This window comes from Haemaphysalis longicornis, unplaced genomic scaffold (genome assembly GCF_048455015.1).
Source record: "Haemaphysalis longicornis isolate Haplotype H1 unplaced genomic scaffold, Haemaphysalis longicornis Haplotype H1 scaffold_2, whole genome shotgun sequence".
Lineage (NCBI taxonomy): Eukaryota > Metazoa > Arthropoda > Arachnida > Ixodida > Ixodidae > Haemaphysalis > Haemaphysalis longicornis.
In genome coordinates, this window is record NW_027526295.1 from 99,654,695 (window position 1) to 99,717,325 (window position 62,631).

The 62,631-nt window shown below is 49.6% G+C and overlaps 2 protein-coding genes across 2 annotated transcripts; one reads left to right on the forward strand and one right to left on the reverse strand.

Moving 5' to 3' along the window:
• The first annotated feature begins 1,528 nt into the window (after positions 1–1,528).
• On the forward strand, positions 1,529–20,746 carry LOC144168187 (juvenile hormone acid O-methyltransferase-like). Its single transcript, XM_077697221.1, has 5 exons — positions 1,529–1,585; positions 2,389–2,679; positions 4,544–4,822; positions 14,273–14,417; positions 20,438–20,746. Exons 1-5 carry the CDS (start codon positions 1,529–1,531, stop codon positions 20,665–20,667), a joined length of 1,002 nt encoding a protein of 333 aa, XP_077553347.1. The 3' UTR covers positions 20,668–20,746.
• A 16,583-nt stretch (positions 20,747–37,329) lies between these two features.
• On the reverse strand, positions 37,330–49,409 carry LOC144168188 (gamma-secretase subunit Aph-1-like). The gene is made up of 3 exons (XM_077697223.1): positions 49,185–49,409; positions 45,788–45,989; positions 37,330–37,697 (listed from the first exon to the last, which is right to left on the reverse strand). The coding sequence occupies exons 1-3, from the start codon at positions 49,407–49,409 to the stop codon at positions 37,330–37,332; spliced, it is 795 nt and encodes a 264-aa protein (XP_077553349.1).
• Between the last annotated feature and the right edge of the window lie 13,222 nt (positions 49,410–62,631).

Consider the following 62,631-nt stretch of genomic DNA (forward strand, 5'->3'; position numbering starts at 1 on the left):
CTACTGGACTGCTTAGGGACTTGGCCGCTGGGGGATTGCGCATGCGCAGTGGGGTTGTGAAAGAGGCGGATTCCACGTGACAGCGTCACGCGACCTGTCGCGCTGCTGTGCGCTCCGCCCAAGGCGCGTGTAGCGGCCCTGTGCGCGCCTTGCGCATGCAGTGGGAGTTATAAAAATTAAAGGAAGCTCGCACCAACGCATAGCATCTCACTTCTCCGTCACTGCCGCCGATCTCTTCGCCTCCATCGGCGGCGGCAGAGACGGAGAAGTGAGATTGTCTAACACTGTGTTTGAGCTTCCCTTAATTTTATAAAAAAAGAATTTCCACTCATGTGATTTACCAATACAACTCAGGAAACCACCGTTCATGAATCCTGCATTGAGTTAACCTTAGCAAAACATTCCTCTTTGAAGTAATAAAGGGCGTGGTTAAGTGAATTTCACTTGTCTCCGGTTTCACTCTTTGTAGAGCTGTGTGTGAATTCAAGTGACGTAGCATGGGTAATCGTAGTGGGTGCGTTTACAGCTTCGCTTTCCAACCACCTTCACAGGGAGGATTGGCGCGCTTTTTCTTTAGGTTTTATCAAAGCTGATTTTATGAAGGAAGTGGTCTCGTAGTTCTTCACTTACTAATCGGGTCGCACATGTTCTAATTATTTAATCTCTACTGTAGCGACCATTTTCTTGGCCGGATAACTACTCAACAACCACGGCGCTTTTTCGCAGAACGGGGCACTTCCGGCTTTCGCCTTAAAAACGTCGTTGATGCGATGGGATCGCACGTCCTGCGTGCCGCGTGGCACCTGAACGTGATGGCACGGGCGTAACAAAGGTGCAGGGATTTATACACCCCCTTCTAACACCCCCCAACACCCCCTCAGAAGAACTTCGACACCTTCCCAAAAAGATTCCGCAACCACAAACACCCTGCCTAGAGATTTATACAACACCCCCCCAAACATCCCACCGACACCCCCCCCCCCCCCCAAAATCGAAATTCTGCATAAACCCCTGCAAAGGTGCACACCAGCCGCACAGAACCCGCTGATTCTAGAGAATGAGAATTCTTGCTCTGCCTCTCGTCGTAGCTCGTTTGTCGTTTGCGCTGCCAATTTTCAAGAATATGGAACACTAACTCACCCAAGCATCAACGCCAACGTTGACCCTAGAACACCTGTGACGTGCGCCGGTCTGCTTGTTGACGAACGTATCGCCGTAAGACAAAGAAACAAAAGTGAAGATTGAGACACATATACGGTGGAGCAGAAAAGATGCAGGTCGAAGTAACATCGTGCCACAAGACGAAGAAACGAACTCGTAGAAAGATACGTAAATATGATCTAGTAGTTAGCAAGTTTGTAAGTATATATATCGACAAACTTTCGCCTTCAAAGCGCGTAAGTGGACTTGAGTGCCCTGAGGAACTTCTAACACGACAGCGTTATTAAACTCATTGACTGCTTATCCGTGAGCATTAGGCCACGCTTATCCATATGCTTATCGAACGTATTATCACGCTTTCGCGGAAATGACGTCATCACCGCCTACCGGGAACGAAGACGGTGGCAACGAGAAGCGGCTTCCCGTATGTAGCCTGATACTAGCTGGCACAGCGACAACTAGAGTGGGGAAGGGGGGTGGTGGGCCGGTAGGCTTCCCATTTTAAACGTGTAGACATGCAATTACGTTCTTTATTCCTGTGCTCCCCGAAACATTTTTATTCAAAGTTGACTATCACCGTTTGGCCACCTACAGGCTAATTCAGTTGCAATTTAATTTAGGTGCAAGTTACTTGCTCAATTCACTTTCACCCCCAAACTTTTTCTTGTATGCATCGTGTAGAAGGAAAAGAAGAGGACGATTCTGCTGCTGCCCATCGACAAGTCGCCGCCTGTAAATATTCTGCTCTGAGACAGGAAAAGGGCGGATAGGATGAATACGTGTAACCTAACTCCAGGCGCACACCTATGCCAGCGGCTGCATGCCATTGCCTGTAATACGGTTGCCCGTCGAAATTTAGACCTCTGGTTTGCGAGGTTTTTGAACCAACCTAGAGGTTATGATGACGCTTCTCCCCCGCCTACTGCCCATTATGGAGCTCGGTACGTCCCAGGCCTCTTCAGCAGTCGTCTTCCAGGAGGTGACTCACGCTGCTGGGCGCCGCAACATCGCCGCGGGACAAATTCCGACGGTGGCGGAAACGAATACCCTGAGAGGAAAACGCAGAGGCGCCACTATCGAACCTACTCCTTCAGGGCACTACCATCGTGGCAAAAGAGAAGCTCCACTAACATGTGGGCGCAGCAACGAAGCTTGTGCACTTCCCGAGGAAGGATGACGGGTCCATGGTCGGGAAACCTCCACGAAAATCTCCCGCGTCCTTCACAGAGTCCGCCTGGACCTACCCTGACTCAGAAGGCCCACGGCCACGAGCGCCGGAGCAGTAAATGTTGCGAGAAGTATTCCTTGCTTCCGTGGATGACGGCTCGGCGCCCTTTCTACCTCAGCGACTGCGAGAAGGCCCTGAAGTGCCTTGGCAAGCTTCCAGAGACCACCTCGTGGGACCAGTTTTTGGACATCGGCTGCGGTGCCGGAGACCTGACCCGTGGCATCGTCAAGGAGTTCGGGGGCCTTCACCGGGTCGTCGTCGCCACCGAGAGGTCGGCCGAGGTCGTGCAGGTTTGTAGTACCGAAGACCACATCTTGATTTGTCCATGCTTGCATTTGTTACGTGCAAATTCGCAGCAACGGGGGTAGAAGGAAGAGCAGGCACGGGGCTCGTTACATGGCTTCCAATGTCACCAACCATACCACACGCTTAGATGGAAGGATGTAGAACAAGATGATACACCCGCATATATGTTGTTCTGGAAGGGTTTTAGCTAGACTCCAGTAATATTAGCAGTAAGCGGGGATCAAGCATCTGACTCTTGGTTAGCGCCATGAAATGTGAAGGTTAATCAAATATGTTACATGTAACGATCAAATCCCTAGCTGTCCGGAGCTTCCACTGAGCGGTGTCAGAACGACATAGGGTGTTGAAAGCAGGAACAAATGACTGCACACAACCAGATCTCTTCAAACTATAGCTCTATATAGCTTCATATCTGAACCCGGCACAGAAACACGGTTTTACGCCCGTGTACTCGCCATTGTGCCATGTGCATGGGTGTACCCAGCCCGGGCCAGCCCGTCTAGCTTAAAGTCGTCTCCCGGTAGCAATAGTGGTAATAGCACAACCAGCTTAGGGGCTAGCAGCTAGCGAAGGCTTTAATTTACTGACTATGCCTCCAGATTAATATACACAATGTAACCATAAGGGTAATTTCCGCTACTCAAAAATTACGGCACGATATTGGATACGCCCTAAACAAACTCTTAGACGAAGATAAGCGTAAAAAGGGTGAGTAGTAGGAGGAAAATTGCAGCCACACTCAGCCGGAGTGTAGCATACGACACTTGCGGAATTCGCACGCTGGATTCGAGCTGTATGGGGCACCCCTCAAAGATCTTACCTCTTCTAGCTCCGTATATAAGTTCACTAACACAGTAGTACATGCCCAAAATAGCGGGAATGAGTTAAAATGTAGCGTTGTTCCAGCATGTAGCCTACACTAAAGTTGGTGAGAGCCAATGGACGGTTGACACTGCAGTCCATTTCGTGTGATGCGTAGAAACGTGGTTTGGAGGTGAGTAAAGCCTGGTCATGCTTTGACTACTATCTGTGGCCGCCAGCATATCGCTTATATCAGTGTTAGGAATTATATCTATATTGCGAATGTCAAAGACTTGTACATATCGTCTCTTCAAGCTAACGTCTGCGAGCATACAGCCCAAAATACAAGTTGTTCTGCATGAAGGTGTCCTGCGAGTCACCGACATGAAATGTGCTATAGAATGTCATGAAGGAGATAGCTATAAACCCTCTGGTTTTAGGTTTGTAGAGGCCCCGACTTACAGCAGTTATTCCTGAATCTCAAACGCTTGCTATTCTCTTGAAGCAGTTCCCTTACATGAACATGTTGAAAATCTTGAAATTTCACCGTATTTGGTTTTCACAAGCGTGCGCAGCTTATATTATAGAACCTTGGCTGTTGTGGAGCTTAGGCGTCTCAACTAGTGCCACTTAATAAGCTACGCTTAAGAGTACCGCCACTTCGTGCACCCGGAAGCGTCTGGGAGCCATTTTGTTTCTGGCTTGCAGTGTTGCCATCTCTCCCAACGAAACCGCTGCCGATTGTGGTGGGCAGAGTGTGACCGGCCGCTGTAGCGTCCACGGAGAGAGAGAGAGAGAGAGAGAGAGAGAGAGAGAGAGAGAGAGAGAGAGAGAGAGAGAGAGAGAGAGAGAGAGAGAGAGAGAGAGAGAGAAAGAGAGAGAGAGAGGGAGGCGCCCAGAAACAAAATAGCTGTGCCCATATATAAACAAATATCCCGTGGTGCCGACTAACCAATGAAAATCCTGGCGGCACATAACAGTGAGAGAAAAGTGCCGAAACTCTAAAAGCCTGTATTTAGTGATGTTAGTCTCAACAATCGGGTGCAGGTGCTCCGTCGCAACGCTGCGCAGCGCGACATTGCGTACGAGGTGCTGGACGTGGAGTCGGACGTGACGGAGGCCCTGCGCAGCTGGGGCCGTTTCCGGCGCGTCTTCTCCTTCTTCCACCTGGAGAGCGTCAAGGACAAGCCGCGCGCCCTGGCCAACATCCGCCGGCTGCTGTGGGAGGACGGAGGAGAGCTCTTCCTGCTCTTCCGCGTACAGTCCAACCTGCAGCCCTTGTACCAGATGCTCGCAGAGGACGGCAGGTGGAAGAAGGTGGCCGCCGTGAGTACATATATGCCCGGAGCAGAGCCATTTGAGAACGGACTTTTCGCCCGCTTGAAATGTGCGTAGAACGTCGCGTTCCGCATGCGTTTTTTTTTCTCTCTTCCAAATCGGTCACGCAGACTTCATGCATATTCATTCAGATGGCGCCTAGGAGATGCTGCCTTCTAGGAGAGGCGAAGCCTGACCGCTCTCCGGAGAGGGAAAACGGGTGCCAAAACGCGCGTGCGGAAACGCACGCGTGTCGACCTTCGCTAGGATGGCGAGAAGTTCTAGCCACCCTACCTTTACTCTGGCCGCAGACATAGCGGCAGGAAAGGCGATTTCGGTAATTTCGGTTCTGAACCTGAGCGGTGGAAGAGAGGGTTCCTTCAGTCTCACATTGGGCATGAGTAAGGAAGTTTGCAAATTTTCTGGAGCGTGGCATATTTCAGTCAGTCAGGCAGTCAGTCACTCAGTCAGCGAATCAATCAATCAATCAATCAATCAATCAATCAATCAATCAATCAATCAATCAATCAATCAATCAATCAATCAATCAATCAATCAATCAATCAATCAATCAATCAATCAATCAATCCGATCTATCTATCCAATATATCAAAGAATCAATCAATCCCTCAGTCAGTCAGTCAGTCAGTGAGACCTTGCTCAAGGGAGTTCGAATATTCGACGCCTACTTGAAACACGCCACATAAACAGGACATTTTGCCGTCTTTTCCCACTCCCCCTCGATCTAACTTTTAGGGGCGAAGTCCCTTAGGCGCTGGGGATGTTGGCGTCTCCTGTCATTGTCGTAATCGTCATCTCATGTAGTCACGGTGCTAAGACACCGGGACACTCTTTAACGCCTAGCGCTAGAACGCTTCGTAACCCTTACAAAAAAAAAAAAAAAAAAAACACCGGGACATTTGTTTACGGCTCGCGCTAGAGAGCTTCGAGCTTCAAAGACGCGAGACTTTTACAGCAAAGCTGTAGTATACCTACCCACCCCAACGGTTTCATCTCCGTTGGAAAAAACGCCAAGGCACCAAGAATACACTTACACACTGCATGCTTCGCCCCTCCCCAGGGTTCACGTTAGTGGAGATGTTTTGGGATGGTATTCTTTAGAAGTGTCAATAAACCTACGGAAGGGGTGTAAAACTGAGCTTTCAGGACTACCTAAGCATCATTTCTGGCCAGCATCAAGTACACTTTACCTGAGTCGACTGCGGACATTTTATTCTTTTTGTTTAAACGGACAGCATCTCCTAGTGTTCCCGCGTTGTGTTGGGAACTTGTGTTGCCAGTTGCGATTTATTGCTTACCTGCCATGAAATATTTTGTACGGCTGTTTTAGCATACCGTAGCGTGAGTCTGTGCCGTAATTTATTCTGTAAATTTGCGTATCCTGGTGTGAGGGCTAGGACATGCACATAAACCCAGAGAAAACCATACTTATGCGCATTACTGACAAAAACAACCACTAATTTACTCGTACAGTATTAAAGGAACTCCCATTTTACTTACAAAAAGTTATCTTGGTGTCACAATCACCAGCAATTTAACTTGGACGTGCCACATTAACAAGATTTTCTCATCTGCCCGTAGAAAATTAGGGTTACTAAGGCACACCCTCAAAAGCTCTCCCCCTAGAACTAAACTCCTCGCATTTAGCACAATAGTTCGGCATTGTTTAGAGTACGCGTCTGAAGTCTGGGACCCGCACACTAAAAAAGATATCTTGAGGGAGTCCAAAGATTAGCTGTTCGGTTTATTTACAATCGCTTCGGCCAGTCTGACTCCCCGACAGAACTAATAATTAATAACAAAATTTCAACTTTAGAATCCCTAAAAAAACTAGCATGACTTAAATTTCTTTTTCATCTATCAAGAAAAAACAGTATCATAGACCTTTCGCACGTCCTGACTCCGTTATCTTCTCGTCCTACGAGAGGATACCGTTCCTACAAATTCACACATATATCTTTGTACGCACTAACACCTTTAAGTACTCTTTTTTCCCTTGCACAATAACAGACTGGAACGAACTGCCGTACCATATTTTTGAGTATGGAAATGTGCTAAAATCTTTTTAAAATTACTTTGAAGTGTGATTTATGTTACTTGTGAATATTTTGTATACCTGTCTGTTTTTTTCCTCTACACCTGTACGACTATGTAATTGGTCATATCATTATCGTTGTGATCGGCCACCAGGGGGCCATGCAGTTATGACGTGCCCAACATGAGCTCCTGCTTTTCTTAGCCGTTACCACGGACTCCAACCTTACCACGGCCTGATTTTGGCATCAGTCGACGCCCTACAACTTCCACTTTCGACTGAAACCGGGATCTTCGTGCTACGGCTACTTTCGGCAGAGGAAGCGGCCGCGACCTTCTCTACGGGTGAGCTGGCCACGCTAGGCCTAACCCCGCCACTTCGCCTATCGGCACACCGCACTCTCCGCCGCTCACGTGCTCGTGCTCGTGCTCGTCGCCGCCACAGCCAGCGCCGCAGCCGGCGCACAGCGGGGGATCCAGCGTAGGCCATGCACAGCTCCGAGACGACCACTTTACCTGAAGCTCCGGTCCCCCCACCCTCACAAAAAGACGCTCCAATGACCACGGACGCCCTCTCTCTCTCTCTCTCTCTCTCTCTCTCTCTCTCTCTCTCTCTCTCTCTCTCTCTCAAGGTGACCTCATGTACACCCCAGCTGAAGGCGATGTCGACCTTCCTGGGACTTCTACCACTACCGCAGAGGACAACCGGTGGATAGAAGTACGTCGACGCCGAGCCCTTCGAACCCCAACTGCCGCTGATCCCCAACGGTCTTTACCCACCGCCACAGCACGAAGCAACTACCTACGATGGGCACCGCCACCAGCCCCGCTTTCGCCAGGAGACATCAAGATTGTTTTTCGACATCAAGATTGTTTTTCGACCCTGAGGCGGATTGGACCTGAACTCCCACGAACCGCTCACCCTAGCCGCCCTCCTGCAAACGCAAGCCTTCCTTCCCCCTCATCCGCAAGATCAAATCAAGCTACGTCTCCGTGCCAACTTCGTTGATATCAGCACTCCTCTGGAAGACCGCGCCCGTCAATATGCGGTGGTCAACAATCTCCGTGTCAACAACCAGTTATACCTCTTTGCAACACACGTGGCAGCACCAGCAAACTGAACTGCCAGAGTACTATCCGGTCTTCCTTTGGACAGGAACGCTGATGAGATCCTCAGTGACCTGATACACTTTAACACCCATCTTCGCATCCTCGATGCGCGCCTGATCGGCTCCTCCACACTCACACAAATTACCTTCCATAGATGCAGGGTTCCTTATTGGATACGTTACCATATGGTAACACTACGCTGATGCACTCCCATGAAGCGCAAGACTGAAGCCTGCCTGCGCTGCTGGTCCTTTGGACACCGGGCCGATCGTATGCCCCTCACCGGCAGTCGACAATCGCTGCACCATATGCGGCACTTCAACCCTTCCCCTCCACACACGTGCCACCCTCGCTGCATAATTTGCTCCGGCCCTCACCCAACGGGCGACCCAGCTTGCCCCCAATGGTACCGAAGACCCCGGACCACCCGCCGCCGAATCATCGTGGACCGTGACAACCGAGCGTTTTCGGCCCCACAAGGCAATCCCCTCGGCTACGAAGACGGCTAACCTGACCAGCCGACCTCCCCAGTCAGACTCGGGAACCCATTTCCAGCCAGACACCTTCATGCCGGCTACAAAGCCACCCCCACGGACATCACCAGGGCGCCCTGTTAAGACTTTGCAACCCCAACCTGCTCCCAGGTGAGCGCGCGAGGGCAGACACCCCTCCGTCCTCCGCCATTCCCCCCCGCAGCACTTCCCCCCGCCCGTACTCCCTCAACACCAATGCCCCCTGACAGCAAGAGAGAGACACCGGCAATGCCAATGAACAGTTGCTCCGAACTCAAAGGAGCGAACTCGAACAGGACCTAATGAGCCCACCTACAAACGGACCACCTGCAAAGCGCCAGGCCACCGACCGTACCACCCCCTCTACCCCCACCATCCCACAACTTACCTCTCGCATAGAAGCTTTGGAAGCCTAGTTAGAATCCCAAGCCTCTACCATCACCGCCCTTCTTAAAGCTTTAGACCTCTCCTCCCACATGTCCCGCATGCAAGCCAGCATCCAAAGTATAGCCATCTTCCTCCAACCCTCCCAGCCCCAACTTCCCTCCACCCATGATGACTCGATTGACCCCTAAACAGTTAGTTATCCGGCAGTGGAACTGCCGTGGCTTTAAGTCCAAACGCGCACTTCTCACAACATACATTGACCACCACGCCACACAACCCCACGTCATAGCTCTGCAAGATCCGGGACCTAACGTCAAATGCACGGGATATAAGACACTCCAAAAATAATCAGAAATAGCATTACTGGTCCACCGCAATCTTACGGCCGATATTGTGGAGCTTAATGGTACTTTGCCTCCCCACACTCTTATAAAAACTATCGCTAACGATTCGGCCCGAACCATACTATACACCCTCGACATTTACAGTACCAACCGACTACAGCACCGCTTTCATAAGCTCTTCAAAACCGCACTCGCAGAGGCAGCTAATGCCCCTCTCCTCATCGTAGGAGATTTCAATGCACCCCACCCCGCACGGAATTACCCCCGCACCAACCGAAACGGCCGTCTCCTCTGGGAAGACCTTCACACTCACATCGCCCTAGAGAACGAACCACACATACACACGCGCCTTGACAATATAGTGTACAACGCGACAACACACCAGACCTAACGCTCACACACAACATCAAACGAACAACATGGCAACGCCTTGACGACACCCTCAATAGCGACCACTATACCATACAAATTCTTCTGCCGCTCACCTCCCCACGATCATGCAGACCCACCTCATGAACCCTTGTTAATTGGCCGAAATTCTGCACCTTACGCAGTGCGACTGCCCAAGTAACTTCCCTTTCGCAGACATTTGACAATAATTCTTGGATTGAGACCCTCAAAGCCGACATCAATGCATGCACAACACAGGCTCCCATTACAGAAACTGCACCAAACTCAGAAGTGCACATGGTTCATCTCCTGGAAGCTCTTGCGCTACAGCAGCGCTACAACCGCCGCCTACACCCCCGAATCGCACAACAAACAAGATGTAGAGAAATACGCTCAGAGCCTAGATGCACGCTGGCAAACAGTCTGCGACAATGTAACCAGCCTGAAACGCACCTGGAACCTTCTTCGCCACCACCTCGACCCCACAATGACCAAAGCAGAAACTGCCTCTCGCCTAGTTACGCTATACTCGGTTACAACTTAAGAACGGCAATGGAAGTTGCCTCTGTGCCCCATCACCACAGCCGGATGTTACTCCGCGCTCCGCAAGTAGTGCGTTACTGGGAATATTTTGAACATGGCACGAGCCGTTTCCGTAATTTTCTGTACTTAATATGCTTATAAAGTACCGCAGCGACGGCAGACAAACTACGCGAGGAAAGGCAGACGATATCACGCATTCATAGCATCTCCGTTCAAAACGCGCGCGCCCGTTGACATCCGGGTCCGTTGCTTAGGCGGAGTGATACCGTAATGAGCTATTGCCGTTCTTAACTTGTTCCCGAGTTATAGCACACAACCTATCGAACTCACTCCCGAATCCCCTCGACACCCTGCGCGACATCTACATTGGCCAACCACAACCCCTTTCCGCCCCTCACCCGCAATACCACGCACCCCCTAACCCCAAACTAGACGTTCCTTTCACAAAAGCCGAGATTACGGCCGCCCGGCACCACCTAGATCGTAACACCAGTCTAGGCCCAGACGGTATTACATATTCAGCTCTCCGAAACCTCGACACCGCGTATACTTTTCTCGAACACTGCTGGGCTCACTGCTGGGCTCACAGTAACCTCCTAGAAACCTTCAGCACAGGCACAGTCACCGTTACCCTCATCCCGAAACCCCATAAACCACGAAATTGTCAAAACCTCAGACCCATTTCTTTCCCCTCCTGCATCGGCAAACTCCTATAACAAATGGTCCTCTCCAGATTAACTCAACATCTTGATGACGTCAATGCTTACCCCCACAACATGTTTGGCTTTCGACGCCACCTCAGCAACAACGACATTCACCTCCAACTCCACCAGCACCTATTATCGAACCCACCCGAACGAGACACTTCAGCTATACTAGACGTAGACATCACTAAGGCTTTCGACAATGTTAGCCGTTCCGCGATTCTGGACAGCCTCAACTCTTTGCAAGTCGGAGAGCACTGCTGTGGTTACGTGCGAGCTTTCCTCGCGGACCGCACAGCAACTCTCCGACTTGGTCCTTTAACGTCCTATTTTCATTACCCGCCAAAGGCACCCAGCAGGGCTCAATACTCTCCCCCACTCTTGCTCGGGCTCTGCTACAAATACCCACACTACACAGCGCTTTGTATGCCGACGATATTACAGTATGGATGTCACGAGGCAGCGACGCGCATATCGAACACACACTCCAACTAGGGGCCACAACAATCACAGCGACAGCGGCGGCAGCAGGACTGTCCTGCTCCGCTTACAAATCACAGATCCTTCTACTCCCACCCACCCACCGACATAAACAATGGACACCCAACATCCCAGTCGCTTTGTCGGGCTCTGCCATACCGCTGGCAAACCAAATCAAAGTACTAGGGCTCACTACCCAACAAAATCGCCTCAACACGCACACCATCCACCTACTCAAGACCCACGCAGACCAGATATCGGGACTCCTACGGCGCGTCAACGCGCGAGGACATGGCCCTCGGGAGTCAGATCGCTTCAAGATTACCCACGCCCTTTTCACCCCACGCATCACGTATACTCTACCATATGTCGCCATCACCCGCACTGAACTTACAATAACCGAGACCATACAATGTGCACTATATCGCCGTACGCTACAGCTACCACACAGCGCTGCTTCCGACGCTCTCCTTCACACCGGCACCTTTAACACACCATCCGAACTTATAGAAGCATACCGACAGGCCCAACTATCCAGCCTTGCCCTAACCCCCACCGGCAGAACCGTCCCATTCTCCCTCAAAATTAACCCGCCCATCCACCACTCCCCACCCCTCCTCATCCCTCCGGAATTTCGAGAGGTTTTCTATCCCCTTCCTATCCCCCGCAACATTCACCCCACCTATCACACAAACCGCCACCTTGCGCGACCACGATACCTTGCCCAACACATCCCTCCCTCCTCGGACATGGTATACGTTGATGCTGCTGAACAGCAACCCCGCCATATATACACCATAGCAGCAGTGAACCACACCCCAACCCCCTCTACCTCAGCCACCATTCGCGCTGCCCATCCCCACGAGGTGGAGGAAGCAGCAATTGCCCTGCCCACCACCCTCTACCCCACCCCTAGCCTCATATTAACGGATTCACAAACGGCCGTTAGAAATTTCTGCAGGAGCATAGTTTCGCCCCTAGCCCACAAAATTCTCTGCTCCCACACCCCTCCTGACCGCACCATCTCCCTTTTGTGGACCCGTGGCCGCATGGGCTTTGGCGGCGCGGAGAAGGCACACGAGGCGGCCCCGAGCTTTGATACACCGGACCCCTCAGCAGAGCCCCCTCCTCGCTTCACATCTCCCCTCCTCACCCTGAGCCACTGCTCACCTTCCGCGAAATCACCCTCCATCACAGGCTTTCACGCACCACCATTACACCCCCTCACCCCTCATTATCGCCCGTTGAATCATCCCTCCGGAGACTGATCCAAACCCATTCCCTCCCCACTCGATCCATCCTCACCCACATATCGCCATCCCTCTTTCCCGCCCCCGCTAGTCCACACTGCGGGAACTACGAAGACACCCCTAAGCCATCTGGCATTGCTTCGCCCTGCTTCCTCTTCCCCTACCCAAACCCCCCCGACTCCTGTCTGTCTGCCCTCGCGTGCTCGGACGCCCAGACCCAGTGCGCCCTGGTCGACAGGGCTTGGCTGCACTTCCGCGGTTCTACCGTCTGTACTAAGCCTGGACAGGAATAAAACGTGTTTCTCTCTCGCTCTCGTTGTAACATCTCCCACTCCTGCTTGGGCCATTTTCAGTGGCCTGCAGTACTTCATAAATAAATGAATTAATAAATAAAATAACTAAAGTATACTTTTCATTTTGATAATTTTCGTAGTGCTGTTTCAATAATTTCCTAACAATTTTAATTGTCATTAGCCAACGTTCTAGTACCTTCATGGGGGCCTGTAATGTCACATCGACTGCTAATTTATTCATTATTTTATTGTTCATTTTCTCAGCAAGAATTACACGGGCTTCGTAAACTTCTCGGGGCAGGGAGAAACCGCGCACTAAAGTCATTTCCTCCAAATATTCTAACTACCTACAAGTATAACACTTTTTCGAACATCACATCTCCGCGCCACCGCATGCCATCTAAATTTAACGTGGGTGCAAAGATTCGTTTTCCTGGGGTAGCGGAAAACAGGCGTGTAACTATTTCCAACACTGTATTACCGCACGAAGACCTTAGCTGTGCAAAATAAAGCACATGCCGTGACGCACGCGTCCACCAAGTGGATCTGCAAATACTTATGCAATATTAATGTTCCAACCTTTCCCCTGAGTTGCAATCATGCCAACTCAGATTCTCGAATTTTCGCGCAACCGCAAGCCCGCTTCATGATACAAGCCGCCAATGAAACGTTTGGCAACTGGTGCCAGTCGGCATAAGTGCGCCTCGTAACTGCCCCGCAGATAGTAACAGCAATTGCCTCTGCAGAGGAAACTTACGATAAAAGATAATTCGATGTTGTCAATATCTGGCGATTTTGGTCATTGCCCATATCTGCACGGTTAAAAGAACTGTGCACCATGACGACACTGAACGAGACGAAGGAAGCACAAGAAAGGATATGGCAGTGGCCTTACTAAAGGTTTTTAGATGCGACTGCATCTCATTCACTCGCCTTGTCCCTCCATACGGCGTTGTTGTTGTCCGTCCACCACCCCTCCTCCATTCACCTCGCCGCGCGAGCTGCGCTCTCCGCCGCTCACCCCCTCTCCACTCCGATAGCGAACACTCTCTCGCGAGGGGCATTGGATTGGATTCGATTGGCTTGGCTTGGCTTGGCTTGGCTTGGATTTGGATATGATTAAAATTGATTGTGTTGGATTGTGTTGCGTCATAGCCGCGCCACGTTGCGTCGTAGCCGCGGCAGGGGGTTCACGGAACGTTTCACGCGATGGGAGAATCAACCTAACGGAAACAACAACGGAACCCCCTATGCGTCGCATCTACACAGGGGTTCCCGCGAGGGGAGGTGGGAGAAATTTTTCTTTACAGTCTTTTTGTCGTTTTTTTATTGGTAATTGAAATAGCAATCGTAACAGACTGAGGTTTTGGTGGCGTTCGTCTTTTCGGCAGGAATACGACCTGTATACCAAGCTGCCGCCAGGCGACAAGTCTTTCAAAATCATAACCGGAATGCTCGACACTGCCGGATTCGTCATCAAGAAGAGCAAACTGGTTCAGACCGACTGGCGACTTTCGACCACTGAGCCGCTCGATGGTAAGAGAATGTTTTTAGCGTTCCTCTAAAATGACAGCAACAAGGCTTCCAGCACAGGCCTCCAGTGGCGTTTCCTTGTTTGGGGTTGCACGTTGCCACCGCAATTACTAATTCATCGATCGAAACGAGAAAGAATTGCCCTTTGTTGCATCTGAGACCTCCCAAAGGGTTTGGTGCTATGCGCAAGACACAGTTCTAGCTAATGGCACCGCGTAAGGGTCACCTGCAAAGGAAGCATTTTGGTATAAATACAGTCCGCTACTATCTGTTCTCTTGCTGAACCCGAAGACGCGGGCTCGATTCCCGGCCGCGGCGGCCGCTTTTCTGATGGAGGCGAGAAGTGAAAACGCCCATGTGTTCAAGATTTGAGCACACGTTCAAGATCCCCAGTTATTCAGAATTAATCCGGATCCCATCACTACGGCGCGCCTCATCGCCTGTGTAGCATCGACGCGCTAAAACATCACAATCAGAATATTTGTTCTTCGGAAGATACGGGACAGAAATGCAAGATAGTCTTGATCGGGCTGGGTGTACGCCAGTTTGCAGCCATCGTCGATAGCAGGGGAAGACACAGCTCCAAATTACAGTCACCGTCCAGTGTAGTTCAGACATTTGGTATGGCTGGCTAAACTGAATGCTTATAAGTCATGCGTGGCAGAAAAACCAGTATTCGTCTTTGCTGCTTCCGTCGTTACGGCAACTTTTGTTGGGCACTTCTTCAGTGCTGGCGTCTTTTAGTTTGTCCGCATGCCCTGAATACAGCGCTTGCGCAAACACCCTACTTATCTGCGCTTGAAAAAGACGCAGTTGAAGTATGCTTTGCCTCAAAGCGTGAAGGAATCAGAATATGTATGAAATCGCAGCGTAATAGAAATTATGCTGATAAATACAAATACTACAAATTACAATACAATACATTACAATACAATACAATACATTACGATACAATACAATACAATACAATACAAATTATGCTGACCTCAGGCCTGATTTCTTCGAAACACACTGGTTGATGCCGTCTTCACTGCCTTGATATATGGCTTCTGTACCAATCATTAATCAAGACACAATTTATCGCGGGAAAAGCCTCAATTTCTTTCACCCCCAAACCGAAAGATTTCCCTGTCAAGTATAGATTGAAACGCGAACCAGCCACCCAATGATGTAAACAGAGAGAATAGCTTGGCACTCCTGGTATGAGCGCATTGTTCGCACATAAGCGCCACGAACCAGGGTTTAGCTTCTCAGGTGGACGGTCACATGTGCTACCTTTGTTTTTGCATGTAGAGCACATTCCTCGTCACCTCCGACGGCGTCCTTTAAGGGAACCATGAAGAGAAAACACAAGTTTGGTTCATTCAAAAGATTGACTCGTTAGAATCATACTGACACCACTTTTAACGTAAACTTCGCTCAAATAAGCTACATAATTAGGAAAAAAAAATGAATGGCCATGAGACCCATTAGCTCATTTCCAGCAACAGAACCTATGATGTCTTACCAGACAGCTCTGCGATTGGCGGAGGGCGGCAAAAACAAACGCAAATTAGGCAGAGCTTATAAGCTTGCCGAAAGAGCTATTTGCGCTTAAATGTAGGGCACATTCTTTTTAAAGCCCTAAGAATGGTGGGACAAACAGTGGAAGTTACAAAAGCACACGTAAACATAGAAGTAGCGATGCGTATACTGCTGTTGGTACTGCGCGCACTATGCTTGGTTTAGTTGCACAGGAATGCGAGGCTTTGGGGTTGTTTCAGACGACACTGGCCGATCGATGCAGGCGAAGATGTCTTACGTGAACGTATTTGTCGAGCGAACACCATGGTTCACGAAACGATTGCATCCATGAGCAAAACAAGCCAGGTACAAATACGTTCACAAACAAACCAAAGGCAGAGAACGGCTGATGATGATGCTCAGCAGCTTCCCCTTTGTAACGGGGTGGCGTTGCACAGCGGCCGTAGTCGCAACGCCACCGTACAATCACCTCGCTAAAAATAGAAACAAAATAAATAAAACTAATATACAAAAAAAAAATACTTTTACGAAATTTTTGTGCTAGTCTGACTTCTTAGTTCGCATGTCTTCCCAAATTGTTCTCTGCGCTTTTCCCACCAACATTCTACCCTTCTTTTACTAACCTCTACTGCCGTCCAATTCACCTTTCCGCTAACCTTAAAATGATTGATTGTAGGGTTTAACGCGCCAACGCAACGCAGACGATGAGACGCGCCGTAGTGGAGGGCTCCGGATTAATTTTGACCACCTGGGGATGTTTATCGTGCCCCGAAATCTCGTACACACGGGCGTTTTTGCTTTTCGCCTCCATGAGAAAAGCGGCCGCCGCGGCCGGGAATCGAACCCGCGACCTCGTGCTCAGCAGCGCAAAGCCTTAGCCACTTAGCCACCGCGGCGGGTCCGCTAACCTTAAAGCCAACGGCCTTCGGAAGCTGGAGGGCTCCCTCACTGAGGACTGGACGGATACTTTTGCACTCCGTTACAATATTTCGCATGGTTTTTGGCTCCTTTGCGCAGGTTGCGCATAGTTCTTCCTGTACCGGCTTGCGGATAAGCGTTTTTGTCGGCAAGCAACCCGCCCGGGCTTCAAAACGCAATGCACTTCTTTTGGTATTATCGAATAATTTTTCCCTTGTGATCTCCTGCTTCCCGATCCTGTAGATATCTAAGGACTTCTTCGCGTCCATCCTCTTTTTCCAGGTCGTTGTCTCTGATTCTTTCACTTCATTTTTTATTGCCTTGGTCGTTTCCCCTGCACTTCCAGGTTTCATATACTTTGTCCAGAGCCTTCTGGTTCTTTTCCTCCTCTGTGTGTCCACGCTTACCGTAACACTTTAGCCGCCCATCTCTGGTCATCAATATTTCTAAGTCATTCTTCAAAACACATTTTCCTCTGTGCTTCTCTCACTTCGAAGAATGCCCATCCCATGTCTCCCTGCACTGCCTCATTTGTTCTTTTGCTGTGTGCTCCTAATGCCAATCGACCTACCGCCCTCTGATTTACTTCTAGCCCTGATTGAATCTCTGATTTGACACACACTATTGCGTTTTAAAAGGTGAGTGCTGGTACCTTTACTCCCTTCCAGATTCCTCTCACTACTTCATATCTGTTATACCCCCCAGTGTTTTGTGCTTCATGATAGAGGCGCTTCTTTTGCCTTTCATTCTTAAATGCTCCTCATGAGTTTTTAGATGCGACGCAGAGAGGAGCATCTCTTGCCGGCGGCCCTGTCCTGCGTCCGTCGTGGTCGTCGTCCGCGTCCGCACAGTTGCGTCTCTCCTCCGCTCACCCCTCTCCTCTCTCCGATAGCGAACACTCTCGCCCAGCATCTGCGGGCGCGTGGCGCAGCGCACTCTCACTCCGCCGGTGGGCGGCGCTGCGCGCGGCGCAAGCGCGCTGTGCGCATGCGCAGCGCCCTCTCTCTCCGCGGTCTCCTCTCCTTCGGGCGCGCTGCGCACATAAGCGGAGGGCCGCGCTCCAGCCGGTCTCTCAGTCGACGGTCGTCCGCGCTACGTGTTCTCTCTCTCTCTCTCTCTCGCATTTCCCGACGATTGCTCACGCAATTCGAGTAATCGACCCAACGGAAACGCACAATGGAACCCCCTTCAGCGTCGCATCACACCAGGGTTCTCGCGAGGGGAGGTGGGCATAATTTTTATATACGCCTGACCTTCGTTTATCCATATGCCCAGATATTTGTAGTCCGTTACCCACGGTATTGCTGCTTGTTGAACGAATACCGATTGGCCTTGTCTAGAGTGCCGTCCGACGGTATTATAAGCACTCCAATATATCGACGTCCACCGGCATTTTATAACATAATTGCCGCATCTGGCAGTAGATCACTCTAGATAACGCAATGCTACGCAACCTAACCTAAACATAACATAAGGTAACCTAACGCACACAAAGAAATCATCTGAAGCACCAGTAAAAACCGAAGGCATAAAAATTACACTTCAATTAAATAATGAAAAAAAAACCGAGGCAAGAGCCGGTCTCGATCCACCGACTTTGGGATCAAGTAGCTAAGACGGATCCTCTATACTACAACTACAGACTTTTTGGCCGTTGCTACCCTAGTGTTAAATATTCGAATGTCGTCAGACGGCACTGTAGCCATGCCTGCAACGATCAGCTAGGGTGCCGTCGGACGGCACTCTAGACACTGCGTTACCGATTCGTTACGCGGTGTGGTGGCGCCATCTAGGTTCACAAACGGTAAACAAGGCCCTGTGATGTCATTGCAGTCCACGAAAACGCACGATGTAGCGGGAAGATCAAAATTTTAACTTAAATTAACTAATTTTTCAGTGAATAAAGCATCGTTTGCATTGGGACAAGCACTGGGTGCACTATAAAACACGAAATCTTTCGAATAACACACACTTGTGTTTTATCTTCATGGCTCCTTTAAGCGTGCCTGGTCGCGCGTATTGTCCCGCACACATCTCTTAATTCTATATAACCGGCTACCTCGTCGCATCAGTCGCCGGTCACTTCATCAAGCTGGTCGTAACGCTCCTCTGCAAAGCGGGGGTATTAAAAGGCATCGTATTTGTAACTACCTTAGAGGGAACCAAAATAGCACCACAGTCGAGCCTCGTTACAACGAAGTGGTATCGAGACAGCAGGTTAGTTTGTTATAGCCGACACTCGTTGCAACCGAAGAGGTAAAAATCAGCTGTAACAAATCGAAACTCTGGCTCCCGCAAAAATACTTGATACAAAAATGTACTTTTTTTTTAGGCTTCGAATCCACTACAAACAAGGTAACCGTTACTTCTCTCCTTGTTGCATTTCAACCTCAATGAAACGGAACATGAGTACGTGAAATTACAACAGAACAAAGTTCACCTGTCAAAACAAGGCCTGTGTTTTGATTTATTTCATGAAAGATGTGATCTTCTTTTGGTGGCTACTCACAGCACTGAGCAGGGTGAAGTCTTCTACGGTGTCCACGAACAAAAGGGCCTTTATACTTCCGCAGTTTCGGACGACGTTTTGAAAGACGATAGTCTTTCTTGGGCTACTTAAACCCAGAAATTTTGGTCTGTCTGAATGTCTGTCTCTCTGTCTGTCTGTGACCCGATTCAGCCACCCGGCCAAAGTAAAACAATGCCTGCGCAATAGTCTTATATAGTCGCAGCTAAATGTACCCGTCTAAGTCCGGTGTATTGTTCATACTTGTCAACATTGTTGAACAAGAACAAGACATTACGCAAATATAAGACAACAGATTAATACAGAAGTGATATTTGCAACGTTCCTTTATAAAAAGCCACACATGCTTGATTTTTGCGAAATTAAATACTTCATCAAGTGCAAAAAAAAAAAAATCACTCACGCCGTCACCTGCTGTTGCCCGCGCCACTATAGCTTCTTGCGCCATTTTAAGAAATCAACCGGCAACAGTTACGAAAGGTTCCACTAGATAGGTTCCACGTTCTGCTTGCAACGCACGTGGAGTAGGGAAACGCGGTTCTATAAACGTTGAAGTAGGGCGCCTCGATTAACGCGCGTCTTCGCCGTACGGCAGCGTTGGCATCGAGACATCCGGCCTGGAGCAGTGGAACGCGGTAAATTTAAAATGATTTAAGCAAACCTTTGGCGTCTTAACCTTGGGAGGAGCGCGAAGCAAGAGGAATAAAAGGAGAGGTGAGCGGGAAAGCGAAGGCAGGTTTTTACTTGGCAAAAGTCGATGAAGACTATCGTCTTTTGTCGACATTTGCAACGAAAGGAGCAGATACGCGGCCATTTTTTTTTCAAGTAGCTTCTAACACTCGTGGTCAAACATTTCTTCGTTATATCCTATATCGCGCGCGGCTCTCACGGTTTCAGTTCCGTTATAAAAGAATAAGTGTCATTGAAATAAAGCGTGAATAACCACAGTTTGTATTTAGTTCTCTATAGCTAATAATTAGCTATCTCAGTGTTTGTTATAACGCGGTTCAACTGCCTTTAATTGCTTTATTTTTCTCTCCGTTCTTCCCGGCAGAGCTGATCAAGATCACCTCCCCTGTACTGCACCGCGTTCCCCCCGAGGAGCGGGAGGACTTCGTGCACGACTGCGCCCACGCCGCGTCTCTGGTGCTGCCCCGAAGCGGTGACGAGCTGACTTTCACCTACACCACCTTCATGGCCTGGGCCATGGTCGACCCCGCCAAGACGGCCTCGCGCGGCACGCTGGCCTCGTTCTTCTTCGGGCCGCACCTCCCCATGCACTAGCCTCCGCTGGCTTCAGAAAAATTAGCTTTAAATTCGGGTTTCAACGGGAAAATTATCTGGAGCGAGCATTTGAAGTAATAAAGGGATCGAATCTGTCTTATCAAAAACGAGTGACCGTCGCAATCATCGGCATCAACACGAATGGCAGAGAAAGTCACGTGACCTCAGTGGGCGGGAACTCCGCATTGGAAGAGCGTGCGGTGTTCTGGCGCCACGATCGGCTTCCGCATGCGTCGATTGCTGCTCGGCGTGCAGGTATTTAGGGTGGAACGCATGAGCGGTGCAGCACGCGTCCCCGCACTCGTCTCCGCCCCGATCACCGATTTGGCTGCAGGATGACACCCCACCCTTGTCGGGCATCGGCCGCTCCCGCGCGCACCCAATATGCATCCAATCCGACGGAAACCGGATCGAAGACGGACACATGTCCCTCCCGCTTTTGTCTGCGACAGTACAGCACGAGCGTAGAACGGGGAACTGCGCAATCGAGGGGCGCTTTTGGGGGTGGTTCTGGTGGTAAGAACATATTGTCGGGTAGGCAGAAAGCAGCGGTGGAGGGGGGTGGGAACAAACTACGCATCGTAAGCCATCGCCACCTGCTCCAAGACTTCGTCTAGGGTTGTAGGCGTTGAGCTGCAGCCTCCCACTGTTCAAAGGTGGTAATTTGGAGGGATTTCGAAGAGGAGGAGAGGAAGTTGCGTCTAGGGCAGCCCCACATTGCGCTGTTTAAGAAAGTGACAGGAGGGAGAGTCGAGGTCAGGGTGCATGAGGTGGCTGGAAAATGAACGGGTCTGAAGCTCTTGCCGCGAGACCTTTCGGGGTCGATGAGTATAGAGCGATGGACAGGAGGGTAAAAGTAATGTGATGTGGTATCATGACAGGTGATGAGGTCGCGTCAGCTGGCCGGTGGTGCTTTGGCGCCGTTGCTCAGCTTTCGCACTCCTGCAAGCCGAATTTTCGTCTCAGCGTATTTAGAAAGTAACACTAATGTAAAGGTGGTTGTGCGCCTTTAGGGAACGTGCCAGGATGGGCGACAGGTATCCGCGAGCCACTCGTATAATCTAAAAACGATAACCGCATTCTAAAACAGTTCAGAGTCGTAGAGGTCTTGTAACCACGTAGTCCACCGACTTACCCGCTTCCGAATTTTTCGCTCAATCCGACCAAACGCAATAAGCGGGGTTTCATGCATCACGGCATAAATATTTCGTACCTTTAACATTCCCTTGCAGCAAAGTGACGCAAAGGCCCACACGGGGATAATCCCTAAAATCAACACAACTGGTTTCATCTCTGGCAGAATGTTTCATCTCTGGCAGAATATTTAGCGCATTCTTGAAGGATGTCGATATCTTTCCTAGGCGATGTAAATGAAAGCAGATTAGGTTCACGGTCATGAGTTAAGTCTATGCTACATAACCGCAACCTCCATTCGCGAATACGGTGATAAACTAGTGAAGTGGCACGAGTTCGTGTATTTGGAGAGAGAAAATACACAGTATATGGTTCAGTGTTCTCGGTATCGCACATGAGAAGTCAGGATCGAGATCAAGAGGGGAACGATGCACCTAAATCGACGAAAATCTGCTGAACTGTTTGAACAGTCGTGGCATCGGTTGGCAGTGAGGTCCTTTGCTGGTGTTTCTAATAATACGAACGAGGCTCGTGATGCGGAACGCTTCGCTGTCGCGTGGGAGCTGTTCCTCGATTACGCGGACTGAGAAGACTTCCTGTTCCCAACGTGTCCGGGCACCTTCTGACAGGAGGTCGTCCAGCACCTCCTCAACTTCCTGGTTGTGACAGGACTACAGTCGTGTCCACTTATAACGATACCGTTTATAACAACATATCTGATATAATGATGAACAGCTATGGCACCGTCAACTTTTGTATTCTTTCTATGGTAAAATAAACCGCTTATTACAAGGCTCCAGTGCCACGATATCGATATAACGATTGAATCCGCTTATATTGTGCACCAAAAGTGCAACAGTGACGACTCTAATGACGCGGTTGCGCGGCCTACTCAGGTAGTGTCTTCGTAGGAGGCCCAATGCGTGACACAGTCCCTCGGGGACTTTGTTTCCGCCAAGGACATTTACCTCAGCGAGGTGAAGCACCTGTAGATGCTCTTGGAAAAGATTTGCGCTAGCTTCACACGCGGCAAACAGAGGTGACCATCTGTGGCTTCTTTTCCACAAATTAGTAGTAGTGCCACCTTGCTGGCATGCGAATAAAATGTTTTGAGCTCTGTTCCTTCTTTTTATCTTGCAACCCGCTTATAACAATTATCGGTTATAACGATATTTCCTTGGCACTTGGATATTGCTATAAGTGGACTAGACTGTAGTGGATCGTTTGTAACCGTCGAGCCTTGGACGAGACGAACGCTACATAGACTGTCCCGCACTCACCCCCTTCTTTCCTCTATTTCTGTCTTCCTATCCTTTGAACCCCCCCCCCCCCCCCCCCTTCTTTTTCCTTCACTGGACTGGGTTGTACGAGGGTGAGCACCCCGTTGAGTACAACCATATCTCCTGTTGTTTTCTCTCACCTGCTTTCGTAATAAATAACCACCACCACCACTAGCGTCGGACGCCGGCCTTTTCTCTCAAAGCGCCGTTTAACGCTTTCGCTCACTCAGCCTAGGCGACATCTTCAACATAGAAGATTAATCCTGGTATTCTGAATCCTTCCACCACTGGAGTCCGCAGTCGAGAAGATCCTCGAAAGCGATTTTCTTATGTAAAAGAATTGCGGTATCCTCCACTTAGCCGAGTCTAGGGAACACGTGGAGTGAAGGACAGACTGCAGGATACGGCTATTAAGAGAAGCAGCCCGGAAATTATCATTGCCGCAGCCTAGAAAATTCTTTATGCCAGTACAAAATATCATGGACGTTGATATAGTAAAACAAATGCGCGGTCAGTAGTGTGCGATCGATTACTACGCGGGGACACGAAAAAGGCTATTACGAAAGAAACAAGGGATATTTGAATTTTGGAGCGTTTAACACGCCGCAGTAACACGTGGGTAGCACTAACCTGGGATACGAGGCTCGCCATAGTGGAGGGCTCCGGATCAACTTCGACCACCTGTGTATCTTGAACGTGGGCCAAAAACTCGACACAGGGAGCTGTCATTTCTCGCGCTTTCATCACAAAAGAGGCGCCACGGCGGCGATCAATCCCGCGTCTTTGTGCCCAGCAGCACAACGCCTTAGCCAATAAATAACAAGTGCTATTGATTCGGACAAGTACTTCTGGTATGATGGTAGCCAGGAGTGCGACAGGAATATAACGTGATGAACAAAGGGACAGGTGTAGGGAATAATTTGGAGGTGTCGTATACCTACCTATATAACGTCGGTATTCGCTTGGGGCGCAGACAGACAGAACAACTTTATTTGGCCACAGCTGGGGCGATTAGGCCGGCGACGTCTTCTCCGTCGTCCGTCGGGCAGCAGGGCCCTTTTTGGGCAGGGGTCCGGTGCCTTCGGCCAAGCGGGCCAGGTCGTCTTGAATTTAGGGGTTTAATTGGATCACGCAGGGCGACCTCCCAGCGCGCCTCGCTGGTGATGGTAAGGAGAATGTATCGGTGCCTGGATAGTGGCATGCTATCACAGGCCCATATGATATGGGATAACGATGCGTGAGGGACTGAACAATATGGACATGCGTCGACGTAGCTGTGGGAAAGATCGCAGACATGATGGGCAGGGGTACACTCTAAGCTGGGTAACCCTTAAAGGGACACTGAAGTGAATTTGTCAAGCTCCCGTTTTTGCTGGCACTGCGTAGACTGGCTCAAATTAGCACACTTTTCATCGTTTATCCGGTTGACAAATCGATAATTATTTTACAAAGCGCGAAAGAAGAAAAACTACCATGCGCGGTTTGCGGCGGCCGCACCAACTAAGGCTGTGACGTTGAGAGGAGGGGCGCCGTGATTGGACGATGCCCAAGGTTAGCAATCACACAAGTTTCGGTTTCGGTTTCGGTTCTGTAAAACATAACCAATGGCTTTGTTGGATGGGCATTCTCAATATCTCAGTAATCATCGTACCGCGCTTCTGCCATGTTGTCGGCTGTAAAATGCACAAGATAAGCCTCCCAGGACGGCTTGTAGTCGTAGCATTCACTAGCCGAGACCTACGCAGTGCATGAACGCCCTCCGCGTACCCGCAGACGCCCAAATGTCATGCGCTTTTCCCCCATATTTGGAGCTTGCCTCCCTCATGCCTGAAACGTAAAAAGCGTGTTCGCACCAGGCCAAGGGTCTGTTCATTCTGGCCTGTGCCCACTGCCTGCAAGCAGTCGGTGCTTATGGCAACAGCACGCCAACGAGAACTCGCTAGCGCGCCAGTGCCAGCCTGCGCGCGTTTTGTGAACTAGTTCGTGTAGCCATGAACGTTGCGGCCCCAAAAAAGGTGAACTCAATATAGAAAACATCGGCGGAAAACAAAAAAGTTAACTTACAAAAAAAAAAAAAGCACGTACCCGCGGGGATTCGAACTCGTGACTCGCAAAACATTTGCGGAGAATTCTTAGCGCCTCAGACCGCTAGGCCACGGAGCGGGACGCGAATGCCTTTCTAATATAGGGTATATATTGTACAACCGGTTTACACTTTTATTTAGTTTTGGCATTTCAAGCCGCTTAGGTGACTATTTGTTGTACTGCGATCGTGCAGTAAGCGTCGCCCGAGTTTCCACAGTAGCTCACGTCTAGCAATTGCATTTCGTAGACGGAAAAGCGTTCGCAGATGCGTAGTCGTGCTGCTGACCGCTGTGCTTGTTCGCCCAGCGCAAAAAAGTGCTTCCCGCGCCCTAGGTTTACGCTGTACGGTAAAAATATCAGTTGATTTTATTTGCTTAGTACCTATATTGACTTCGCTGACTCTTCTGCCGCCTTCAAGAGGCCTTATATTTTCCTACTGGTGTACCAGTCAGCGAAGCGTCGCATGTGCAGCGCTTGTGTGAAGCGACCTTGACTTGGAGCTAGATACAGTGTACAAACAAACCAAGTAAAGAAAGGCACATTCTTCCATTCACAAACGTGTCCTGGCTTCGTTTCAACTAAGCGAACGAATTGCGACCAAGCAATTTTTTTTAACCTCCTTGATTGCGACGACCCGCCGGCGGCCGGCGGACGAAACGCTGGGCCGACTGGCTCTGTCGGCCGGGGAGCCGTGCAGTAGCGCAGCCGTGGCGCAGCCAATTGCCAGCTCATCCCCTCCTGACGTCACACGAAAACGCCACAGAAAATGGGCGAGCGTAAAGAGAGGAGGACAGCGTTTTCGAATTAGTTTTTCTACTAAATAAAATCGCGTAAACGCGCCTAGAGTAGTCGAAACATGGCCTGGGGACTCCGGACTACAATTTGCGCTAGTAATCCCGCAATGTTTACATATTACTTCTGTGTCCCTTTAATAGAGGTATACATTTTCGAATTTTTGTAACCTATAATTTATAAGGTACAAATGTAACCTATATCTTCGTAACCCTTATATACGTATACACGTAAGGGTTACTCAGTTATCGGTTACTTTGCCGCTTTCAGCATGTATACCTTTATATAAGTTACATCTACCGCCGTCCAAGGCCACACACCTGGAAGGTGTCATGTTGCGCGCCAGGCGCGCTTTCGCCGGCGCCGCTGAGGCGGCGCCCCAAAGGTGCCTTTCCAGCGTGGTAAACAAATATCGCGTTAGTGGAAGACGATATGTGCGACCATGCTGTCCATTGTGCCGTCTAAACTTTTGCGTCGGGTGTCTTTTGTCCGTCCCTTGAACAAACTGCCGGCCGCACGGCTGCGGCTAAAAGAGAAGTTACTTTTATAATTCCTAAAATTGCGGTACTAAAAAGCTTGAAAATGTTGTCTTAATATATATGCATTGCATTACCTGTTCGATAATCGTTACCAAGGTTGTCACCCAAAAGTATTTGTGAGTATTGGAAACGCTTAAGTCTTATAAACAGGCATAACTAAATTTAATGTTCGCATCAGCTTTGTGCCGTTTAAGAAACCAGAATCAAACATGCATGATAGGTCTTTTAATAAATTGCGGGTATGAATTTTAGCTTTAGTTAAACAACATTAGGCTTTAGTGAAACCAAGCTTTAGTGGAAACATGCACTTGATAGCATACTTCAAAAGGACGCCAAAGTTATAACATAGCCTTAAGCCCAAAATTCTTGTCTGACAACTTAGGCCATGATTATCAAAAGAGAATTGCAGTACATGCACACATATTTGCGCATTTAACAGGAGCACATTTTAAAAAGTTTGGCATCAGTAGTTTTGAACATTCACATTTATTATTATGAAACACCTGTGGGCTATTTATTAAAAAGCAAAGCTGCGAACCACCGTAATGTAATTATCGTTCCTTAATGAATATTAGACGAGTGCGGATTCCTGGGCGAACTGCTGTTTCCTATATTGCTTTAGACTTCCAGGTAAAACTCGGTTTATTCATATATCCTTATTTAACCTATTTAATAAATGTTGCGTGAACAGCTTCACAAACATGGCCAAATATACAGATTCTTTACCTCAATATTTGCACAGATGTATGCAAAGTATTTCAAATTGTTTGGTACTGCAATTGAACAATTTCAGACGAATTCGAGTTTGAGCTACATTTATAAGATGGTTCTCAGAGGTGCACTTTCCCAGTACAGCGTTATTGTCATGGTTCCCCACAGAAAAAAACACAGAATGTGGGAAAGTAGAAAGAAAGCAGTGTTTATGGCTATGTTCCCTGCATTCTCTGTTTCACTGAGAGTCTAATATTACACTGGAATTAACTTGTCTTTACGAATCCATCTTTACACTTCCCTCTTAGGTACCTCTTTACAGTTCCACCTGAGTTGTGATTCCCACGCCAAGTTATCGTTTTTTATGCAGCACTAACAAGTTTCTAGGCCATTTGCAATCTGTCTTTTGGACAAACTTTAAATGGGATCTATAATTTCCTGCATGAAAAAAGGCGCTTGGAAACATTCAGAGATAAGCTTCGCAATTTACGTAGTACACAAGCAGTCACAAAATCAGGGCATGCTGAAGATTTCCCCGAGGTCATCTGAATGACTTGTTCCCTGCTGCCGCAGATGGAAGTATATATGTGAGGGGCTGTCACTTCGATTTCCCCACCTTGAAGAGCCATCTACAGAAAATTTCAGAAAAAGAACAAAATCCAGTGTACCATAAGCCCCTCAAACAAATCACAGGCATGTGAAGTACGAAAACTATATTGCACGAAAATGAATACGGAGACCAGAGAATGAAATGAAACGCCACACCAGAGAAGGAGTGATTTACGGCCTTTCAAATAATTTCACATCATTTCAGTAATCGTTACACAGAGTAATTTGGCCGCATAGTTCACAACAACGCGAAGCCACTATAGTCATATCGGCCAACCTTCCCGAATTTTAATCGTGGATCCGTGTTCCTGTTTATCTCGCGAAATGTTTCTGCATGCTCACCCAGAACAGGCAGAAACTTTGGGCTACGAGATAAACTGACATACGTTTGCAAAAGAGAAAGCAAAAAAATTTCCGCGCCTTCATGTGGAATCACTACTACACGCAACAGAGCGAACGTCGCACTAATCCCAGGAAACGTGCTTTCACGATGCTGACGCCGTCTGCGTCACATTTTTGGCTGTACTTAAACATCTGCCTCCGCCCCCCCCCCCCCCTTCCCTTGTACTGGCAGTTTCATTTTGAACGAGGATCCCACGTGGAAGCCGAAACGTTTTTCACTTCAGTAAGGTGTTCTTCTACCGGTGGTTTCTTCCTCGGCTATTCGTAAAAAGGAATCGACAACTTACATTTTTTCTTCGTTCAAATGTGTTGTGGGATAGGATACATCTAGAACTTGCACCGATCTTCAAGTGGCTTTCCCCGGAGGTCTGTACCTGTAATGACTCAAAGGGTTACTTGGGTTAAAATTTAATAGGCTTTAGAGCTGGGCAGTTGGTACACATTCATAATGAAAGAAGACCTCAAACTTGACAATACGAAGAAAAGAACACAGCACAAGCCCTCACTAACAGCTGGAGCTTTCTTAAAGAGCTCTTTTCGAAAAAGAGTTCTTGTTGGCTCTGCAAAAACTGAAAAACTACAAAGCTCCATGCTGGGGAAATCGTTATGTGAATTCATAAAGTTCATGTAGTAACGAACTGATAGAAAGAGTCATTAAACATGAGGCGAAATAAGATACGAAATATAACATCATAACACTTGAAGTAAGGCCTCGCATTTTTACAAGTGAATCATACTTTTGTCTGCGCAGGCCTGGGTGCCATCTTTACAAAGAATATTTGAATGAATGAGTTTTAGTTATTGCATTTTCATACCGTTGTTTCCACGGAAATCAGACTTCATTTCAACTTGTGTCATACGCAGGGGAGTCCTGATTGTCAGCTAAAGGAACACTGCCTGCAAGAAAAAACAATAGTGCTCATAAGTCATAGCATAGGTAGCCAGATGCAACCACACTTTCCCAACAGCCAGGAACCGATGAGGGTGCAGCATCCATTTTTACACCTGCACTTGTCTCTGTGTAATTCATCACAATTTCTGTATCATCAAAAAACAACAACAATCAAGCAGCCTGCATGCTGGCTCATACATACCACCATTCTGTAAATCGCTTTACTGCACTACACTAGTTATAACGCGAGACAACCATTTTCCCTGCAATACCACGCGAATAAATAAACGACTGATTTGTGCGAATGGGAATAATAAATCCACTTAACATGGTGACAATGCCCCACTACCTCAAAATGACTAACACCAAATTTACCCACTCAAGGAAAAGAATTGCAAAAATGAAGAATGTTGTAGATATAAAAACTTTTTATTGTGCGGTAAGGCAAACTTTCACAAAAAAAGAGGCTTGTGCTGGACAGAAGTGAGTTTAGAAATTTCGGGCAGCATTTAGTGGGCTACTTTTCTGCAGCACACACCTTGTGTTTATCCGGATGTATTACTACAAGACCAATAAACTAGACACCATTCCGAATATATGCAGCGAGAAAAATGAATATTTCCCGATGGCTGAAACAAAATGATAATACCCAGAGAATAGCGCGATAATATAAGACTTTATTAAGAAAAAAGTGCGCCCGATGCAGCCAACAGCGTAAACAAAACGCTCAACACATGACGAAGGCGCGCAGAGCAGAAACAGGTCACGAGCGCCGTTATCTGTTATAATGTACGGGCTTTCACGATCGTCCGCTCTAATCTGCGCAACGAACGCAAGCCCGTGATTTCATTCAATTGCCGTCGCGGGCAACAGAAAACGTCCAGCGAAGCAACCAGTCGGGTAACGAAAATCCCTCTCGAATGCTTCAATTTCAAATTGAAAAGCCCCCAGCGAAAAGATACATCCAATGAAAACACGGAAACCGTTACGGGAATATACTCACCGAGTTCGCTTTCACTGGCGCCGGGGCATTGGTCCAACATGCGAACTTGACGCTGGTCGTAGAAGAACGGGCCGTGTAGCGCTGCCAGTCACAAATGGGCTCGCCGCAGCCTCCGCGACTCACGCCGACAAATAAGTCTTGTAACAGCCATCGTCGCTTCATCGTAGGGGTATCACAGCGGTAAAAAGGCTCGAGTGGCGCGAAAACGCGGCCACCGGACCTGCGGGCGCCGCCATTTCTCTATATCCCGTCATGCAACAGAGAAATCAACGGCCGCCTGGAGAGAAGGCGCGACGAGCATCTCTTATAGGTTACAGGGCGTTTTATAGGTTACAACGTAAAGGTTACATGACAGATTTTGTTGATGTAACCTATAAATCATTAATGTAACCTATAAACCGCTTTTAACTTCCCGCTTGTAACCCTTAGAATGGACTGGGATGAAGAAAACATCAAAATGGATCCATTGTAACCTTTATTTTATAGGTTACATCCCTTTAGAAGTTACATTATGGGTTACCAGGATTAGAGTGTAGGGAAGGAGCGGATCCGGAGCTGCCGATAGATGACCGCCAAGGATCGGGATAGAGATGTGTGAGGAGGGGGAAAATGGCACGCTCCAAGCGGTAATGGTCGAGGATGCCCCCGTATGTGGGCAGCCTGTCCGGTAGAGTGAATATCTCACTATCATTGGCGGCGCCATCGCGCCCTGGAAGACCAAAGGTGAAGCAGCTTCGTGGGCCGCTGAGTTTCCAGGTAGCGCGGTATGGGCGGGAGCCCAGACGAGAGTGAAAGAGCGGGATCGAATGTTCTGTGCCTTCAAAAGGACTGATAAAGTTTCTGGGGAAACTGTTGTGTAAAGAAAATTTAGGATGGCTGATTTAGAGTCACTGATAATAGTTGTTTGAAGGTGGGGACTGTGGGTCATAGCCAACGCGATGGCGATCTCTTCTCCCGCCGTGGGGGATGTCGTAGGTAAGGAGCCGGAAACAAGCTGGACTTGTTTCGAGTCAACCACCGTGGCTACATCAGTCGCTCTGGTAGGATAGGTTGCTGCATCTGTGTATAGCGTGGGGGAGCCTGGAGGGTACGCCTTTTCAGGGGCTTTCGCACGAGCCAGTCTGTGATCCTCATTGTGTACGGGATGCATATTTCGCGGAAGAGGTTTGATTCGGAGCGTCTGGCGGATGGAAGGGGGGATGTCTACCAATTGCTGATAGTTGGAGGTGGGTGGTGAAAGGCCTAAGGAAGAAAGCAAGTGCCGACCGGTGTGTCTCTTAGTTGGTCTTTCTAATTGGGCGGTGCGTTGCGCCTAAACTATCTCGTCAAGGGAGTTGTGGATACCCAGTGCAAGAAGGCGGTCGTTGGAGGTTTTTGGAGGGAGTCCGAGGGCTACCCTGAAACATTTACGTATCAAGCCGTCAATTTTGATTCGTTCACTTAGCTTCATGGTTAGGAAGGGGGTCGAGTATGCTATTCGGGACAGGACAAAGGCTTGTATGAGTCGAATGAGGTTGCTCTCCTTGACACCCTTATGCTTCGAAGCTATTCGAGATATTAGTCTCGTAGTTTGGTATACCCCACGTTCAAGTTCTCGGATAGTGTCCAGGTTGTGTCCCTTGCTATGCAGGCGCAAACCAAGGACCCTGACGGTGTCGACAGAAGGTATGATGTTGCCTGAATGGGTGGTAATCGAGATGTTGGGGGGTTCATGTGCGTTTGGCCGAAAGAGGAAAAACTCGGACTTTTGTGGTGAGCAGGAGAGGCCGCGGCTAGATATGTATGTTTCGATCATTTGGGTAGCTGTTTGAAGGGTGTCCTGGATGTGTCCGTCTGAACCCTTGGAAATCAAAAGAGTGATGTCATCGGCGTAAAGGGAATGATGGAGGTCCGGTAGGGTCGATAGTAAAGGAGGAAGGTCTTTCATGGTGATATTGAAAAGAAAGGGTGATTGCACCGAGCCCTAGGGAGTGCCAGTGCTTCCCAAACAGATTGAGGACCTTTTAATGGGACACAGGTGCAGAGTCAGTGCTCTGTCCGACAGAAAAGAACAAATATAGTTGTAAGTCCGCTCTCCCAAATGTGAGTTCATTATACCCGCGAGAGTTGCCGAATGGGAGATGGTGCCGAATGCTCGTGTAAGGTCCAAGCCGAGGATATCCTTGGTTGTTCGCACAGGAGCAAAAGCCGGGTCAATAATATAGTGCTGAAGTTGGAGCATAACATCCTGGGTGGACAAGTTAGGGCGAAAGCCAAACATGGAGGGCGGAAAGAGATGTGTCCGTTCGGCAAAACTAGTTAATTTGGAAAGGATAACATGTTCGAAGAGTTTACCCAAACTCGATGTCAGTGATATGGGGCGAAGGTGATCTACGTGTGGTCGTTTGCCGGGTTCAGGAATTAGGATCGTTTTGGCAGTACGCCACCGTTCCTGGATAGAACCAGACTCCCAGCATTCGTTGAAGAGTCGTGTGACATCCTCCACTGATAAATCGTCGAGATTACGTAACATTTTATTTGTTATAAGGTCTGGTCCAGGTGCTGATCTGGTGTACATCCGCTGTATGGCCGCATTTACCTCGGCCTCAGTTATGGGGGCATCCACTTCGTCATTCGAGTTGCCTCTGTATGAGGGGTGTTGAATGGGTAGACTCTGTTGGGCATATTTCTTAGTTATGTAGTTCAGAAGGTCTTGTTCTGATCCTTCAAAGTTGTGAATTAGGTATTGCATAAATTGGGATTGAGCTGTTTTAGGGGTACTGGGATTAATTAGATGGCGAGGATGTTCCAAGTTTTTTTCGAATTGAAATTGGCGTCAATAGACTCGCATGTGGGCCCCCAGTTTTGAGCCACAAGTTTAAAAGAGTAATTTTCTATTTCTCGATTGAGTCGAGCGATCCTTCTTCGGAGGTTACGGTTGTGTTTCTTTTGGGAGAGGCGTTTTTGCATGCTAGATTTAGCTTGTCACATATGAGCGAGGCGTGAATCTGGCTGGGGGAGATCCGCACCGATTTCTAATTCACGTGTGGCCGATTTAACGCGATTGAGCAGACCGTCCTCCCACTCAGAAAGGGTGTCCTTAGTGAGACGAGGAGATTGTTCGGCATGTCTAAAGGCGTCCCAATCAACGATGGTGGCAGATTTCACCTGCCGGGACATGTGCTTAAGGGGAACTTTGATGTGCAGTATTTTGTGGTCACTGCCTAGATCCTGTTGCGTGTTTACCCATTGGGCTTGGGGGTTGACATTCTGCTGAAGGTTAGGTCGGGGGTAGTGTCTACGCTAACACTCTTTCCCGGCCTGGTTGAGTATGCGGGATCTGTGAGGAGGGTAACTTGTTCCTGTTGTGCTGCTTCCCACAATGATCTGCCTTTGATAGTGCCCTTTCTGTAGCCCCACGCTGAATGGTGCGCAATAAAGTCACCTGTTATGACGATTGGGTTTTTCCGTGAAACAAGAGCAGCCTTTTTGAAGAAAAGTGAAAACGGTGCCTATGAAAGCGAGGGATGCTGTAAACGTCGAGTATAAAGAGACTGAGGGCGGCGTCTTTTCTGGGGGGGGGGGATGATTTCCACAAAGACGTGGTCTATCTCGCTGTCAAGAGTGTGCTGTACAGCAGGGATATCGCGATGAACCAAAATAGTTGTTGCTGTAGGAATGGGATGTGAGTCGGGGAAGGATTTATATACCGATAGTTTGGCCACGACCCCTGTCTCCTGAAGGCACAATGCATGGGGGGGGGGGGGTGACCTAGAATTCGATTATCAATGGTTTGTTGTAGGTTGCCGCGCTTACGTAGGTACCCACGACAATTCCACTGCCAAATGGTATAACTAGCAGTTGTCATGATCAGTTTTTTGGGAGGTGGACGGCCTGTCGTAAGGCTTGGAAGCTTTTTTGGTAGTAGGGCGTGACTCTACTATCAATAACCGCTCTTCTAATGCAGCTACCTGGGAGGTCAGTTTTGTGACAAGGTTGAAGAACGGTTCATATTCTGTAGCGAGCTTGGAGGTGATTGTTTCTGTGATGTTTTCAATACAATGCTCTAAATCTTGCTTGGTGATGTAGGGTGTAGAAGAACCAATTTTTTTTTTGGGGGGGGGGGGGTGAGGAGGGGCTGAGTGAATAGAAGGCGGATTATCATTGTCCATGACTGCCGAGTTATCGGATTCACTGGGTGGTAAGGGAGATGTTTTGAGCTGGCTCTTTGAGCTGATCAGATCAGATGTTTTGAGCTGATCTCGGCTCTTAGTTTCTCATTTTCTTCGAGAACCTGATTAAGTAACTGCTTTAATTCAACTAATTCATTTGATGGGGAAGATGAGTTGGAGGCCGCCGCTGCTGCCCAGTTTACCCACTTGGGAGGTCGGGACGATGTCTTTTTCCCTTGGGTGGTGTCCCCTGGTGTGGCTGCTGCAGAAGCTGCAGAGGCACGTCATTCTTTGGGAGGCAGGTGGGTGCTATTCATGGGAAGCAGGTGGAGACTTGGGGATGACTTCTGGTGGTGATGACACTGCAGCGCTATCTTCTCGTTATTGTTTGCGGAGGCTGGTGGTCTTTCCACGGGGAGGGGTCGCCTTCAAGCGTTGCTTGCACGAACGATCTCCCAGAGGATGTGCGCCGCCACACAGGGCGTATTTTGGTTCACACGTGTGGGAGGAGGTTTCGACGAGATGGTCCCCACATCTCCTGCAGCGCGTGTGGTTGGGACGTGAGAAAACGTCGGCGCGGTGTCCCTTGTCACCACAGGCGAGGCATGCCTCCATCTTCTGACGATGGATGTAGCATCTGTATTCGGCACCACGGTAATAAATGTATGCAGGTACCTTGTAGCCGTCAAAGACGATTATGGCGGTGCTGGTTGTGCCCATGGGGCGCGCCTGGAGGGCTTTGGGGTTGGCTGGTGTGACAATACTGGCTGTGATCACTTCTGGCGTATCGTAGGCGGGTATGCCATATATGCTCCTTTAGAGGTACCTTCGGGGGTGGCGACATAAGGAGACAGCTGGAAGTCCTGCGAGTCGATGTGAATTGCCGTGATAGCATTGTATTGGCCTGCCCTGGTTATACTGGGCATGCTCAGCACGAGAATGTTCTTTTCGGAGTTGAGGCGGAAGATGTCTGCCAACACTTCGGGCACCGAGATATTAGCAGCGGTAAGAATGGCGTCTCGAAGGTTGGCGGAGCCCGTTCGGACAACGTTCATGCCACCGTGGGGCCGAAAAATAATCTTGATGTGCTCTCGGGGAAGACGAGGCAGGCGTGGGAGTGCGCGTGAGAGAGAGCGACTAGCAGGCGTGTTGACCTGGTTGTTAGAGGGCGCAGATTCACGAAAGGATTGCAGGGCCTGATTGCCGCGGCTCCGGTAGCATTCCAACCAGCCCTTTTCGGGAGTAATGTCCGTAGGCGAGATGTCCTTACCTTGCACTGTGACGGCGTCCATAGTCGTCGGGAGGAACTGGGCCTTGGTTGTCCCGACAAGCCGACGGCGTCGCAGGGGGGGAGTCGATGAAATCGAACAGGCGTTAGGCTTAGCCCAGGCGCCGCGTCGATGTAGACATTGCAGCGTTCCCACGTTGCAACCGCTGGGGTGAGGCAGCTGAGGCTTGATAGATCGTCGGCGGGCTGTGCTAGGAGATTTCACACACACCGCAATTCGAGGGTAAGAGCAAACTATGCCACCAAGAAAAGATTCGTTGCGGAGCACATGCGAGGCACGTCTTACTCCGAATGGCCCCCTGGTGGCCGTCCTCTTGGGGCGCAAACAAAAAATTGTTCGCTCATCTGCTCACTTCGTTGCAGATGTTGTTGAAAGACGGTAGTCGTACGCCACCCAGGCAGAATAAATGCCTCCCTTATCGCTTGCGGTCACGTATCATGCTGTTCCTCTCCCGTCGCGCTCCTCCCAAGATAAATACGCCTGGCCAGGTCATTTTAAATTTACCGCGTTCCCCCGTTCCACACTGGGATCGTCTATGCTAGTGCCGCCGTAGGACGGAGACGCGCGTGCATCGAGACTCTAGGGACCGCAATAGAACAAACGTTTATAAATACCCGCCAAGTATACGCCTTTACTCCACGCGCTTTCCACGCCCGAGTTATTGTAACATTTGGTGACTGTTGCCGTTTGGCTTCTTAGAATGCCACCAGGCCACTGCGGATGGCCACTTTTGTAGTTTGCAGGGCGTATTTTTTACGCAGCTGTGTATTTTTGATAAGAAAATACTGCAAATATCACATATGTATTGATATTTTGCCTCAGATGTGCGTAATCTTTTGTTTTGGCTCAACATTGTTGACAAGTATGAACATTGCCACTGGAATTGGATGTTAGAGATTGCCACGGGTTCATAAGCGTATCGTTCAATGCCACCACTAACTTTGGCCGGGGCGGCTGAATCGAGTGACAGACACAGAAAGACAGACAGACCAAAATTTCTGCGTTCAAGTAGCCCACGAAATACTATCGTCTTCAAAATACGCGACTAGTGCTGAAGTTGCCAGCTTGGTCCCCCAGCATTTTATACGAACACGCGGCGTTCTACTCTCGATGCTGCTAAGATAAACATATTGCATTTAGAATAAACGAACATCGTGTACAAAACGTTTCTGATGCGAATGGAATTCTCACACTGGCGTAACAACTTCTGTGCCTGAGTAACAAGCGACAATACTAAAGTGGGCTAAACCCCTATATTTTGTGTGAAGTGCGTAGAAAGCATAGTTCTAAAAGGCGTTATGCCTTTGTAAAAAGTTACAAAACTAATGTTTTCGCTTCTTTAATTACTGTAAACACTATGCGCATTGAATAAGAATAACAACAGGTAAGTCACCTTTATTTCAGAGACATGAAAGTAGGCATCCTGAATCCAAAGATTTCGGAACGATGCAATCAAGTGTTATTCCACATTATTGCAGGTACGCAACGTCAAAGCGAAAATATGAGATTACGTCGCAGGCATCCATAAAATACCCGTAACTGCTCTTAAACGTACTAAAATTACTAAAATCACAACCACTCAGGCAGCTGGGCTGCACAAATGGACGAAAGAGCTCCCGGAAAATAACCCAAATAAGACACCGTAAGAACATACATTTGTAAACCTCTAAAAAGGGCATTCCAACGTCGCTGAGAATTAAAAGGCCGTGCGCGAAAACTGCGTCACCCCTAAACGTTTCGCCACTTCCTCATCTCTCTGCGCTCAGCATCTGCTATTAGGAGAGCGAAGCGCTGCGGTCCTCGGCTGCGGCCTTCTTGGAGGGGAAGCAGCACTCGCCCACGGACTCTGCACTGCCGCCGGCGACCACAAAAGCCACCACCGCGGACACGAGGACGGCGGTGGCGGTCACCGCCATACTGACGGCGCCCTGCTCCAAGTCTTCGTACAGAGGACTGTTGAGAAGTGCGCAGACCGAGACGAGCACGTGGCAGTTGGGCACGAACCAGAAGAGGCAGAGGCGACGGTGCAGCAGCGCGTAGAAGGCCACCACGCTCCAGAAGGTGTGCAGCAGCACAGACGCGCTCGACGTCGCCGCCAGCGTCACGTAGTCCCAGCGCGAGCCGCCCACAAAGCCCAGCGTACCTGCGTGCCCGTTTGGAGCGCACGGTGTTCAGGGTGTTGCGACGATAATTGGAACACTCTAAAAATTTTTCCTGAGCGAAAACTGCCGCTTTGTTCGCGCTCAAACTTCACACGAAGGTGGTCTATTTTGTTTGAAACCGGGAATAACGATGGTACTTACCTTTTTATCCTGAAAATAAATAAAAACGATTTTCGCCTATGGGAAAATGGCGGCTGATTTGGACGTGTTTCTGATCGTCTGCTAGCTCATTCCTAGATGCATTTTCTGATCGTCTGCTGCACCATTTGGCTCCTTCCTACCGTGATTCCCAAACGTGCGTTTCGCTCTGCATACCCCAGGTGGTTCCGTCGCTCCAACATCAACTTGCGCTGGCTCGCACGTCCAAATCAGCCGCCATTTTCCCATAGGTGAAAATCGTTTTTACTTATTTTCAGAATACACAGGTAAGTACCATCGTTGTTCCTGGTATCAAACAAACTAGACCACAAAATCGGACCTTCATGGCAAGTTTGAGCGCGAACATAGCGGTGGTTCGCTCAAGAAAAATTATTAAATTGTTCCAATTATCGTCGCCACACCCTGTACTTGTGCCTGATGCCACGAAAAAAACTTGCAATGTACACAACTGTGTACATTTCTATCCTGCGGTTTTTTACCAAAGCTGAGGTTTTACCAAAAGAAATACCAAAGCTGAGAGTTTTCGCTAGTTTAGCATAATTTTGTATCCTTCGGCTGGCAATGAAGATTTCAGGGCCATCTGGCGGCTAGTAAGATTACTAAGAGCGTAAACAAACAAAATGGCGACGCAGCGACGACTTGAGTGAGTGAGCTTTTTCAACTCTTTCTCCTTGTTTTCTGAAAAAAACTTGCGGCCCTAATAAAATATAGAAACAATCCATAAAACACAAATATATAAGTTTGTGGAAATATTCAGCGCTACTTGACACTCCTGACCTAAGTGACGCTATGTACACAATTCTGTACGCGACTGTAAAAAAAACAAAAAACAAACTAAGATTGTGTTGGGGTCAGTAACCTACCAATTCATATTATTTGGTGAGGTACAGAGCACAGAAACAACAACAAAAAATGTACGGGGGAATAGCGAGCGGCGTCTGAAGGGTTAAGAAAGTTGAAAGAAGCGGAAAAGCTTTCTCACGTCAAAAGTGCGTCAAAAGTGCGTCAGACCCTTCGCTAAAATCGTCCAATCTTCGCTGAATGTGTATCCATTCGATTGTCAAGCCTTCGAAGACCCAAATCACACACACGAACACATTCGACGATTTTCTGCGCACTCCGTAAGCGCATCTACGCACGGTGTAAATGTATTCTGTTACGTGGTTTATTAGATGAAGGTATAGATGGTATTCACATAAAAGTTTAGTGGGTGATTTCGTCTCTCAGCAACACTGAACACCGCCATGACAGTGCCCACCATGTCCGCGCATGCGTCCCCATCTCGCAGAAAATAAAAAAAAGGCCCCGGGGTCAGTCATCTGCGCTGTAACCACCCGATTCTCGGTCGTGGAGTCACCAGACACGAATAATAACAGTGACATTGTGTGGTGATGCTCTGATTTGATTGATAGATTATAGGGTTTAAAGCACCGAAACTACACAGGTTATGATGCGGGCCGTAGTGGCCGGCTCCGGATTAATTTTGACCACCAGGAGGGAGGAGGCGGAGGAGAAAAATAGCAGTGAAATCGACCCGATAAGTGGACGGTGTCCTCAGTCCAGGATTCCGTTGTTGCGGCCTGCCGTCGTTGCCCTTTCAGCGATGTGTAGGCATCTTATTGTTTGCGTAACACATCAACCCAATCCACTGCACCACTGAGGACACTGGACAGTTCGCATTGGGGCGGTGGGCGTACACGGTTAAACTTTCCGCCAGCTCAACGGACATGTTATCAATGAGGGCATGATTAAACCTATATCTGCACGTGCACGCCCTCCCCTCCCCTCGCCCCCCCTTCCCCCTTCTACTCCCCAACCCGCGCCTGCATAAACCGGCAACCGGTTATGTGCGAGAGCTTAGAAGTGATCGGCACCGCTAGATTTGTCGCTCTAAAAGCCCTTCAAGCTGAACAAGAAATATTGGCTCACGTCGAAGTTGCTGTTCGTCCAAGAGAAATTTCCTGCTACTCGATGAGCTGGAACGTGTGGCGGCAACGGCGGCGGCAGCGGCTTTTTGTTGCTTTCGCACTTATTCGCGCTTCTATTCCTGCAGACACTCGTTCGATTCCCGCTGTTCTTCCTCCGTAGGAAGAATGCGTCTGTCCATAGCGAGTTAAAACCTGGAAGGACTCGAGCTTTGTCCTAGCGCACAGACATGTGGCTGTCCGTTTCCCTCCCGCGTGGTAGGCATACCACGGTCTGTGTAACACCAACCCAAACCCACACCGCGCCACCAATAAGGACAGCTGACAGGTCGCATAAAGCCGCGAGACTTCCACGGTTAAATTTACCGCCAGCACAACGCGCATATCATCGGCAGCGGCATGAAGACTAGCGGTGCATGCACGCCCCCCTCCTCACCCCCACCAGTGCACGTGCATAAACCGGCAACCAGTGATGGGCGCGTGGAGGCGTGAAATACACGGGCGAAAATGTCGCGCGAAAGCTTTTCATGTTTAAAAAGAACAGTGGGCTCACGCCGGCGTTCAAAGTGGGCAAGCCTGCTTGCTTGGTAACGCCTGATAAGGGCGCTACCGCCGCCGTTATCAGCCGACTGCGCAACTCGTGAAAGAGGCATCGGTGGTGGCGAGGGAAAATAACTATTGGGATAACCATTGCGAGAGAGGGGTCGGCGATGGCGAGGAGGAGCCCCGGAGCGGCGCCGAGTAAATCGGCTTCACCGGAATGAAAACAGGGGGGTTAGACAAACTGCTTCGCAGTAAAATACGCCCATGCACTTCGTTCAGATTGTTAACGCGCGAAGCTGTAAGGAGCCGCAGTGGTTTGCGTATGCCGCGTGGTTTACCCATTTCCAAGTAACGTGCTGCCGGTATTTGCCATTGCCAGGTTGACGCCGCCCCGCCCGTGCGCGCTGCCCCAGCCCGCCGTTGTCGCTGTAACTGTCTCACGCAGTATCTCGATACGCGTGTGCTGTACTGCGATAAACGCAGTTACCCAGTCAATATGTCTTCCTATATTTACTTCCTCTCCAACCTGGATTTTCAGCACATGCGCATGTGGTTGTGCCAGGGAGTTTTCTGCGGACACGATACCGACGGGTTTTTGTCTCCTAGCCTATAAACTTTAGCTTTACAGGGCTGCTGAAGAGATTTTCGAAAAAAAATTTTTGGGGCGCAAGATTTCCTGGTTTTCTTGACGCTGAATTCGAAAAACATGTTTATTTCATGTGTAAATAGACCCAAACTATCTTTTCGTCAAAACAAGCGACCCCTGCTCGGGGGCATGGTCGGAGCACTGGCTGCCTTTCGCGATTGGTCGGCGGCAGATGACGTCATGTTCGGAAGTGCCGGCGCCTCAGAGACCATTCGGCTTGAAGAGCTCGTTCTGGTCCTGCTCAGATACGGGCCAGAAAGTCCTCTGGTGAATGGAAGACTCACACAATCTTTCTTTAAAATAGGAGAGCCTGAGGAAGTATAAACGCAACAAGTTCGCTCGCGGCGAGCTTTAGAAAGGGGTTCTCCCCCAACGGCTCATGGCCTACTTCTGTTCCTCGGATGCAGGGAAGTAGTGCAGGTATCGGCTCTCCGCTTTTACTACCAGCGCTAGTCACAATCTAGGACAAGTTTTCAACACACCCTCATCCCCTTCCTCGCACGTGGAACTCCTCTTCTATATTCGGACAGGCGGTAACAAGCTCTGTGCAGCGGCCTGCTATGCTCGCAGGCAGCAGCTAGCGATGCGGCCGCCGCCGGTCGCCGCGCCGCGCAGAGGTGCTGGTGCCGGGGCGCTGTGCGGCTGGTCAGCGGAACGTGGCATTGCTGCACAAACGCAGTTTTAGAATAGGGGAACCTAAAGTTGTTGCCCCCCCCCCCCTCCCAAAAGATAAGGAAACATAAGCGCAATACACTCGCGCACGACTCGCGCACGAAGAGTTACAGAAGAGCGTCTTTCCCAAAAGCTCAGATGTTTGCAACTTTAAGCTTAGCACCGAGGCAGAGATTTGGCAGCTGCTATCTCTACAATTGCGAATGACTATTTTTAACACAGTTTTTCACCACACTGTCATCCCCTCTCTCGCACGGGGAACATTATTGTCACGTTGATAGTCCTTTGAGCGATCGGTGCTGTGTTCTTTCTTGCGCGCACGTAGCGCCATCCGTCGGCCTCTCACTGCATGCACGAGATGCGGCGTCGACGAGCCTCGACGAAATAATATGTAATAGTAATAATCTTTACTGCACAGGAGGTGAGTGGGGAGGGGTAAAGAAGTAAGAGAAATAGGGACCGTCCTGGGTGGCGTGCTAGGCGTGGCAGATAGGTAAAAAAACCCGTACGTAGAGCGCCTGCTAGCCATCCAACCAGGAGGGGGGAGAGGAAAAAAGAAAGATCGGTTAGCTATAGGCATCACAGGCATCTTGAAATGGCTCTGCATAGCACCCTAGACGTCTCACGGTCCGTGGTTAGGGGTGATCGAACACTTATAGGAGCAGACAGAAAGACCCGCGCCGTCGACGAGCCTATGCGGCCGGTCGGCGCTTCGCATCGCAATACAAATTCGATCGCCTCTTTCCAAATCACCTCGGATGACAATCCCTAGCACACTTTTTCACCCCACTATCATCAATTATCTTGCACGTTTACTTGCTTTTCTCGACTGCCTTGATTTTGGATAGCAGAAAAGAGAAGTTGCTGCTGCGGCATGCGCGGTTCGAGCCGTTTCGTGGGCCGTACAGGCATGCACGACCGGCGAGTGTGCGGAGCGCATCCGCGCGCAGAAAGCGCTTTATGTTTTCCAGTTTGATTGATTTCTTGTTAACGACGCGCGAAATCTACGTACTTAGCTAAGCTGTCGCCATAGCCAAAAATGCTGATCGAGAAAATGAGCAAGACGTTCGGGAAAGCTAGAGCGTTGCGGTACCAGAAATTTTCTAACCCCCTTATAATAATGGATCAGGAACTCGAGGCACCTCTGTATTTCAGCCCATTGCTCCGGGTATTGTTGCACGCGAAACACGAGTGAAGCACAGAGCACCCGACGACATGGCCGGCCCGACTACTCGCGAAGGCTATGTACTAGCCACGGGCGCTTCAGAAGGAAATAGCTGGCATCTATAGGAGTCGCTTTAGGGATCTCTAAAAACGCAGGAGCATTATGGTTAAAAATAGACGCGAAAGCAACTCTAGACAATAAAGATTAATAAAGTGCAGATTACACGCCTGAATAATTTAAAACGTCGCTCAGAAAACTGGGACACAGTGAAGCGGCGGCGCACGTCACTGGCCGTCTTCCGAATATGACGCTACTTCCGGTCGCTGCCTCTAGGTTCCTCGCTTTTCCGGCGATGGAGCAGTGGGTGGGGCGTAAGGTGAACTTTATCGACAAATACAGACAAACCCGATTATAACGAACCCGGATAGATCGAATTATGCTATATATCGAACAAAAGCAAATCCGTTACGAAAATGCATGCGAAGCATATTCCTTATAACGAAGTTCACATCAGATATATCGAACTCGGCGCGCCTACAATCGCCACCGAAATGCATGGTCTCGGAGCGGCGATTGAGATGCTGATTGTCCACGATTGAGATGTAGAGCCTCGCATGGAGCGACGTGACACCAGACACCTTCCGTAATTGTTTCCGACGCACGGGATTCACAACGGAGCACATCCAGTCAGCGAGTCCGGACCAAGACGGCATCATCGGCGAACTGCGCGAAGAGCTCGCCAACCTTCCAATTGCTGCCGAAAGGAGGGCCCTTTGAGGATTTCCTGAGTGTCACCGTCGACTTTTCCGTCACTGTGAGCCCCTCAGGCAAAGACAGCGCCACTGATGTCATGGCAGCTGGTGCTGCTGAAACCACTGAATAAACTGAAAACGTCCCAAGGGACATCCTTAGTCTCTTCGGTGTCAATGAAGGTTAATGAAGGTTAATGAAGCGCTTTCGCCAGCGGTGCGCTCTGCAAATATTACTTCGATACTGAAGGACACGGACTTGAACTGGCGCAAACGACGACTCCGCCAAAACGAAAGTGAAAACAAAAATCACCGCTCTTTTGTGAAATAGGCAGTTGAGGCGGAAAGTAGCTTTAGTGCATGCAATAAATGGATTGTTTTGAGTAAGGTAATGGCATAATTTATGCGTTTGTTTCTCTACGTGGGAATGGCAGGGGGGGGGGGGGGGGTCCGGCGTATTGCGAACTCATAACAAAAAAAATTCGTTATAGACAGGTTCGGCTGTATCAAACTATTGAATATATCGATCTAATCGCGGTGCATGTTACAGTTCGCTGTAACCGCGTTTGGCTGTACCGCTGTCCCGAAGCTAAAAATGCCAAAAAAAGTTGACAGCTATAAACTGGCCAATCAAATAATTGTAATAATAAAATTTTACCCGCTTTTAGAAGCGCTCCAGTAGCCCTTTAATTAAGGGGGACTCACCTGACCACAATCCTATGGGACTTGCTAATTCGTGATCCGCGGGCTTAAAGAGCATCGTGTACCGATACGAAAAGTTTTACAAATTCATAGAAATGTTCTTAACAGCCTAGTTTGCTTATCCTACGAATATATCATTGCTTTACTGTGGCAAAAAATCGTCAGAAACCCCTTTTGGTTTATCCAGTTCTCACTGGATGGCGCTAGCTGTCAAGCAAGCAAGAATTTTATTTTTTATTTCAGTACAGAAGTGACATATCGCTAAAACAAGAGCAAACTAGGCCATTGTGAACATTGGTATGTATTTGTACAGGTGCGTGGGTCATGAAGTAGAAACTCGAAGGGGAATGTTAACAGGTGAGTCGCCCTTAATAAAGAGTGTTAGCGTGCTTTGTCCTGTTGCATCGCCTTTGGCGTAGCCCTCGTTCCTTTTCCGCTGTGGTCGAATGAGGTTGGTTCCCATTGGGCTACTTCGCTACTCAGGAGTCTTGGCATCACAATAACATCATTCCCGTTATATTGTTACGGACTCAAGCACTAGCGGACGCTGGCACATAGCTCCAGGGGATCCACGCCGACGACGATGAAGCAGTGTGTTGCACGGGCTCAGCTCGGGCTGTAATGGCCGCTTGTACATAGATCATCCTTGTAAATACATCGCTGCACCATCGTCCTATGTTCCTCTCATCTTTGCCTTGCCACCAACGAGGAGGCGAAGAAGGGTGCAGTAGGGCGTGTCGCTGTGGGCCCGATTATGAACGACGAAGAAGCTGTGTGCGGGGCGTGCAGCCTGGGTCAACGCTCTGCAACAGCTTCTTCGCCGTTCATAATCGGGCCCACAGCGACACGCCCTACTGCGCCCTTCTTCGTCTCCTTGTGACAATATCCTCTTTTGTCGCCTGCTCAGCCGTGCACTCGCTTCACACGCTATCTTACACTACGCATAAGCTTGTACAAGCTGTAATGCTGTGCTGATAAACTGTCAAGGGGAATCGGCATGTAAATTTATTAGCTGGCGTACCCCTCTACGCGTGCGCACTGTGCAGCGGAAGTGACTCCTTTTCACTACCTGCGAAGTACCGTTTCCTCTTACCAGTGTGGGTAGAAGAGAGTGTAACTGCGTCCTCTAAAAACACAGATAATTTTGCTCAATTCCCTTGCTTCTGACCCCTATCCAACCTGTTTTTTTTGTGCATGCGCATGGGTTTGCAGAGGAGGAGGTTTCTGAGTACATAAGACCACCGTATTTTCATTTCACCTAGCCACCTAAATTTTTGCTTCAAAAGGCAGCCAAACCACTAGTTGAGCCGCAGTCGTCATACCAGGCGTACTCTGGGCACAAAACTGTGCTCTGTTTGTGCTAAGCGCTTTGGGGCTTCGCCTTTGTAGTGCAGGAGAGAAGCGTTCTTCTCCGTGTGTGGGGTACCACGGCTGCCAGTTGTGCACAAAGCGCCACTGCTGATGTAGGAAGTGGAGCGAAAGCTTATAGCAGAAAGGAATGATATTGTACCATGTACCGCCGCCGCGTCAAAGAACGTGTTGGCCACTGTGACGGCTGCGCTGGCCACGCCGAAGCCCAAACCAGACGCGTACGCGAAGCCAGCTCGGTAGCGCGCCAGCGCCGGGTCGTCCTCGACTCCTACCAGAACCTCCACGTTGAGCATCCTCTCCGCCTTGCACACCAGTTGGAAAGCTAGCACCCGGAACACTTCCTGCGTTGAACAGCACGCCCAATCCACGTGTCAGTAGTATCGCGCTAAGTGAATAACAAAGAGTTTTAGCAAAGCGACTAGCGTAGGCTTAGGTAGTGGCGCCGGGTTACAGGACCCGACTGCGCATGCGCGCATTTGTTCCGGGGATTGCGGAGTCGGGTCCCGGTACGTGCCGTGCCTAGCGTAGGCTAGCCGCTGTGCTAGAACTCCATAAAGAGTTTTGGCATAGCGTCTAGTGGAGGCTCGCGCTACGGCGGAGGGTTACCGGGATCCGACTGCGCAGGCGCGCGCGGGGAGAACGAGGAGGTTACCCCTCAGCGGAGCGAATTCGCGGGCATGGCGAAGGCCGGCCCCTGGGAACTAATCCGCCCTACCGGAACGAATCTGCACCTGCCCATTCGGGCCCCGCTACCTGCCGCCGTAGACGGTACCCGCTATGCCAAAACTCTCTATAAGGCCTGCACGCCGCCCTAGAGAGATGAGCGGTACCACACACAGGTGAGGAGATGATGCACGTGCAAAAAGGTCCGTGTTGTTTCCGTCGCTCCACCTTATGATTATTCTGTAGTATTTCGGTTAAACCAGATCTGAATTCTTTTTACGCGTTAAAAATTACGACTGATCTATTGAAAAACGTACACATTTTGCACACACAACGAATATTCAATGTACTGGACCACATCGATTACGAATGTATTTTTTGAGCGAAACTGTAGTATATGAATAGCGGTCTACGGTTTTTTCGCATGTGCGCCTCAACAAAAATCGGCCCCGTTACACAAGCACTTACAAAACCGATCCCAAAACTGTATGTAACAACTCTCCGAAAATAGACCGCTCGAAGTACATTCGAGCACATATGCCTGTTGCCAATACTGCCAACATTTTTCCTAAAGAAAAAGTTAGCATTAACACAAACGCAAGCGCGTATGCATGAACTTTAAAACCTTGGACATCGTGCAATCACAACGCAAGGAGTATTCGCATCATTTCGCGTTACTGCTGTAGTTGCTGCGGCCTCCGCAGATGACGCTTTATAACGCATAATGCTTAAGCGACAGGCAAAATGATGAAAAGTATCTATCTGTGAGCCCGTCTGGGCAATTCAAACACAACCAGTAGTTTTACAAATTCACTTCAGTGCCCCTTTAAAAGGGATGGCCGCTCTCGCTACCGTCGCTACACGTCGGAAGAAAGCAGCGCGATTTGATATTGACACCGTCCCTGAATAACCAGTGTCACGCGGAATTATCAAGAGTGACCCTGGCTAGTCAGTGAGTGGAAGCAGTTTTGCCGGTTGGGTAAAAGACACACTGTTCATTTGCTAAGTCCAGCCATCATGGGACGCTTTTAAGAGCATGGTTAACTGCGGAGGCTTTAGAAAACAGCCGGTTAAAACGTACGTACAAATGGCCGCGTTTAGAGAGTTGTAGCATATGGGAAAAACGGTTCCAGTACGGTACGCGGTACCCGGTACCGGACAGTACGGGGAAGGCTGGTTTTAAGAGTTATAGCAGACCGTGACTACCGGACATGCTACCGTGACTGGGGGCGTGACTGGGAGCAACTTGGGTTTTAAGTCGTTTGGAAATTCTTCGTGAGTCTGTGGCGTTTCCTGTGCTGAAATATTAGTTTTCAGTTCTCGAAAGCGCTAAAGGCAGTATTAAAATATATCCAACGCCCCTACGGAGATCTGAACTAGCGACTGCGTGAACATGAAGCGGGCATTTTACCTCTCCGCCATCTCAACAGATGGCACCTGCAGGTCAAGCTGGGCTCTCAGTACATGCGGCTGGCTGCTTATAGTTTTTCGTTGTATTTGGAAGTCCCTCGCACTGATAACGCCTGTTCCTCACTCGCCGATTTGTAGACGGGCCCCATGTTGCTGTTACTACTAGATACGTAGCCGGATCGCCTTTATTTAACCTAAAAGAAGCTATCGTACATGCGTCGCTCGACGACACAAGCCACGGCAGTTGGGTCGAGACCGTGTTTCGCTTGCTGCTTGAGCAGTCAGAATCATGCGGATTTCACTTGTTGCAACTTCCTTTTTCTTAAACGATTTCATATTCACAATCCGTTCGAATAGGCGTGAGCCAAGCGTACGTCTACCAAGTTCTTCCAAAGCGGCCATCCGCTTTGGAACGACGGACACGGTACGTCTCGGCACCGTCCGGCCAGGTCGCCCCGGTTTACGGTAGGGTACTGCGCATGCGCGGTGGTGTCCAGACAGTAGACGTTACCGTATCAGAACCGTTTTTCCGATTTGCTACAACTCTCTATTCTTGCATCGCTGAGACTGCCGTCGAAGGACGATAATCTTGATAATCTTCTGCCGCCCGTGAGTCGTAACACCGTCTCCTCTCTCCCTGCACCCATAACGCTGCTCTCTTCACTTTCCGCCCTCCAATAATGAATGCAATGGAAGGTCGCTCAATTCGATTCTGTTTTCCTGCGTCCGCACTGCTCGTGCGTCATCTGCCGGGAATTTTTCCTATACTCCCTGGAAAAGCTCTAAGATGGCATTCTTTTCAGTATTTACTTTGATCTCGTCTGTCTTCGACATCATTCCTTACCGAGTTCTGTTTCGCTCTCGCAATAACAACTCCCAGCATATCTTTAACTGAAAGGATGCTCGCAATGTCAGTTATGTACTTATTTTGTACCTCAAATGTAAGTTACGTTTTTTACATTAGTATATGGCTGATGAATGATACTAGTTTTAGTAGTTCGGAACAGTTTTGTCTATATATACTTTTTCAAGGATCCTTTGACCTATTGGACGGGCGGGTGAATCAAGTTACGGGTGGGCGGGCGGGCGGGCAGGCAGGCAGGCAGGCAGGAAGGCAGACAGACAGACAGACAGACAGACAGACAGACAGACAGACAGACAGACAGACAGACAGACAGACAGACAGACTAGCAGGCAGGCAGACAGACAAGCAGAGACGGACAGACAGACAGACAGACAGACCGACAGGCAGGCAGACAGACAGACAGACAGACAGCCAGGCAGACAGACAGACTAGCAGGCAGGCAGACAGACAAGCAGACAGGCAGACAAGCAGACAGACAAGCAGGCAGGCAGACAGGCAGACAAGCAGGTAGACAGACCTAAGAAAGACAATTGTCTTTAAAATGCAGCGACCGCGGGAGAAGCAGCGGCCGTCGCGGTGAAGGTTGCTTTGCACTCACCTGGAGGCCGACGGACACGACCAGGGCGGTAGAAAAGCCGTCGCCGAGCACCAGATGCAGTAGGTACCAGACGAGGGACGAGAGCAGCAGCGACAGGAGCCAGAAGAATGCGGACACGAGGAACACCACCAGTCGGCTCGGCCGGTTGACCACCGTGAGCCAGAAGGCGGCTAGCGCTGGCCCGAACGTGATCAGGGAGCACCCGATGCCCTCGGCTAGTGTCATGGATACTGTCGAGGTGGTGGTTCTCCGCGCCGAGGAATTTCTGACGGGGACGCAGGTCGTGTGCTTCACTAACTCGAGGCTTTGACAGGATGCAGCCTTCGTCTTCTTCTTCCCCTTTTTTGATGTAACGACGACAGAGAAGGGCCGTTTTTGTCTTCACGTCTGCCGTGATGGGATTAAGGGGGCCATAGACGCAATTGGGGGTGCCCACTTGGGGGATCCGCCAAGGGGCAGATAATTTCATAAAGGCAACAAAACAAAACTTCGTTACGCTGTTGTTGCGAGCTTTATTGGAAAGAAAGGCCTATGGCCAGGGAAGGGGGGGTGAGAAGGAAACTGAGGTTCAGTCTATATGGAGGCCGTCTTGAAGAGGTATCACTCACAAATTATGTAGACCACAGATAAACTGCTCGTACTAGGCCGTGCCATACTTGATAATGTCGTGATTTCGATAGTCGATAATGTTGATAATGTCTTGATTTTGTGCCATAATTGACTATGTCGCAGACGGTATCGTATGTTGTGGTGTCTTGGTAGGGAGGAGTGAATGTACGAAAGCGAGAAAAGTGGGGCAGTACCACACGACGTGGTTGAGATCAGCTGTGATGGGGTGGTGGCATCAGGGTCATCGGGGGGCGTTCTGTGGATAATAGCATTTTCCAGTGGTCTCTGGCGCAGTACAGGTGTTTGTGAAGAACGTATTACCGGAGATTTCTAATTGTTCTCGGGTTGGTGTGGGGGAGGATGTGAGGTGACCTGGATGTGTGAGGGTCATGGGACTTAGCTGTTTTAGCTTGTTGTATTTACGGATTCTAATTGCGGATGCGACAGTAGAATGCCATTTCACTGTCGCACGCGCAATTAAACTTAGTTAGGCCATTGTTGTGAAAAGAGGGCGGCGCTCTGCTAAGAAGCAAATATCAACGAAAAAAAGGAGGTTAATTCTATCGGATTTAAAGATACAATAAAGAAAAAAATTCTGTGGGGAATATAATAACTGGGAAAGCTAACAGTTATTCATTTTGTCTTTCGGGATGATAAAAGAACAAGATACGTCACCTGGAGGGCGCTTGATATGTGTTCATCTTCTCTCTTCTTCCTTAAGAGGTGTGTTTTTCCTACGTGGGGAGCTTTCACCATAAAGTTGGTGTTTCCCATGGGAAGGCAAATGACATCTTTTTGGACCCCATTGTAAGCGTTTACTTAAAGGGGCCATGCAGACAAAATACAAGTTTGTTTTATTCGAAAATTTTGTGTTTTATAGTGCCCCCAGGGATTGTCCGGCAGCAAACAATGTCGCATTCACTGAAAAAAAAAACATTTTATGTTAAAATTTTGATTCGCCCGCCAAATTGTGTTTTGGTGACGTCTGCCATGAAGCCACGAGAGCGGGTATTTAAATTTTAACTTCCAGTGCCCCAGTGGGCTGTGTAGCCTTGCTTGCCGTCAGTCGTCCCAGATGGCGCTACCATGCTCAGCCGTGGATCGTTGTCTGCTATTGCTTTGTTTGTGACCGTATTTGCACCTGGATTGTTTTTTTTTTACGGTAGAAAGTAATCGCTTCGTAAAACATAGGGTATGCTGGACAAACAGAGTGAATGATGGTTCGTTCTTTCGTTGTTGTTGAAGATGATGATGATCTGCGTTGAGCCTGATGGTTTCGGCACTGATGACACGACGACGATGGTTGATGGAGGGTTTTTCAAAACTGTATATTTACACGGAAGGCATACACAGGATATTTACAGACTGAAGATAGACAGAGTAAGAAATAAAACAGGGTTCTAGGTCAGTTAAGACTTTGCGCACGCGGCACCCCCGTCAGCGACGGACCCTGACCTAAAACTACCCAAGTGGTGAGATCCTCCCTAGCCTGACCTGGCTAGCCCGGCAATACGCCGGCCGTGCATAGCACATTAAAACCCCGAGGATTCGACTCCGAGACCTCGTGTCTCGTGGTTTTGATGGGTTATGTAGGGTCTACCCCCGATACACAGGCCAATCAGTATCTCCCGGCGACCTGATTGGATGTATCACCAAATCCGGGCCTAAACCGCGGTGGGCAACGACCCCCGCCACCCTTAAACGCTGATCACTCTCTCCCTCTAGAAAAACAAGGAAAAGATCAAAAGTAAACCAAACAAATACGACAAACACTCAGACACCCAGGGAAACACGTGCAAGCGCCCGGGGCTAGCTTTTACGCACGCGGCTTGCGTTGCCCGTTCCCACGCCTGCACTTTACGCGTATAGAGCCTTGTCCAAAGCTGGACCGCCACCACAAATACGGGGTGCCTGTTTCCGTTCCTCTCAACGAACGCAGCGCGCCATCAAGGCTCCCCGCCATTCACAGGCGATCCTCCATATGGGACGCGCGGACCCCGCGGCGTCGCATTCCCAACGAAACATCTTTGCACCTCAGTGCGCGCGCGGGCCAACAAAGACCCAACCACCACCTCAAATCGGCCGCCGTCAAAGCACGTTTGACAGCCCCTTGCTCCCCGTGATCAGAAGCGCGTCGGACCACTTTGTTTTACAACCGTCCCTCTGGCTAAACGCGCGCGCAGGCGGCCCCCGAAGCGACCGCCGCCATGTCCACGCAAAGCTCATCGAGCATCCGACTCGCCGTTTCCCACACTCGTACTGTGCTTTGCAACTCGCCGTTCAGAATAACTTCGCAGCCCAGCTGAGGCTCAAGACAATTCGTCTCCGCGCAGGCGGCATGATCCAAAGGCCGTTCGCTCTTAGCAAGCTGGCTGCCATAAAGCCCTTCGTGTGCCCTTCAGGGAACCGCCGCTTCCCACGCGTTCGACTTCGCAGCGTCGCTGGCGCCTGGAACCCTTACAAACAGGGTCACGTAAGACAACTTAGCTTACGCCAATCGGTCAGTGTCGTGTAAGACAACTCCATAGCGGCGGCCTGCTGTGCAGCTAAAACAAGCATAGTGCGCCCCGTACCAATAGAAGTGCGGATGGGCACTTCAATGTTTACGTGCATTTTCGCAACTTTCATTGTTTACCCCACCATTCTCACTAAAATGAATTTGGATGACATTTAAGCGCGAATAGCTCGTTCGGCAAGTTTATAAGCTCTTGCCTAATTTGCGTTTGCTTTTGCCGGCCTCAGCTAATCGCACAACTGGGCCTATGACACCATAGGTTCTGTTGCGGAAAAGGAGCTAGTGAGTCGCATGGCCATCCCCTTTTGTCCTATGTACAGTAATACCTCGTTAACTCGGACTCGCATATCTCGAAAAATCGACTAAGTCGAAATTTTCCGCTGCACCTAACCATTTCCTATACGTCCCATGTATACGTTGCCACTTATTTCGAAGTATTTTTTCGCCAAACTGCGGATATCTCGAAATCTTGACTGAGAGTAGAACAAAAATTTCGCCGCCGCGGACCGTTTCACAAGATTCGCGCGATGCTGCCACGCATAAGTCCCTCGATTTTTTTCTCGTTTACCCGCGCCTACCACAACGCCGATGTTTCCCCGAACGGGAAGTCTGAGCCTAGAGGAATATCAACTTCGTCAAGCAACCCTGTGTCACGTTATGTGACGGTAGAGACATGCGCATAGGTACAGCAGGATGTGCCCGTCACAGGATAACTTACGGACGCCGAAATCGTTGAAATGTCCACAAAAGCAGGGGACGGTGAAGACGGGGGCGACGACGACGAACCTTCTCGAGATTTGCCGAGATCTTCCGAAACGAGGAATATGATGCGCTTGCTGCGAAATAAGGTTGAGTACAACGGCGGAGAAGATCGGCTCATGCACTTCGTCAAGCAGCGAGAGGGCTCCTTAGTGTGCCCGAGTGTGACCGCAAAGTAGACCAGCATAACGCAGTTCTTTTCTGCTAAATAAAATTGCAGTTCCTCAAAACCCAGCCGGTGAACGCCTCTTGTATGTTTCTTTTATCTTTCGAACCTTTATGAAAAATACGATTGGAAGCTGCTGTTGAAAAGCTGGTGAGTAGTAGCACCTTTATCGAAAGCACGCAATATTTCATGGCAATTCACGCAACTTTGCTTATCTCAAAAAACCGCTTATCTCGAAATATTGGCCAGTTTTTACTACTTCGAGTTAACGAGATATTACTGTATAGTCGAATCCACTAATAACGGTACCGTTTATAACAATATATCGGATATAACGATGAACCGCTATGGCACCGTCCACTTTTGTATGCTTTTCCATGGGAAAATAAACCGCTTATTACAATGCTCCAGTGCCGCGATATCGGATATAACGATTGAATCGGGTTACAGCAAGCACCGAAAATGCGAGCTGCCGTAGGTTCTTCAGTGGCTTCACGCCAACCACGCCGACACCATGCGCCGCGATGCGCTTCGCATCCCGTCCACCCCTCAGAAAACGAGTCAACTGCAGCGTGTACGAGGAAGCGAGAGGAGGAGGGGAACAGTTCTCCTTCCAAGCCAAGGAGGTTGTAACCCCTTGTTCCAAACACCCCTCCCGATGCCGCCGCTTCGGCTCCGTCCCCTCGCCTACTGCTTTGAATTTAACTGGGTGCCTCTTCAACTACCTTAGTTTTTCCCGTATCAAACGTCAGGACCGATGTTTTGGAAATGTCTGAGTGCCTCACTGAAGAGGCGATCATTGCGCGGGTGCGTGCTGCGGACAGCGGTCGCAGTGACAACTCTGACGACGCGGTTGCGCAGCCTACTCGGGTAGCACCTTCGCAGGAGGCCCAACGCCTGATAGTCTCTCAGGGACTTCGTTCAGCTAGGTGAAGCACCTACAGATGCTCTCGAAAAAGATATGCGCCAGCTTCATGTGCAGCAAACAAAGCTGACCGAATATGGCTTCTTTTCCAGAAATAGGTAGCAGTACAACCTTGCCTGCCTTCAATAAAATGTTTTGAGCTCTGCTACGCCTTTTTATTTAGCAACCCGCATATAACAATCATCGGTTATAACGATGAGATTTCCTTGGCACTTGGATATTGTTATAAGTGAACTAGACTGTATATAGCTTTTTTGAGCGAAGTGCACGTTAATAGTGGTTTCAGTATGATTCTAAAGAAGAAATCTTTCGAATGAACCAAACTTGCGTTTTGTCTGCATTGCCCCTTTAAGAAAAACACTGCTTAAGGCGTATAAGTAATTCCCATAGTTGGAAATATACGATTTTTATCTATTTTTTCTTTCTGTATGCCTGAATGTCATTTCTAAGCATGCGTAAACAACCTTTAGGGACTAAATGTGAGCGGACGAACGGATAGTCCGCCACCCGGTTGGTTAGTTCCGATACTCTCCAAAGGTCGAACTGGTGAATGGCAGTTGCAAAAAAAAAAAAAAAAAAGAAATGAACCTAGCACCAGTAGGCATCGAAACTCCGACTCCCCCAATAACCAAGGAGCAGAACACGCGACCACGCCGCCAGACGGAATTGTCAATAAAAAATGTGTATTGAAGTGTACACCCTGCAGTACTGTGCACAACGCGACAGATTCATTGCAATTTTTATCCGTGCGAGCGAATGTGACCACGCTTTGTGCTTTGCTTACGCTAGGGACTAATTCTCAGCTCGATTCTAAGTAGATCCTTACGACCATAGTTTTTTTCTTATAAAGGAGAATCAGCTGGTCGCCTAATTGCGACGCCTGGCTGGTTGATGGTGCGACCCATTTGTTTCCGCACAAATTAGCGCAAGATAGTAATCCAACAAGTACAGTAATCCCTCATGAACTCGAACTCCCATATCTGTAAATATCGGTGAAGTTGAGATTTTTGTCGTCATGCATTTTCCTGCCATAGGTGCTATGCATTTGCCACCCTCTATGTCGAAACGTTTATGCCGCGGCCCGTTTTTTTTTTTTTTTCGTGTACGCAGTTAAAAAATCCCAGGAAATAGCCTAGCGCGCTCATGTGAGCGCGGCCCTCGCGGCTACCGCCCGGCAGTTAACAAAATCAAGAAAATGCCTAAACTCTCATGGGTGCATGCCTCGCGACGACGCCCAGCGACCCCTGCGCACGTAATCAAGCCAAGCATACCCAATTAGAAGGCAGCGATGGCGTGGAGGTAGAACACCCGCCTCGCGTGCAGAAGGACCGTGGTTTGAATCCCGGTGCCGGACAATTCCCACCGGATTAAAAAAAAAATCCGCGTATTGATGGAATTGCACAAAGGGGCTTGGGGTGCGGCCTGACCCCGGCGACCATTGCCGGTAATGCACTCCCTCACCAGAGCAGGATTGGCCACCCTGGTGTAGTAACGGCCACAACCTCCCATGAATACGCCAATTAACCTTCGGCCCTCAGTCTCCAGCGGCTGCGAAGCAACTGACCACGGCAGCAGTCAGACCTGTGACGCAGCAGAGGGTGCTAAGAATCCCTGGATCCGAACAGGCCGCCAATGGAATCTGAACCTGGCAACGTTTAACGTGCGAACCTTATCTAGCGAAGCAAGTCTCGAGGTGTTGTTCGAGGAATTGGAGGGCATTAAATGGGATGTAATAGGGCTTAGCGAGGTTAGGAGGGCAGGCGAAGCCTTTACGGTGCTGAAAAATGGACACGTCCTATGTTACCGTGGTCTAGAGGACAGAAGAGAACTGGGAGTGGGGTTTCTAGTCAATAAAAGCATAGCTGGCAACATAGACGAATACTATAGCATTAACGAAAGGGCAGCAGGTCTTGTAATTAGGCTCAATAAGAGGTACAAGCTCAAGGTGGTGCAGGGCTACGCGCCCACATCCAGCCACGACGACCAAGTAGTGGAACGCTTCTATGAAGATGTGGAATCGGCAATGGCTAAAGTAAAAACGCAGTATACCGTAGTTATGGGGGACTTCAATGCTAAAGTAGGCAAGAATCAGGCTGGAGGCAAGGCAGTTGGGAACTATGGTCTGGGCTGTAGAAATAGCAGGGGAGACCTACTAGTTGAGTTTGCAGAACGGAATAACCTACGCATAATGAATACCTTCCTCTGTAAACGGGAGAGTCGGAAGTGGACCTGGAGAAGCCCGAATGGGGAGCACAAAAATGAAATAGACTTCATATTATGCGATAACCCTGGCGTCGTGCAGGATGTGGATGTGCTCGGAAGGGTAAGGTGTAGTGACCACCGTATGGTAAGATCTCGAATTAGGCTAGATTTGAGGAGGGACCGCAACAAACTGGTACGAAAGAAGCCGATAAATGAGCTAACAGTAAGACGTAAAGTAGAAGGATTCAGGATCGCGCTGCAGAACCGATATTCCGCCCCTAACGAGGAAGCCGAGCTTACGACACAGGAAGCCAGCGACAACCTTACACGCATTCTCACGGAGTGTGCAGTAGAAGTTGAGGGCACTATGGCTAGACAGGATACTGGTAAACTTTCTCAGGAGACGAAAGATCTAATCAGGAAACGGCAAACCATGAGAATCTCCACCGCAGCTGACAGAATAGAACTAGCCGAGCTCTCGAAGTTAATCAATAAGCGTAAGACAGCTGACATACGGAAGTATAATATGGAGAGGATCGAATACGCTGTTAAGAACGTAGGCAACCTGAAAGCTGTGAAGAGACGTCTTGGCGTGGGGAAAAATCAGATGTATGCACTTAAGGATAAGCAAGGCAATGTCATCACAAATAGGGATAAAATAGTCACAGTGGCCGAGGAGCTCTATAGGGATCTGTACAGTAGCCGGGACATACAGGATAATGCCGAACGAGACAGTAGCTCAGAGATAGACATCCCACCAGTAACGACCGAAGAAGTAAGGAAGGCTTTGAAAGAAATGAAAGGGGGCAAAGCACCTGGTGACGATCAGATAACAGCAGACCTCTTGAAGGATGGCGGAGAAATTGTACTTGAAAAACTGGCAAACCTGTATACGCAATGCCGAATGACCGCAATGGTACCGGAAACTTGGAAGTACGCGAACATCATCCTAATCCATAAGAAAGGCGACATGAAGGACTTGCAAAATTACAGGCCGATCAGCTTACTGTCAGTCGTCTACAAGGTATTTACCAAGGTAATCGCTAACCGAATCTCTGCAACCTTAGATTTCAGTCAACCTAAAGAACAAGCAGGGTTCCGTAAAGGTTATTCAACAATGGACCATATTCACACGATCAATCAGGTGATAGAGAAGTGCGCTGAGTATACTGAACCCCCATATATAGCCTTCATATATTATGAGAAAGCATTTGACTCGGTCGAAACCCTAGCAGTCACTCAGGCATTACGGAACCAGGGGCTAGATGAGCATTATGTAAGAATACTAGAGGATATCTATAATGGGTCTACAGCTACCATCATCCTCCATAGGGAGAGCAGTAAAATACCTATAAGGAAGGGTGTCAGACAAGGAGACACAATCTCTCCAATGTTATTCACAGCATGCTTACAAGAAGTATTCAGAACGTTGGATTGGGAACAGGTGGGAGTAAAGATTAATGGAGAATACCTCAGTAACCTCAGATTTGCTGATGACGTTGCCTTGATAAGTAACTCGGGGGACGAATTGCAAAGCATGCTTTCCGCACTGGGCGAACAGAGTAGAACCGTGGGCCTGAAAATTAATATGCAGAAAACTAAAGTAATGATCAATAACCTCGGGACAGCACGGCAGTTTGAGATAGATGGCGAGGCAGTGGAAGTGGTAAGCGAATATATATACTTAGGCCAAGTTGTGACCCCAGGTCCCAACCATGAGGCAGAGATAATTAGAAGGATTAGAATGGGGTGGGGTGCATATGGCAGACATTCTCAGATGATGAATAGCAGCCTACCATTGTCGCTGAAGAAGAAAGTGTATGACAGCTGCATCTTACCGGTACTCACCTACGGGGCAGAAACTTGGAGGCTCACTAAGAGGGTTCAACTTAAATTGAGAACGACTCAGCGGGCAATGGAGCGGAAAATGATAGGTGTAACATTAAGGGACAAGAAGAGAGCGGAGTGGGTCAGGGAGCAAACTGGTGTTAAAGACATATTAGTAGAAATTAAGAAGAAGAAATGGACGTGGGCAGGGCATGTAATGCGAAGGCAAGATAACCGCTGGTCATTAAGGGTAACAGAGTGGATCCCTAGAGAAGGCAAGCGTTGCAGGGGGCGGCAGAAAGTTAGATGGGCAGATGAGATCAAGAAGTTTGCGGGGATAAATTGGTCACAGTTGGCACAGGACCGACGTAATTGGAGAATAATGGGAGAGGCCTTTGCCCTGCAGTGGGCGTAGATAGGCTGGTGATGATGATGATGACCCAATTAGAGAGAGCGAGAGAGAGAGAGAGGGAGGGAGGGAGGGAGGGAGGGAGGGAGGGAGGGAGGGAGAGAGAGAACAACTTTATTGATATTCCTACAGTAACCCCTACCCCACCCTCTTCGGATGGAGCCTTGGGTCGACGAGGCCGGACGTCTTAGCGGCGAGAGTCGCTCCCGGTGGGGGTGGTGGTGATTTATTGAGAAAGAAGGGAAGAGAAAAGAGCTGGGGATATTGTTGAACTCAGTCGGGGAGTTCACCCTCATACACCAATCCAGGGAAGGAAAGGGGGGTTTCAAAGGATAGGAAGAGAGAAAGAGGAAGGAAGGAAGACAGTGGGGCACAGTTTATGTATCGTTCGTATCGTCCAAGGCGCGACGGCTACAAGCGCTGAACTTGTCCTGTCACAACTAGGAAGTTGAGGAGGTTCTGGAAGACCTGCCGTCCTAAAGCGTCCGATCCCGTAGGAAACAGGAAGTCTTCCAGTTTGTGGCTTGGTACCCCGAGTCGCTCGAATGCGGTCCGGAGTTCCTCTCTCGCGGTGTCGTGCTGGCGGCAAGAGCACAGTAAGTGCTCGAGCGTCTCGGGCTCTCGGTAGTCGGTGCAGGTGGGGGACACGCCCGGCGGCCCTGGTGGTGCAGGCGGGCTCCCACGTTGCAGCAATTAAGCCACAGGCGAAGCAGGAGCGACCGGGCGTCTCTACTGATGCGGCCCGGCAGGAGCCGTGGGGCCTGACCACTGACCACTCGAGCATCTGGATGTTGACCCTCCACCACTCAGGCCAGGATAGTCCTTGCAGCGTCGAATGACACCACATCCCGAGAGTCTGGTACAACTGCCTGGCGAGCAGCGCCCTTGGCCAGGGTGTCTGCAACCTCGTTGCCTGTAATGCCCACGTGCGATGTTAGCCAGTGAAGTCGCAGTGGACACCCCTGGGACTCCACTGCATGGAACTTGGCCGCCAGCGACCGCTCCACATAGCCGCTGGAGGTGGCTGGCTGGTCGGCAGCTCTTAGACGGCTTCGGCGCACTCGGGCTCCCCCTTTCTGCCTCCGGCCCGTCCGATCGCTGTCTCTCGACCGCCGCTAGAATCTGCTGGACGGCCTTGTGTTGCACGTCGTAGACGTTCGATCTCTTCGCCTCCTCTATGTGGGGCGGAAGAACATCGGCATTGTTGTCATTGTTCGTGCTTGTGCAGTCTTTTAGATGTGGGCCAGCGTGGCCCGCTCCTTTCCGCACAGTCTGCACACATCAGTCACGTTAACCTCCGGCTCCAGGTGCTTGGCTAGCACTGGGGTAATCACTGAGTTTGTCTGTAGTTGACGGAGCACTGCCGCCTCTTCCCTAGTCAACCCGGGGTGAAGCAGGGCATCATTCGTCTTCCTAGTTTACACCACAAGATCACCTCGCTGTAGCTGGTCATGGTGTCCTTGTCAGGGCGATCCACTTCGTCGGCGACCTTCGTTCCCGTGGCACGGCCGGCTAATCCTCGATCCACGGCGTTGGCCGTCTCGTTGTGGTTGGCGAGCCCCAGCGAGCTCGCCACCTCTTCGCCCGCATGTGCGGGGAACCACTTAATTACCACACCGTCGTTGTCGCTGTTGGTTTCGGCCTTGCGTAGAATACGCGTGGCCGCACGGCACACATGGTTCTTCGCAAAATTGCGCACTGCCATTCGCGAATCACACAGCACCGTCTTTGTTCTTGGGTCCGCGATGGCGAGTGCCACCGCCACTTCCTCGGCTTGGTTCGGCGACTTGGTCTTCACGCTTGCCGCCAGCCTGGTCTCCCCGGTCTTGGCTTCGACCACGCTGACGCTGAAGATGCCGTTGATGTTTTTGTAGCTGGCCGCGTCCAGGAATAGCGCCCCTTCGTCGTTTGAGTGAAGTGCTATCAGCGCTTTAGCCCGTGCTTTTCTTCTTTCCTGGTTGTACATTGGGTTCATGTTTCGTGGGATCGGGCCTTCGGCGATGCGTTTGCTCGTCTCCCGCGGTATCTGCTCCTCCATCTGCAGATCTCTGACGCTGACGCCTAGTTGTCGTAGTATTGCTCTGCCAGTCTTGGTTTCCGATAGTGTAACTGCGCCGTCTGCTGGGCTTCCGCTACTTCTTCTAGGCTGTTGTGGAATCCGAGAGTTTCGAGTTTCTGCATGCTCGTGCCTCCTAGGAGCCCCAACGCCGACTTGTATACCTTGCGCAGCATCGCGTCGACTTTCTTCCGCTCGCACTGCCGCCAATTGTGAAAGGCGGTGACGTATGCGACGTGGCTGACCACGAAGGATTTTACGAGTCTTACGAGTCGTTTCTCCTTCATCCCACCTCTTCTACTCGACACTCTTCTTATGAGTCGCATCGCCGCGCCGGTCTTGTCGTCGAGTTTCGAGACCGTCGACCTCTAGGGTGACCCTGATGCGTTCGATGAGCATTCCTAAGACTCTGATCCTGCTTACTTGGGGAATGGTGTGTCCCCTTTGTGTTCTTACTGTTATATTGTCGCCGTCTCTGGTGGGCTGCTTGCTGCGCCTCGCTCCCTTGGGCGGGATCACTAGCAGCTCTGACTTTGCGGGGGAGCATACTAGTCCCGAGCCCCTCAGTTGGTCTTCTATTGCTTCCAGTGCTTCTTGCAATTTGTTCTCGATGTGGCCGTCGCTGCCGCCGGTAACTCGTAGCGTTACGTCGTCGGCGTAGACTGTATGTCGTACCCCTTCTAAGCTCTGCAGTCGGTTGGCGACCCCGATCATTACTATAGGTTGAAGAGCAGCGGTGAGATTACCGCTCCCTGCGGCGTTCCCTCGCTGCCTAGTGTATTCTCTGGTAGTTCTAGGTCTCCCGCGCAGATTCGGGGTGTGCGGTCGGTCAGGAAGTCTCTGATGCAGTTGTACGATCTTTTTCCCAGATTCAGGCGCGATACTTGGGCGAGGATCACCGAGTGCCAAACTTTATCGAAGGCACTATGCAAGTCCAAGCCCAGTATTGCTGTGTTGTCGCTGGTGTTTGTGTCGTAGTCTACGACCTCTCTCTTGAAGTGTAGCATAGCGTCTTGGGTCCTTAGCTTACTCCGAAACCCGATGAGCGAGTCCGGGTATACTTCTGCTTCTTCAAGGTAGTGTTGCCACCTGTTCATGAGTACGCGTTCGAGCAGTTTGCCTACGCACGACGTCAGCGATATCGGTTTTAGGTTCTCGACACTGGGTGGTTTACCGGCTTCGGTATTAGAATGGTTTTGGCTTCCTTCCATCGGCGCGGTAGCTTTCCGGCCCTCCAACATTTGTCGAAGTATTCCGTCAGTGCCGCGACAGTTGCGTCGTTCAGGTTTCCTAGTGCCTTGTTGCTTACTCGGTCGGGTCCCGCCACCGATCTTATATTGAGGTCTTGCATGGTGTTTCGTACCTCCCATTCTTCTATGTCCCGGTCTATTTCGGCGTTTTCCGTTCCCTGATATTTTGGGTGTTTTGTTTTCGGGGAAACCGGGAGGTACTTGGCGTCGAGTTTTCTCTTCACCTCGTCCTCACCGTCCTTCGCGATCGCCTTGTGGATGATTTTGCCGAGTTTATGCTGCTGTTCCCCCTTGGTTTGGGTTTCGTCCAGGAGGTGCCGAAGCAGTTCCCACGTTCTACCGATGTGGATTTGTCCGTCCGCCTCCCTGCATGGCTATTCCCACTGTTGTTTGCCGAGCTCCCTGCTTCTCTACCTCTCGGTTAATTTCGGCGATCTTTTTTCTGAGCTTTATGTTCGCACATTGTTGGTTCCATTTTCCTTTTAAGGCTTCCTTTGCTTCCATGAGATGGGCCAATCGGCTATCCATCGTCTGTACGTTTCCGTCTGTCTCTATTTCTATCGTTGCTTCCACGGTTGTTTCCACGATCACTTTTGTCCACGTGTCTATGTCCTCTTTTTTCTCGTGCTGAGTTGGGAGCTGGCGGCGAAACTCTTCCTAGTTCGTGTATTTGTGCTCGTTTTCTTTTGGCTTGTGTCGTTTCCGAGCGGGACTCGTATCTCTATGATC

Bases quoted from the DNA above. Each gene is read 5' to 3' on its own strand.
- LOC144168187 (XM_077697221.1), top strand. From the start codon at position 1,529: ATGACGTCATCACCGCCTACCGGGAACGAAGACGGTGGCAACGAGAAG. The intron at 2,680-4,543 runs GTTTGTAGTACC...AATCGGGTGCAG, and splicing joins GGTCGGCCGAGGTCGTGCAG to GTGCTCCGTCGCAACGCTGC. The intron at 14,418-20,437 runs GTAAGAGAATGT...TCTTCCCGGCAG, and splicing joins GACCACTGAGCCGCTCGATG to AGCTGATCAAGATCACCTCC.
- LOC144168188 (XM_077697223.1), bottom strand. From the start codon at position 49,409: ATGACACTAGCCGAGGGCATCGGGTGCTCCCTGATCACGTTCGGGCCA. The intron at 45,990-49,184 runs GTGAGTGCAAAG...TGTTCAACGCAG, and splicing joins TCGTGTCCGTCGGCCTCCAG to GAAGTGTTCCGGGTGCTAGC. The intron at 37,698-45,787 runs GTACAATATCAT...ACGGGCACGCAG, and splicing joins TGACGCGGCGGCGGTACATG to GTACGCTGGGCTTTGTGGGC.